The sequence below is a fragment of the Pelophylax lessonae genome (genome assembly GCF_965119305.1).
Source record: "Pelophylax lessonae genome assembly, chromosome: 13".
Classification (NCBI taxonomy): domain Eukaryota; kingdom Metazoa; phylum Chordata; class Amphibia; order Anura; family Ranidae; genus Pelophylax; species Pelophylax lessonae.
In genome coordinates, this window is record NC_138780.1 from 139,712,948 (window position 1) to 139,785,036 (window position 72,089).

The 72,089-nt window shown below is 45.2% G+C and overlaps 1 protein-coding gene across 1 annotated transcript; it reads right to left on the bottom strand.

Moving 5' to 3' along the window:
* Positions 1-2,252: 2,252 nt before the first annotated feature.
* NAA30 (N-alpha-acetyltransferase 30, NatC catalytic subunit) lies at positions 2,253-41,571 on the bottom strand. The gene is made up of 4 exons (XM_082274835.1): positions 40,948-41,571; positions 16,194-16,317; positions 7,157-7,212; positions 2,253-2,702 (listed from the first exon to the last, which is right to left on the bottom strand). Exons 1-4 carry the CDS (start codon positions 41,410-41,412, stop codon positions 2,565-2,567), a joined length of 783 nt encoding a protein of 260 aa, XP_082130961.1. The 5' UTR covers positions 41,413-41,571; the 3' UTR covers positions 2,253-2,564.
* Positions 41,572-72,089: the final 30,518 nt, after the last annotated feature.

Genomic DNA, 72,089 nt, shown 5'->3' on the forward strand with positions numbered 1-72,089 from the left:
GATATATGCAGAAACACAATAATTCTCCAGATGAAGCTATAATAGTAAAACCGCAGCTGCCTCAACCCACCAGTCTTTATAGGGATTTGCAACCATCTCTACGATGCTATATATATATATATATATATATATATAAAATTTTTAGGGTACTGTTTTGTCAATGGGGTTTTGAGGCTGATTTGTGTCTGGCATAAGCTAGATTTCATATTGGTTTTTAATCCTTTGAGCCTTATTAAAATGCCTTTTTATATTTTGTAAACTAAGAAAAGATATTTATATTTTTCTTGTCCAATTCCAGAGATAGAGCGCCAAAGTCCCATCTTTCTTTCCAGGTATTATCGTACATTTTTTTTTTTTTTAACGGGATGTGGGGGCTCCATTCATCTTCCAATGCCTATAGGACTCCTATTCCGCTTTAAAGAATGTATAACACCCATAACTGCCTAAAACTGTGGCCAATTTAGTTTTAAGCAAGGGCACAGAAAAGGATTTTTTTTTGTTTAAAAATATAAAACAGCATCTCCAAGACATTCTTTGCTACAAAAAAACTTGTTTTTTTTTTTAAAAGCCCAGGACATTACAGCACTAACAAAAAAATGCAGACTTCTAAAGTGAACATCCGAAGTGATTGTACTCTGTCAGCAAGGTGTGAAATGATTGTATTCCATGATTTATTCAAGACACTAACATACAGTACAAACTTCGTTGTAGACAAGTCAACCAAAGCTGGACACACAACAAGCCCAAAAAAAAAAAAAAAAAAAAAAGTAATTCTCTTTGAAAACAGTAAAAGCCAAATACACCCTGGAACCCTCAGACTGTAGCACACTTTAGAAAAAAGCTCCAGAGAATTGAGAATGAAAATTCCAATTTGCCCATGTGCATTATTTTGTGGACTGATACAAAAAGGAGTCATTTCTCTTACCCATATAAGCCCCTATTAAAAGCACAGATGATATTTACTTGCCAGTTATTGTAGGGAGGGAAAAAAAAAAAAAGGAATGGGAATAATTTTACGAAGATTTAAGTCACACACAAAGAAATATTACAAACCTGTATTGGGAAAATGATTTTCACATTTCATATATAAAAAAAAAAAAAAAAAAAAAAAAAAATAGAAAATTGTAATACAGCAGTAAGGCCAATGTAAAGACTGGAAGAAATGAATTCCATAAAATTATTTTTGTCACAGAGGATCTATATGGAAAAAGTACAAATACCACAAAACTGACTTAAAGGGAATCTGTCAAAGCATAGGACCTGTGTGATATAAAGCCACCATTCTCCAACCTATGTAATGTATACTAGTTATGGCTAAACCACTTGCCTTGTATACAGTATTTGGGCCCAGCAGAGGATTATTTAAAGCTTAATCACAAAAAAATGGGGTTTGCTTTTTAAACAGATTCCAATCAAGAGAGGAGAAGTAACTTTTGTTCCCCTAAAAATTGTTCATGCACAATATGACTAGAAACCCTGCATCAATAAAGATATCCACCCTTGAAAAATTAAATGTGTTTAGCTGCAATATAATTAATTTTATTTCCTAGATCAAGTATCTTAGAGGCTTTAAATTATTTTGGAACAGGATGCAAAAAAACAAAAAAAGGACAAGAAAATAATTTTAAAAAATAAAGAGAAACAATATAGAGCTTTAGTTTGTTTTAAATAAAATCATACCAATTTACAATAGTTTCTTTAAAATCCCTCGCTCCTAAAGAAAAGTGCATTTGGAACCAGCATAAATTTAATAAGGTTTCCTTTTTAGCAGCTAATGATCAGATGAATTACCAAGATAGCTTACACTTTCTCAACGCAAAAAAGAAAAAAAAATAAAGTCAAAAAAGGACCAGGAAAAAAAAAATTTCAAAATATAAAAAAATTTTGAAATAATTTATTTCCCGAATTTTAAATAAAAGCAAATATGGATTTCTTTTGTAGACGCAAAGAAAAATTACAACATGGTAAGCATGCATTTTACCGGAGGGGGAAGGAAACACTTTTTTGTTTTTATTTTCTTTACAGGCACTGTCAGACTTCATTAACACCCCTTATTTTAAAACACATTTAGCATTTTTCTTCTCCAATTATTCGAGGTACCAAGATTTAAAGAATGGAAAATTCAAAAAATAAAACCAAAAATGTTTTTTCCAACGCTTTTCCAAGAAAACTATGGCAAGGTTTGTATGCAACATTAGCAATTCTATATTATCACTTACAATGGCTGCTGTAATTTCTTCCCCCCCCCCCCCTCCCCCCCTCCCCCACAAGACCTTAAGATTACAGTTCTCACATAGGATCTCTGATAAAATGTTCATTTTGTTTTAATATAACACAGTCAGTAGATTTGCAAATGAATGAATATGTCTTGGCTAGCAACTGGCACCAAATTAAAGTTCTTCTTGATGTTTAATCGAAAGGTTCGGCTTGAATTCAGGATACGCGCCATGCCTTAGTGCAACAAATATGTGCGACACGCAAAACGGGATATTGACAGGACAGCTGCATGGAAGTAAGGTCCTGAATGAATGGCGGCTGGGGATTTGTTCCTCGATGCTTCTGTCTTAACGTAGCCACAGTTTAAGACGCAGTGCATCAACTCCATTTAAATAGTATCTGAATAGGCGTTTATCCCGCACAAAACCAAGATTTTCATAAAGTTTCAAAGCAGACTTGTTTGTGATTTCTGTTTCCAGGACAACCTGTTTTAAAAAAATAACAAGAAAGCAGGCAATCAGAACTCGCTTGAAGTACAAAGGGCAAAAATGAATTCTTTAGCTAACAAGTAAGACATTCCCCACAAAAATAATTCTGAATTTACTCTGTCATGAAAAGCTGCAGCTCTTAAACTACCCCCCCCCCCCCCAACTCTACGCACCTTTTTCCCCATAGGACCATGCTCTTTGCTGGCAGTGGGTGGACCTTCCTTCTGGACAGCACCATGCTGTCCAAAAGTACTGAGCTCATGCTTTGGCTCTCAGGAAATAGGGTGGATGAGGCTGGGCTGTCTTTATGCATTAGCTGGTTCCACAGTCGGAATATGTGTAAGGGCCTGTGCCCACGGGCATTTGAGTCAAAAATGTTTTGCATTCCTTTGGGAAGTCTATGTGGTTGCTAAACCTACTCAAGGCAGGTTAAAAAAGGAGGTCAGCTGTAGGTTAAATACACTGGTCAATGAATTCCACATAATCTCAGAAGAATCTCAAACTGGTACCATGGACACAGCCAACAGCCTGTCAAAGACAATGTTCAGGTAAAGCGGGACTTTTTAGGTGCACAAATACTAATTAAAAAAAGCTAACAAATCTATTCTTCATTAACCACTTAAGCCCCGGAGGATTTGGCTGCTAAAGGACCAGGGTTTTTTTTGCGATTTTTTACTGCGTGAATTTAACGGACAATTGCGCGGTCGTGCGACGCTGTACCTAAACGAATTTGACGTCCTTTTTTTCCCACAAACAGCTTTCTTTTGGTGGTATTTGATCACCTGTGCGATTTTTTGATCACGCGCTATAAACAAAAAAAGAGCGTAAATTTTGCAAAAATAACAATATTTTTCACATTTTTTTATATGAAATTCCCCAAAAAAAAAAAGTAAAAAATCAAAATTTAACATTTTTCGGCCAATTTGTTTTATGCTACCTATGTTTGGTAAAAAAAAAAAAAAAAAAAAAAAAAATCGCAAAAAGCGAATTTTGATTGGTTTGCGCAAAAGTTATCGCGTTTACTAACAAAGGGAAAGATTTGTCATTTTTGGTGTTTTTTTTTTTTTTAACGCGTAATGGCGGCGATCTGCAATTTTTTTTCCGGTATTGCGACGGACAGATCGGACCCTTGACTGACATTTTTGACACTTTTGGGGGTACCAGTGACATTACTGCAGTAATCAGTGCTATACATATGCACTGTTACTGTAAAAATGACACTGGCAGGGAAGGGGTTAACTTTATTGGACAGGGAGGGGTTAAGTGTGTCCTAGGGGCGTGATTCTAACTGTGTAGGGACATTCCTATTGGTGTAAAAGCAAAGATCAACCGTTCTACATAGTAGAACGGACAGATCTTCACTTTTACACAGGGAGAACTGACAGGCAGCTTGTTTACACAAGCTGCTCTGTCTTTCTCCCTTCACAGGAGCGATCGCAGTGTGACTGGCGGACATCGAGTCCGCCGGTCACACGCACTGACTTGTCTGTGAACGAGCCGCGGCGGGGGCGCGTGCCTCGGCGGGCGCGCGCCCGCCCGCGATAGGCTCGCAAGTCATTGACAGGCGAGTGACGTACCGATACGTCACTCTGCCTGGCCGGGGCTGACCGCCGCAGTATATAGTCGTGCGGCGGTCGGCAACCGGTTAAATTTGATTAGAAAACTAGTAAATCATATTATGGTCTTGTTTGACATTCGTAGGTTGAGTCAACATACACAGCTCAAAAAATGTAAAAAAGGAACATTTTGAAAACGCATCAGATCTCAATGGGTAAAAATATCATGCTGGATATCTATACTGATATGGACTGGGTAATGTGTTAGAAACAAAAGGATGCCACAATGTTTGATGTAATTGAAAGTGGTTAACCTACGGAAGGCTGAACTTAAGACACCCCTAAAACCAAAAGGGGAAAAAAAAAAAAAAAAAAATGCAGCAGGCTAGTCCATTTTTCTGAAATTTTATTGTAGCAACTTAAAATGGTACTCAGTTTGTATGGCCCCCACATGCTTGTATGCATGTCTGACAACTTCGGCGCAAGCTCCCAATTAGACGACGGATGGTGTCCTTGGGTATTTCCCCCCAGATCTGAACCAGGGCATCACAGAGTTCCTAAAAAGACTGCGGTGCAACCTGGTGGCATCAGATGGACCAAAACAATGTCCGAGGTTTTCTATTGCATTTAGGTCAGGCGAGCATGGGGGCCATTTAATGGCGTCTATTTCTTCACCTTCCAGAAACTGGCTGCATACTCTCGCCACATGAGGCTGGCATGGTCTAGCACCAGGAGGAACCCAGGACCCACTTCACCAGTGTAGGTTCTGACAATGGGTCCAAGGAATTCATCCCAATACCATTTGTCTAGCCTGTAGAGGTCTGTGCGTCTCTCCATGGATTTGCCTCCCCAGACCATTCCTGACCCACCACCAAACTGATTATTCTGAACGATGTTACAAGCAGCCCAACATTCTCCACATCTTCTCCAGACCCTTTTTCGTCTGTCACATGTACACAGGGTGAACCCGCTCATCTGTGAAAAGCACAGGGCACCAGTGGCAGACCTGCCAATTCTGGCGTTTAATGGCAAATGTCAATCAAGCTTCACCGTGCTGGGCAGTAAGCACAGGGCCCCCTAGAGCATTGGTCCTCAACTCCGGTCCTCAGGGCCCACTAACAGGCCAGATTTTAAGTATTACCTTGGGGAGATGCAGTCTAGAGTACTGCAATCACTGAGCAGCAAATTATATCACCTGGGATGTATTTCAGTTATCTTGCAAACCTGTCCTGTTAGTGGGCCCTGAGGACCAGGGTTGAGGACCACTGCCCTAGAGGACGTTGGGTCCTCAGCCCACCCTCATGAAGTAGGTTTCTGGTTATTTGGTCAGAGACAATAACACCAGTGGTCTGCTGGAGGTCATTTTATAGGGCTTTGGTAGTGCTCATCCAGTTCCTTCTTGCAAAAAGGAGCAGATACCGGTCCTGCTGACGGGTTAAGGACCTTTCTATGGCCTTGTCCAGCTCTCCTAGAGTAACTGTCTTCTGGAATCTCCTCCATGTTCTTGAGACTGTGCTGGGAGACCGCAACATTCTGGCAATGGCACATATTTGTGTGCCAACTTGGAGGAATTGGGACTGCCTGTGCAACCTCTATAGGGTTCAGGTATCTCCTAATGCTACCAGTAGGGAGACTGACCCTAGCCAAATAAAAAAACTAGTGAAAAGCAGTCAGAAAAGAGTAGGGAAAAATGCTATTGGCCTCCACCTGGAAAACCATTCCTGTTTTGGAGGCCGTCTCATTGTTGCCCATCTAGTGCACCTGGCAATTTCCTTAAAAGCAGCTGAAGCTGATTAACTCTGCTACTTAACTGACCAGACCAACATCCCAGGAGTTTGACTTGATGCTATACTCTGATAAAAGTGTTCCTTAAACGTTTTGAGCAGTGTATATAAAAGATACCGATGTAGGAGGAAAAACTGGTAGGGCAAAATTAGGAGTACTGATGCAGTGGTTAGGGTAGGAAACTCACTTAACCACCTGCAGATCGCGCTACAGCAAAATTACAGCTACAGCGCAGTTGGCCAGTTCTGGGAGGGTGTCATGGCGTCTTCCTGTGATCGCGCCTGCCTTGCGTTCTGCGATCGCTGTGTCCTCAGGACACATCTGATCACAGATCGGGGTAAAGAGCCAATCACAGCGGCTCCTTACCACATGATCAGCGGTGTCCAATCACAGCTGATCACTATGTAAAAAACACACTTGCAGGTTAAGCGACATTCCTATCCTCACTCTTTATGAATAGAGAGCCAGTAACCGGCTAGTGTTAAAGGGGACATCGGCACTCCCCAACAGGGCCATTTGGAAAGATTACCTGTTTGCAAAGGTTATAAATAGAAACAAAGAAAAAAAAAAAAAGTTTTTGGTTTTGTTATTCAAAATTCCTTTTTCGTTTGTTTAGCAAAAATGAAACCCAGTGGTGATAAAATACCACCAAAAGAAAGCTATATTTGTGTGAAAAAGATATATGATAAAATGTCATGGGTACAGTGCTGCATGACTGCGCAATTGTAATTCAAAGTGCAACAGCACTGAAAGATGAAAATTGGCCTGGGCAGGAAGGGGGTAAAAGTGCCCAGTAGGCAAGTGGTTAAAGCAAAGTGAAGCCATGAAAGAGTGAGTGCCTTCAGCCAAGTCGGACAGCCCCTTGTGTAATATGGTGCTCCTCAGTTTGAGAACAGCTGGTCCAAATTCCTTACCTACTTAAACATACTTGGCTATGTTTCAGAAGCAAATTATAAAAAGTTCTAACTATTAGGAATCTGCCTTAGGTTATTAAAGTATCCCCTGAAGCTGAGGCTATGAAGAGCCCCTCAACTGGTCTATCCACTCAATTCACAAACATTTAGCAACAATAGCATGGTCAATATAAAACTAGTCAGTGATAGATCTTACCTCATCGCAATCCCCTTCAACCATGGCATAAATAGCTTTCTTAACCAAATTTGTACCTGAAATAAAAAAGAAAAAAAAAATGTAATCTTGACTGTAAAATCAAACATAGATGTCAACTTTTAAATAATCAGAAGTGATGTCACATAGATGGCTTCCCGCATACCCTAGTGGTTGCTACCATCCTGCTGCCAACTATCAGTGGATCAATGACAGAACGCTGACAGAAGCTTCTTTGCTAGAGTTTAACCCACTGAGCACATGTCCACTGAACAGCTGATGAACACCAATCAGCAATATACAAGTGAAAAGCCAGTTCAGTAAGTGTACAAAGATCTGCTCATTCAGAATATACATAGAAAAAAAAAAAAAAAGATTTTAGACTTACCGTTCATTGACAGACACAGCTCTTGATCTTCTTGACCATTAGGTTATACTGCCCCCAACAGGAGAAGGACACTAGGCAGAAAGAACTTGACTATTCCTTTAGGCAGTCCCAGGAGGTATACTACCCCCCCTCCCCTCTCTGCTATAGGTACTCCTTTTTGTTACAAGCAGTGTTAGAAGTAATACAACTCCATAGAGGGGTGGGTGCAGTATCCTTTTGAGGCCCGTCCATAAGCACAAAATAGCGAGTCTGACTTTCTAAAAGACTCCGTAGCTGCCAGGCACACCTGAATAGCCTGAACCACATCCAGGGAATGCAATGGCATTTCTTTAGGATGTTTTGGCATGGGACACAGGGAAGGAAACACCATGTCCTCATTCAGATGGAGCTCGAGACAACGCTTGGAAGGGACAGAGGGGCGAAGAACCACCTAAGGGGGGGGGGGGGGGGGTACGACAAGACAACGCCACCAATTCCAACACCCTGCGTGCAGAGGTGATAGCCACCAAAAAGGCCACCTTCTGGGATAGTGTAAGCAGGGGAATCTCCTGAATATTTTCAAAGGAAGGCTTCTGTAGAGCTGAAAGCACCAAGTTGAGATCCCAAGGCGGTAGTGGGGACCGCACCGGTGGAGTCAAAATGTCAAACTCCCTGAATAAAAGTACACACCAGGGAGTGTATGGCCAAGGGTCACTGAAAGAAGACCGCCAAGGCTGTCACCTGACCCTTAATGGTACTCCAGGCTCAACCCCCATTGAAGGTCGGTCAAGATCCGAGCCACCAAAAAGGAGCAAGGGTGAACAGCAAGTGACTCACACCACAAAATGTACGCTTTCCACATACGATGGTAGATCTTCCTAGAAGTAGACTCCCTAGCCTTCAGTAGTGTGGGAATCCCCGACCAAGACAAATCTCTAAACTTCAGCACCTGGCTTTCACTAGCCAAGCTGTATGGAAGATTAGCCCTTGGGACAGCAGATCCTCCGAGACGTAGTCTCCAAGGGGTGTCGGTGTCCAGCCACTCCAAAACCGGCGAGGCCTATCTGGGGCCACTAGAATGACCCGAATTCCTTCTGCCTCGATCCTGCGCAAGAGTCTCAGGAGAAGCTTGAGAGGAGGGAAGGCGTAACTTAAATACTGGCCCCAGGGGGCCACCAGAGGGTCTGTGGCGTCTTGTTGCGGATACTGTAAACATGCCACAAACCTGTGCGCCTCCCTGTTGAGCCGAGATGCCAACAGATCCACCTCGGGCATGCCCCACCGGAAACACAGCTGATGAAACCCCTCCGGATGAAGAAACCACTCCCCTTGGTCCAGCGCCTGTCGACAGAAAATCCGCCTGCCAATTTTCCACCCCTGGAATGCGTATGGCAGAGAGGGCCTGGAACAAAATGTCCTGCCCACTGAAGAATACCGGCTACCTCCAGAGCTGCCAATACACTTCTTGTTCCACCCTGCTAATTGACATAAGCCACGGTCATGGCATTGTCCGATTGGATTCACACCAGACACCCCTGAAGTCAATCCGTTCAGTGATTCAGGCACAGCCTGATCGCTCGGAGTTCCAGGTCCTTGATCTTGGGACAAGTGTCGGAATTCTCTGGACAATCGGATCCGGCTGAGCCGAAAAACAAAAGGGTCTCTGATCTGGTGGCTTCGCTCTCCAGCTCTTCGCCAAGCCAAATCTTTTCTCCCCCCCCCCCCCCAACTGGAGACTGGCATCTGTGGTGACCACTGTCCAATACAGGGGGGGGGGGGGGGGGGGGGAGAGAAAAGATTTGGCTTGGCGAAGAGCTGGAGAGCGAAGCCACCAGATCAGAGACCCTTTTGTTTTTCGGCTCAGCCGGATCCGATTGTCCAGAGAATTCCAACACTTGTCCCATTTGGCCAAGATATCCCTTTGCAGGGACCTCGTATGGAATAGGACCACAAAAAAAAAAAAAAAAAAAAAAAAAAAAAAAGAAGTAGAAACCTTCAGGCCCAGCACCCTCATGCAAGTCCGGAGGGATGACCACCTGCTGGACAGCAAGAGATGAAATCACAGCATGCAACTTCTGGAATTTTGCCAGAGGAAGGAACACTCTAGCTGGAGCCGAGTCAGACACAGATAATTCAGTTTAGTGGAAGGAACCAGAGCAGACTTCTGAAAATTCAAAAGCCAGCCGAACTCCCTCAGAGTCCGTATAGTTATATTCACATTGTCCCATCAGAGCAGTAGGAGACTTTGCTCGCAATAGAAGGTCATCCAGGTAGCCCAGCCCTGCGATTCGGCAATGTTGTAACACCAGCACCAGAGCCAAACACCTTTGTGAAGACCTGAGGAGCAGAGGTGAGACCAAAGGGTAAAAACGCCACAAACTGATAATGCTCCTCCCACAGCAAAGCGAAGGAAGCGTTGGTGACAAGACACATATTGGAATGTAAGTAAGCGTCCTTGAGGTCGATGGAGACAAGGAAATCCCCAATGCAAGGATGCCACCACCGTGCGAACAGACTTTCTGAACTTCTGTACCTGCACAAAGCAGTTCAGGGCCTTGAGATCCAGAATTGGACGCACCTTGCCTTCTTACTTCAGAACCGTGAACAGGTTTGAATTAAACCCCTGAAAACGCTCCGGAGTGGAAACCGGAACAATTACCCCTTGAAGTAACAGGTCTTGCACTATACCCCGAAGAAGGCTTGCAATCAGTTCAGGGACAGATGCACATTGGAAAGAAAGAACCTCTCCAGAGGGTAACAAAAAAACCTGATCTTGTACCCAGACCGTATCACTTCGTGGACCCAGTTGTCTTGCACCCAGGAGGTCCACAGGTCTGGAAACCAGCAAAGATATCCCCCCACCCCAAGCGAGGGCTCACCTTCATGTAGAAGGAGCCTTGTCTGCGGGTCTGGAGAAACCAGCATTGGACTTGCCAGACTAAGTTCGCTTGGATCCTCCCGACGAAGCCTTGAAAGGCTTTGAGCCCGTCAGCCCACTCTGAGGGATGAAAAAAAAAGGAGGTCTGGTCCGCAGACCAACATTTGAGCCACAAAACACGGTTAAGGACCACTGTCGAAACAGACTGTCTAGAAAATCAGGGGAGCCGAATCCAAGAGAGACATCACAGATAAACTGCTCACCCTCCAGGTCACGGCGTAAAAGCTTAGCCCACTCGGTCAGAGTTTGTGACACCAGGGCAATGGTGAAGACTGGTATGAGTGTCAAGTCGGCCACAGTGAACATACTGCACGCCACAGCCCCTGCCTTTGTCATCAAAATCCTTAAAAGCCAGCGATTCTTCTCCCAGAATCATGGTTGACCTACTCAACCTGGAAACGGGAGGGATCTACGTCCATCGAAACAGTCCACTTCTTAAGGAGGGAAACTTCAAAAGGGTACCTCATTGCCAAATCGCTCAGGGACCACAAAGGGACATTTGGACGTCCCCACTCTTTTGCGACAAATCTGTCAAAATAGGAAAAAAAGGAAACCCCGTCCCTGCTCTAGACGGCTTGTGAGTGCCAAAGGGAACCCGGGTCCTGGCCGCAGCTTCATTCTCCATTTTTAAAGTCTTGCGCGCAAACACAATCAGTGCGTCCACCAGCGCTACAGGAGTGGAGGAATTGTCCTCACTATCTGAAAACTCAGGGCACGAGGCCGCAGACCCCCTCAGGGCGGGCCCTGTCCGCGATGGTCCAGATCAGATGCAGAATGAAGCAGGGGAAGGCGGGGGGTGCTTTTTACTACCTCGCAACCCAAAAGCCACCTCCACCCGGGACACAAAACTCCAGGACCGCCGTCAGTGCATCAATGGATGGTTAGGACCCGGAGGGCCCCGCAGGCTCCGATAGGGGCTCAGGTGGGGAAATGTGCTCCAAGGACTGCATGAGGAATAAGAGTACCCCACAAAAGTGCACAAAAAAACACTGCCAAGAGACACTCCCACCATGCTGGTAACACCACCCAGTTGCCAGCCACAGAGCAACCCCCCCCCCCCCGATCCCGCAGCAGAGAGGGAGAGGACCTCACCAGACTCCCCACCCCACCAGGCAGTCACCAGCAGCACCAGGATCAAAGCACTCCATGTGCGTCGCCCAGGAAGAAAAGAGGCTCAGGAGTCAGCACCAGGGAATAAGGAGGGGCTCCCACAGCTAAAATGGACGCCCAGAAGGCTCCAAAGTAATGGCTGCCATTTAACGCCGGACTAACGTAAATGGCCGCTGCAGCTACACAAACAGCCAATTTTCTGTATAGGCTGGTGGCCATAACAAAATGGCAGCCCCGCTCCCAGGGCCCAGGCAAGACAGAGCAAGAAGGGGGGGGCTGTGGCAGGAGCCCCCTACCAGGTATAACCCCCCCCCCCCAATCGCCAGTACAGCACCCTGCCCCAGCAGGTAGCCAGACCACCATACAACCTCTGTATAGGGGAGGGGGCGAATAGATGACCCACAGGACCATCAGACCCAAGGTGGGGGGGCCTAACGTGAAGGAGGGGAACCCGACTGTCCCAGGGAGGGACCCACATAGCTCCAGGGAGAGAGGGGGGGGGATAGCTCCTCACCATACCAGGAAAAAGGCAGGCACTGCTCCAAACAGAACCTTCTCGTCATATAAAATGGTGGGGCTGTTGGCTAGGAGGAGGCGGCGTTTAACTCGCAGGCCAGCCCCCGTCCAGTGGGGCTATTATGCAGCCTTCCTAGCGTTAAGCTGAGGTCGCTAGCCTGTGAGGCTCTGGGGAGCGAGCGTGCCCGCGGAGGCGCGGTCACGGACCCCCCCCCCCCCCCCGCGCGTGTGACCGGCGGACCCGATGTCCGCCGGTCACTCGGCGATCGTCGGGGGAGAGGGAGAAAGTCAGGCGGCTTGTGTAAACAAGCCACCTGTCATTCTCCCCGGTGTAGAAACACTGATCACACGGTTCTACAATGTAGGACCATTGATCAGTGTTCCTACAGCTCAAGCCACAGCCAATCACAGTAAGAATCACGCCCCTAGGGACACACACAGCCCTCCCTCTCAAATAAAGTTAACCCCTTCACTACCAGTGTATTTTTACAGTAACAGTGCATATGTATAGCACTGATTACTGTAGAAATGTCACTGGTAACCACAAAAGTGTCAAAAATGTCAGTCAAGGGTCCGATCTGTCTGCCGCAATACCGAGGGGAAAAAAAAAAAAAAAAAAAAAAAAAAAAAAAAAAAAAAAAAAAAAAAAAAAAAAATCGCACAGGTGATCAAATACCACCAAAAGAAAGCTCTGTTTGTGGGAAAAAAAAAAGGACATCAAATTCGTTTAGGTACAGCGTCGCACGACCGCGCAATTGTCCGTTAAAGTCATGCAGTGCCGAATTGCAAAATACCCCCTGGTCATTTAGCAGCCAAATCCTCCGGGGCTTAAGTGGTTAATGAACGAAAGAGAAATTTCCCCCCCCCCCCCCCCCCATAAAACCTGTATAAAACTCCACAAGCCTAAAACTGTGCTAAGGAAACACAGATGGCCTATGGGATATAGGAATTTAGTAAGGCTGGCCATACACTATACAATTTTCTTGTGCAACTTTCCTTTAGATTTACCAAAACCATGTAATATAGGGTCAAACCTACAAACGTTTCAATTTGTATGCAATCAGGCAGGCCCTTGCACTACATAGTTTAAGGTAAATCTAAAGGAAATTGAATATGAAAATTGTATAGTGTATGGCCAGCCTAAGAGTTTAACAGACAGCCTCATCGCCAATCAGAGAGGAAGCCTTGAATTAATTCAGAACATACAAGGCTTCCTGTGAATTGCTGGGAATCACTTAACCCAACTCAATGTTGCTCTGGGAGCGAGACAGGAGGTCTCCATATTGCTGTTGGAACACAGCTCAGTATACTGCATGTAGCTGATGCTACACACAGTTTATGCAGCACTGACAGTGTGTGCAACGGTTAGCAAAAATCATAATCTGCTTGGTCTAGCGCGATTCAAACAATTTCTTTTAGGCTTTAAACTGTGACTTACACTAAGGGCCCTTTCACACGGGCGATCCGATCAGATCCGCCTGTCAGTTTTTTAGGCGGATCTGATCGGATCCTCCATGCAGCTCTATGGGGCAGCGGATGTCAGCGGAGATACCTCCGCTGACAGCCGCTGCCATCCGTATCCGATCCTGTCCGTGAAATCTGGACGGATGGAAACCCTATTTTTCCATCCGTTCAGGAATTGGATGAGAGCGGACAGGCGGTCCGCTCTTATCCGATCCCCCATAGAGAGCAACGGGGGCTGTGACATCTCCCTCTCCGCACTGCAAGCGGAGACGGAGCTGTCATCCGCCGGCTCAACGGGGATCGATCCCTGCTGAGCAGCACGGACCATGTGAAGGAGCCCTAAACTGTGGTTTACATCATATTTCCCCAGACTTAGCTTGCATAGCCAATTCTTTTTTTCATTTTTTATTTTGGGGGGGGGGGGGGGGGTTAACCTGTCAAGATTTTTTTTTTTCTGTGTTCAGTTGGGGACATTTTCATTTACTTCTATGACATGCCAGAGGATATGAGGAAATCATAACAAAATTAGCAGAATTCCTCTTTTGAAAGCGGTTATCAGAATTGGTGCCCCTAACGGAAAATTTCCCCTCACTTAAAAAGTAAACTCAGAACCTCAAATTCTCCTAATAAATCCGAATCTGATAAAGCTTTGCAAACCATTCTGCATTACCGTTTCCCCCCCCCCCCTCCCCTTCAGATGTTTGACTGTATTCCAGTGGATTAAAAATTCCTACTTCCTGTCAGCAGCCAGCGCCATCTCAGCTACTGTCTTCCGAGTCTGTAATGCAGTTTTATTTCCGCCCTTTCTGTTCATCCCGGTTACCTTGCACATGCTTATTTATGTTGTAGCCAAGCCTCGTTTTCATTCGCGATTGCTATAGCAACCATGTCCTGCATATCGAGGCACAGACAGGTGGGCAAACATTTCAGCACATAACTCTGTAGGGTTTTTTTACTCTGTAAAACACATTTTGCCATTTAATGCAGCAGATTTCCTTGCTCTGGGGTGCTTTGTAATGTGCCAATGTTTACACCCCCTGTGATGTTGCAAGTCACATGGGGTGTTTCAGGAACTGAATGGCACTGTAATCTGGGAACAGTGCCGCAGAGAGGAGATGCAGAATAATTACTGGACTGATGGCACAATAAGCATGCCATGAATCAGGGGGGATATGCACATGTGCCAGTGACATGAAACTGAACAGGACAGGTTACAAGCAAATGGAGCAGGTTGGAAACAAACCACACACAGAGCAATTCGTACAGTGCCTAAATAATGGATTTAAAAATGGGGAAAATTTATCAAGGAGAGTTTACAACCACTTTAATATTTACAAGCATGTTGTGATAATTAGCACCAGAACCAAGGAAATTCATGTTTTACCAGCAGGGAAAAAGACAGCAGTTCTAACCGTTCCTTAATAACAAACACGGAAAAAAAAAAAAAAGTTTGGGCTATACATACAGTATAAACAATCTCAGCCATTAATATGGAGACCTGGCTCAATAGAGATGCAAGAAAGGTTAGTGAGGTAGGTTAATTTACTAAAGGAATACAGCAATTTCACTTTGTGAAGTGTATTTTTACTTTGCAAACTGAATGTGTAGTTGTATTACACTACAAGAAAAATCCTGTTTCCTTCACGTGTGTGGGGGCTGCGTTCCTGCGCAAATCTGGTGTGAATCAGCCCTTCGTTGACAATTTCTCGGTCTCAAGTAAAGGTCCATTTAAAATATACCCTTGCAAGTCAGTTGGTGGTGTCTGATGGTGGCAAAGTTGGATAAAGACTGCCATCTATTGGTTGGAAGCCGATACATTCCGTCAGACACAGTAGTAGTTCTAGGGTCATTTTGCTATACTTACCACTGCTGAAAACAGAGGAAATGTGTTGTCATAATAATGCAGCAAATGCTGTGGCTTCATAGCCCAACAAACCATTCAAACTTACAGATTTAGATGCACAGTAAAGGTTTATTCACACCACAATACGTGTTAAAACACAATATGTACGGAGGGGTGCAATTGAAGGATAGCAAAGCACACAGAGCTTGTGTGCTGACACGTGTGTGTATATTATATATTTTTTTTTTTTTTTTTTTATTAAAAATGCATGGGCTTAATCCAAACATCTCAGAGCACAATATGCAAATACATTGATAATCGTGACAACTGAGTTGTGTATACTACAGCTCACCCCTGCTCCATCACTACCCCATCAATTTCTGGGCATCCAATGTCTCTCCCCACCTTGGACAGAAGGGACATTAATTTTAAAGTGGTAGTACACTCCGCTTTTCATCTTGCATCTATAATAAGTCTTACATGTAGGTAGCATGGATATCTACTAAACGTGCAGCATTTAGGAGATATTTGTGTGTGTAGCAGCCACCGATGTCACTGGCACATGTGCCCTGCACTCTCAACGGACAGCACACCATCCACTGAGAGCGCTGTGCAGCAGGAGTGATGTCAGCTGTTTAAACAGCAGGGCTTGTGAACCCAGAAGGAAGCCTGGGTGAAGATGCAATCCCTGCAAACGATGACAGGGCGCTGTGGGAGGGAATTCAGTTTTTAGGCAAGTCTCATATGCTAGTATGTGGTGAATACCAGCACATTATGGTATAATCCAATACAAATCACCTACCAATACCCTTTCTTCTGTACTTTGAATCCACTGCTAACATGGCTATATAACCTCGGCGAAACATCTTTTTGTGCATATCCAGCTTGCAGACGATGGCACCTACACACTCGTCTCCAACCATGGCCTGAAAAAAACAAACATTAACATTGGAAACATTTAGGTTTCAGAATTGAATAGGAACAGTAGAGAAAACAGTTAAAAAAAATACTCCAAGCTTAGTTTTTATTTTATAAATTCCTTAGTATCAACAAATGTGGCATTACATTTTTCCACAAAAAAAAAAAAAAAAAAAAAAAACAAACAGCATTTAGAAACAGTGCCAGTTCACACTTCTGCGATGCGGGAACGCTGCGAATATGCAGCGTGTTCCCGCATCGCATCTGCACCTCACACTGCCATATACACAGGGGGTGTCAATTAAAAGTCGACACCCCCAGTTGCGATCACATATCGCAGTGCGATCTGCAAGTACGCACAAAATCCGATCGCACAAGTGGGAACCACTGTGCGATCTGATTCTACTGCAGCTCAAAAAAAGCCTCCTGTGCGTGTTTGGTGCGGATACAGTGCGAATTCAGCCATACAAAGCGTATGGCTGAAACTCGCATCTGCACATCAGATCACATGTAATTAGGAGCAGTGCGCTCCGAATTACATGCGATCTCCGCAAACGCGGAAGTGTGAACCGGCACTTAGGGCTCTTTCACACGGTCCGCCTCCGTAGGCGGATCTGTGCTGCTCAGCTGGGATCGATCCGCCGATCCCTGCTGAGCCGGCGGATAACAGCTCCGACTCTGCTTGCAGTGCGGAGAGGGAGGTGTCACAGCCCCCGCTCTCTCCGATCCGATCCCCAGGACGGATGGAAAATAGGGTTTCCATCCGTCCGGATTTCACAGACAGGATCGGATGCGGATAGCAGCGGGTGTCAGCGGACATGTCACCGCTGACATCCGCTGCTCCATAGGGCTGAATGGGTATCCGATCAGATCCGCCTAAAAAACTGACAGGCGGATCTGATCAGAACGCCCGTGTGAAAGAGCCCTTAAAGTGATTACTGATGAAGCTCTAGTCCCTATGCGCTGCTTTCCAAAACTTCCATTTGCATCTATGTTCACAATTCCCTTTCCCTCAGGACTACATGTCCGAGGAGTCAACGCACCACCTCCCAAGAGCGGAATCACAAGCTGCTTTCAATCAGACACAGACGAGTGCAAACATGCTTAAATTGTCTGTACCTGTCGATGCAAGCAGCGTATTGGTGCAAGTCTGTAGAACCAGTAGCACGCACAACTGTGCAATTGGTGGCTTCGGTAAGGTCCCATAGGACCCTGTAAACCAAGAAGCCATGCTTACAAGAGTAAAATGAACCAGCAGACAGGTCACAGTGAGAAAAGGAGGAGCACAACTAGATACAAGTCCTAACCTTAGGATTCTAATATAGAAGTGCATGCACTATTCTTATTTTTACAGAAAACATTACAAGGTCCATACATGACAGTTTGCAAATTTTGCCAGATTTTCTAAAATAAAAGCCCACCACCTCCAAGTTTTCAGGAAAATTGTGTCAATCCATTCTAAAGCTAAGAATAAACTAGTAGATACTCATTTGAACATTTTCCTTTTAAAAGAATGTTAGTTTGATTTTCTAATGGTTAGTGGGGTCCAATTGACATTGTTTTTTTACTGCAGTAAAGGAGCAAGATGGAATATCTGCCTCGAACAAATGCATCTTTAACAGTGTATTAGGTTTTCATTCATTAAAGTACATTCACATGTAAAAAAAAAAAAAAACCTGTGTGCAGCCCCATCATGATCCAGCAATGTGCACAAAAGCAGCGGTTCTCCCAGGTCTCTTCCTCCTCATGGTTTGAGAAAGCAGCAGGAGCCATTGGCTCCCGCTCCTGTCAATCACAGCCACTGAGGAGACCATTACACACAGCAGGCAAGTATGACATACATGTACACACACACACATATATATATATATATATATATATATATATATATAACACACACACACACACACACACACAAAAGCGATGAGGATACAGGGATTTCTCCCTCTTCGCTATTGTATTATGACAGTGGGAAATCTCATTGCTGGTTGTACTGACAGCTTACCTCTTACACTGGTTAAGGAGGAGGATGTGATGTGACTACACAAACATCTGGTCTGGTAGACCGATATCTAAATGGGTAGTTTGCCACATAAAACATACCCAAAGAGAAGAACCATAAAAACAGTATCTTTCACACTTGTACTTGCTAATTATGCATGTATGCCCATTTGAAAAAGCATCTAATATAATCTTGGGGGGAAAAAAAAAAAAAAAAAACCACACACACACACACACAACATCCAATGCAGCCATTCAGTTCTTTACCTAAAGTTGATTGTCCGGGTGGTGAAGACTAGTTTTGTTGGATTGAACAACCTTCATCTGCACTCTCTACCCTAACCAACATTACCCAACAATCATTTATTGCCAAAAGTGACAAACTGTATCCTTAAAGTTTTTGTAACCTTAGTAAATCAATTCACTGTCAGCCCCTCTTGATAATTGACAGTGTAAGGGTTTATTGCAATAGATGCCCCCAAACACCCGTTTTTTTTTTTTTTTTTAGAGATCTTCAGGCTGGTCATGTGACTCCCAGCCGCTTTGCTACTCTGATCCCCGAGCTACAGCGGGAGGGGCCAAGCTCTCCCTCCGACATCAGCCGGGAGGTTATGTGACCACTGTGCTGGCTGCTCAGACGCTCCCGCTGTAGCCTGGGGTTCGGAGTAGCAGAGCGGCCGGGAGTCACGTGACACGCCTGAAGAGATCTGAAAAATGTATTTAGAGGCATTGATTTCAATAAACACTTTCACGGTGCATTATCGCTGGATAAAGGAGCGAGGCAGGCAGGGAAATTTGTTAAAGTTGAATGTACTACGAATAGCAGCATGAGCGGTGGAAGGGGGCGGAGACAGCTCACACAGACTCACGGAGCTGACAGGAAGGGAGGAGAGGGGGGGGGGGGGGGACTGAGGAGAGCTGTGGATGACGGAGGCACGTAAACTGACCACAGGTGTCAGAGCTCAGCAGCCATGATAAACCGGTGTCCGTTTACAGGGGTGAGGGCAGAAACAGGCAGGATCAGCCGGGGTTTGTTCCAGTTTAGGGAGGGACCAGTTAGACAGCACAAGCACTGTGCTATATAACATGCTTTATGGGAACAGGATCCTTTTTTCTTTTTGGGGGGGCTTCAAAAACTAAGTACTAAGAAATAAGTTTCTACAGAGATGACAATTTGTACATCTAGGATGGCGGAGGACACTATCACATGAAGGATACGCACTTGGAATGATGAAGATCACTATACCCTTCTACAGACCTTCACCCATTTTAACCCCTTCTTCCCATCTCCCCCACACACCGGGAAAGTGGGTCGACAAAATATAGTTAGCAATGCTCTGGATTTGGGACCATAACTTTGGTAAGTATGTAGATGTTAAACAGGCCAATATCCTCTGATGATGTCTGTGCGGACGACACGCGTCAGGAGCTCGCAGTAGAACTTCATTCCAATACATTGCCTGTTACCATGCGATTCTTGTAAGTGCGATTCCTTTTATTTCATTAAAAGTTTTTAGCAATATTACGCTATGTGCACTCCTTTTTCTGGTTTTCATGTCATCTGGTCTTGAGAGACTTCCATCCCTCTGCCTACCACCTTATGAGCTGAAAACTACTTCTATGGTAATGATCGTGGGAGGAATCAGGATCACCTTGTAAAGCCTGAACAGGTCTGTTTGCTATATGGCAATTCAGACCCATTTGATCTGGTGAAAGCCCACTTTTAAGCCCCGTACACACGTACGGATCGTCGTCATACAAACGTTCGTCTTTTCTCCCCGGGATGTCGGTGTCTGTTGAAAAGTGCAAAGGCAGCACAAGGACAGCACAAGAATTTTGTCCGCAGACTTCAGCTGACTGCAGAAGTGATGTCATGTAATGGTTAACTTTCCCTGTGTTTTTTATTTTCTGAGCATGCCCAGTCTTGCAAATCTGCGGTCTGTCGGCTGATTTCTGTACTGACAGGTGAACAATCGTCCGTTCTGGTGTCCGCAGACAAAAATTTTCATGTTTGCAAGAAAGACTCTTGTCCGCGGATTGTGCGCAGACAGCTGTCGGAGGCACCATACTAACACGCGTACAATCGGCAGATCTTTCGTCCGCCCGACGTTTGTATGACGACGATCCGTACGTGTGTACGGGGCTTTACTGTTCACTTGGTGTTGGGATTCTTTTTATCACGTTTGGATTTATATATGTATACCAACAAGATGGATCACTTCTTTGGGACTTTTAAGCCCTATTTCAGTATTGGACTTTATTTCACAATATCCTATATATACACATGTTCAATTGTACTCTTGTACGCTGCACTTTTTTCTTCAAAAAACAAAAGTTCTAACCCCCCTCAACCATTCTAACTAAACGAAATAAAAGATGATTAAGATCTTTGGATGGAGCTTTTAGGAGAGGAATGGCTCCACGGACTATGGGCAAAACGGCTGTTTATGGAGCTCCTGGAAGGGCTTTTGGACAAGTTCTGAAGTTTCTCTGTTCAGCCCACTAGGTCTAAAGGCCCGTACACACGTACCGATCGTCGGCATACAAACGTCGGCGGACGAAAGATCTGCCGATTGTACGCGTGTTAGTATGGTGCCTCCGACAGATGTCGGCGCACAATCCGCGGACAAAAGTCTTTCGTGCAAACATGAAAATTTTTGTCTGCGGACACCAGAACGGACGATTGTTCGCCTGTCAGTACAGAATTCGGCCGACAGACCGCAGATTTGCAAGACTGGGCATGCTCAGAAAATTAAAAACACAGGGAAAGTTAACCATTACATGACATCACTTCTGCAGTCAGCTGAAGTCTGCAGACAAAATTCTTGTGCTGTCCTTGTGCTGTCTTTGCACTTTTCAACAGACACCGACATCCCGGGGAGAAAAGACGAACATTTGTATGCCGACGATCGGTACGTGTGTACGGGGCTTAAGACTTGCCTGATGGACTGCAAGACTTCATTACAAGCAGACAGGCGGCACCAAACCCAAATGCCGTTAATGTGCAATAAATGAACTGTAAAATCCAATTTTCTGTTTAATTGAACAATATTTTATAGTTGAAGCCTATCACACAATTAGGCCATGAGCAGACATGCCATTAATCACCACTAAATGCCATTTGGGTCCAAGATCACACCAACCTGTCAGATCAAGACGATTTCAGGAAAGCTGCAAATTTAACTTTAAAAAACAAGAAAGCAAAAACAATGTTAAACATTTTTATACTTCAGGGCCCATGCACAACATTTTCTGTTTTGAGGCGTGGTGCGGTAGAAACCCTATTCAGTCTGTACAGACTGTCAATGTACTACAGCTCCCAAAAAAACAGGTCCTGCTCTATCACAAAAAACACAGCACAACCACAGCACATCAGCAGTGACAAGTGCCGTACAGCCAGAAGATGTACAAAAGTTTTCCAAAGGTTCTAATCACTTCCTGCAACTGTAGGGCATGCCAGGTGCCAACCAAGGGAGCCTGTCCCCGCCCTGTGCTAGTCTAGCGTCTAAAAACAGCGTGCTACCCACTCACCAGATGATGCTTGTGATATTGAAGGCTATGTGTTTGAACCTGTGTTTGGAAATCCCTTTAACCATTGTCAATACCTTTTTGTTTCTTATGTATTCCTCACTTTGTATAATTTTCAAAAAAGTTACAGTTTTGATTAAAAAAACAGCAGGTTGCACACCAACATCACTTTTAGAACTTTTATTGAGCCAATAGGTACATGCTGTAGATTCCATAAGGATGAAATGTAAGAAATCAGTAGGAGCGACCTCCAGGTAGGGATCTACAACATGTACTGTCTCAGTTTTAGCTGAAGGATGGTGACCCATTGATATTCATAGTGCTCCTGAAAAGTAGCTCTTTAAAATACATACTTGCTGAAAGCAGACTATAGTTTTCTATAAAAAAATGAATATAGTTGAGCATTTTTCACTGCATTTTGACATTTAACACATTTATTACTGTTCCAACCTACTGTTGTGGTTAGATAGGCACTGGCAATAGATTTTTTAACTCCAGGGATGTTGATTTAGGATTATCCCTGGGCAGCTTTGGGATTTATAAACCCTACCAATGACTTCATCACCAAGTTATAAATCATTTCTGCCAATACACTGTAAAACTGGCGTCACATTGTCAGTTTAAAGCCGTAAACCTCTGAAGAACTGCAATATATTTTACCAGCAAAATAGAAGAAAAAAAAAAAAAATATTCGATTTCTCTCTCTTTCTAGTGGCCGCCATGCAGATTATCAGGACAAGCTCCCCTATTTTTAATCCCAAGATCTAGCAATGTTCCTGGGGGGCTTTATGGCCACGGTCACCATTTCTTTCATCGATTTGGAGAAAAAAGTGCATTTGAACACTTGTCAGAAACCCAAGAGTGCTGTCAAGTGGGGCCCTACGAAGATGCAATTAGAGAAAGACAGCTACAGAAGGGAAAAGCTACTTTTGCGTTCATTAGAAAACCCTGCATTCTATAAAAATCATCACTGCAACTATTTTGCCAATTTGGATTAAAAATAAATAAATAAATGCATACCAATTAAAAATGACCAAGCAGTGTAAGTGTCGGTTCACACTAATCCGACTCGAAGTTGCCCTGACTTCGGGCGACTAATAAAGTCGCCCGTGCACCGCGAATTCAATGCGGCTTGCAACGACTTCTCATAATGGAAGTCAATGCAAGTCGCTCCGACTTTGCAAAAATAGTGCAGGAACATTTTTCTAAGACGGAGCGACTTGAGTCGCTCTGATTAGAACGGTTCCATTGCACAGCATTGGAAGCTACTTGTCGGGCGACCAAGTTGGATCAGTGTGAACCGGCACTAAAACATGTAAACCTGAAAATGATATCACCTCTACGTTGTGCTAAACTAACCAAGCAGGAATAGGGAAACAAACTACATAGTCCCAGCTCAGGGCATCAACTATCTGGAGAGTGACTTTGGTTCAAGTGTGTGTGTGGTTCTTTTAGAAAAAAAATACTACTCCTGGAAATCCCTATTTAATCAAACGTATGTGGACACAGCTGCAGAATATAGGAAGAAGTTTCAACTGAGCCCATTGTTAAATGGGTTCCCATGTACCCACAATTTTCTTTTATTTTGCAATGAAGCCTGCAGAGCATTGCAGCCTCAGATATGTACAGGTACGGGCTTTGCTGGAGTACAATGCTTTCTGAGTTGGAAATGGTACATGAAACCTTTGTTTGTAAACCATGCTGGACCTGGAGGATGTGGCAGTGGCATGGTAGCAACTCAATGCATTTAGGTATCTAGATGTGGTAAAGATGACTTGCTGAAGTTTAAACAGAGCATTAGAATGGGGAAGAAAGGGGATTTAAGGGACTTTAAACGTGGCATGGTTGTTTTTGACAGACGGGATTGGTCTGAGCATTTCAAAACTGCTGATCTACTGGCATATAATGCACCATGACAAAGCTCAAATCATCTCAACCTGGTTTCTTGCACATGACAAATGAGGTCACTGTACTCCAATGGCCTCCCATCATGGATGTACAGCCAGCAACTGCGTGATGCTACCATGTAAATATGGACCAAAATCTCTGATGAATGTTTCACCTTGTTGAATCTATGCCACCAAGAATTAAGGCAGTTCTGATGGCAAATAGAGGGTCCAACCCGGTACTAGCAAGGTGTACCTAATAAAGTGGCCGTAAATCTAGGGGGGGGGGGGCCAACTTGAAATGTGGACTCAGCATCTAAAGCCTATCTAAATCCCCCCCCCCCCCCCCCCAAAAAAAAAACAAAACAAAAAAACCTTAAAGTGGAACAATAGTCAGAAAATAAAGTCCTGCTTAATCAGGATGGTCCCTTTTGCAGGCATAGTTAGGAAAAACATTAAAAAGTAGTGTCTATACTGCAGTGTTAATTTTGTTGACTAAATTAACACTATTTAAAGTAGACTAAAATACGACTAACAATTCAGATGACTAAAATACAACGAAAATGAATTTTAGTCAAAAGACTGACTAAAACTAAATGGACATAAAAATGAACATTTCTAGCCATTTCTAAATTGGCAACACAATTCCATCCAAAGCCTCATAGCACATTAACCACTTCCATACCGGGCCATTTCTGGCACTCCGCTCCTACATGTAATCATTTTTTTTGCTAGAAAATTACTCAGAACCCCCAAACATTATATTTTTTTTAGCAGAGACCCTAGGGAATAAAATGGCAGTCATTGAAAAATTTCTGCGCGAATACCGTGCGACATAAAAAGTGGGAAAAAAAAAACAGTTTATAAATAAAAAAAAAAAAAAAAAAAAAACAAACCGCTAAATTTTTTATGCCTAGTAAATAGATACCCAACATGTCACGTTTTAAAATTGCACACTTGTGGAATGACGCCAAACTTCCGTACTTAATGTCCATAGGCCACGCTTTACTTTTTTTTTTTTTTTTTTTTTTTAACAGGTTACCACAGTTTAGAGTTAAGGGCCATACACACTATCAGATTATCTGAAGACTTTTTCCTTCAGATTTACCTTTTCTATGTAGTGCAAGGGCCTGCCAGATTGCATACAAATTTAAAGGGTTTAGGTTTGACCTCATATTATATGGTTTTGGTAAGTCTACAGACAAAAGTCTTCAGATAATCTGCACGTGTGTATGGCCCATTAGAGGTGTTGGGCTAAATTCTTGCTCTCGCTCCAACATTCACGGCGAAACCACACATGTAGGGATTGAGCGCCGTTTACATATGTGTTGCCGCAATGTACCCATGCGTTCGCTTCTGCGTGCGAGCACCCAGGGGACAGGGGCACTTTAATTTTTTTTTTTTTTTATTGTTTATTTTATTTATATCCAACACGTTCCATTTTTTTTTTTGATCACTTAAATGTAAACATCCCTTGTAATAGGAATAGTGCTTGACAGGTCCTATTTATGGGGAGATCTGGGGTCAATAAGACCTCAGATCTCTCCTACAGGCTAGAAAGCCTAAAACCAAAAATAAAAAAAAACACAAATAAAAAAACACACCCCACATGATCTCGACTATGCAGCCGAGATCACGGCAGTTTTGACAACTGCCAGGGACTCAGAGTCAGAGACTGCCGAGGACCAGACTCTATGGTGTAGTTCTGCTGCCTGCAGCCATCATTAAGGTACCCCCCCCACTTAAAGCCCTGGACGTCATGACGTTCACCAGTAAGGAAGTGGTTAAAAAGTTTAAATATGTATTGCACTGCCACATCTACTAACCTGCTGAGAGGAGAAGTTTGCAGTATTTTAAAGTTGCACTTCTGTCAAAGAGCAAGATTTGTGTTGGTTTAACTTTATTTATAAAGACGTTGCATCACAATGGCTAAATCTGTGTATGTAGCGCATGTTCAAACCTAAATACCATAAATAACAGGTTATTACATTTTAACTCCAGGAGTATATAACTAGTTTGAAAATTCTAGAGAAATGTGAAATGTACTGGAGATTTTAGTCGACTAAAATATGACTCACCTAATACAATTCAGATGACTAAAACAGCAATTTAGTCCAAAGACTAGGACTAAAACGAATCGAAATTTGCTGCAAAAATGAACACTGCTATACTGTTTAAAATTCAGTAATACACTTTCACCCTGCTCTGCACACGCTCCGTTCTCCCATTTTAGGCATTGCTGAGTTTTTAGAGTTCGGAATGCTGAAAGCCTTAACCACTTCAATACAGGGCACTTTCACCCCCTTACTGCCCAGGCCAATTTTCACCTTTTAGCACTGTTGCATTTTGAATGACAATTGCGCGGTCATGCAACACTGTACCTACACCAAATTTATGTCATTTTCCCCCCCACAAATAGAGCTTTCTTTTGGTGATATTTTATCACTGCAAGGTTTTTTCTTTTTTGCTAAACAAATAAAAAAAGACCGAAAAGTTTGAAACAATAAAAAAAAAAAAAAAATTTTTTTTGTTTAGGTTATACAATTTTGTAAATACATTTTTTTCCTGCACTGATGAGACTGCACTGATGGGCAATAATTGGCACTGGTGGGCGGCACTGATAGATGGCAATGATGGGCACTGGTGGGCGGCACTGATAGGGAGGGCACTGGCGGGCAACACTGATGGGGAGGGCAATGGGGGGCTCCCTGAGCCCTGATTGCCATCCCTGGTGGCCATAGTGGGCATCCCTGGGGTCATGGGTGGGCATCCCTGGTGGTTCTAGTGGCACCCCCGAGGGTCTGCACTGGTAATCAATGATCAGATTACCAGTGCCGACCCCCCCCCCCCCGTCAAGGGAGCCTCCGATCGGCGCTCCTTTACTCGTGCTGGTTAGGCACGTACTGAGGAAAGCCGATCAACGGCTCTTCCTGTTTACTATGTGACCAGCCGTGATTGGACACGGCTGGCCACATGGTAAAGAGCCTACGTCAGTAGGCTCTTTACCGAGATCGAAGATGCAAGGAGTCAGACTGACACCTCGCATCACCGATCGCCATCATACGTTTGGTCAGGATAATACAACCACATTCCCGCCGTCATTCTGCTTTAGGGTGGGCGGGATGTGGTTAAAGTAGAATTAAACCCTCCTATCTTTTACAGCCAAGGAAGCCTCCTCTTTTTAAACTGCAACTGCCATGGTTGCTGTACATGTGATCAGTTATGACACCAGTCATTTGATGGTTTGACAGTTTGGTTGAGGACACAAGCAAATTAGACAGTTAGCAATCCCAGCATTCCAGGAATGTAACTTTTTGAAACTGTTAAATGGGTTTAGTTCCACTTTATGATTTACTGCTGTTTGGGGGCTCTGGGCTTCAGTAAAATGATAGCCTCCAGCAAGAAGCAAAGTTATGGGTAAAGTTCTGCTTTAATATTGCAGCTTGCCAGTACTTGATGTAGTGGCTGTATTCAACCCCCCCCCCCCCCCCTCCAGAGTTCTTACCATAAATTCCCCTAGTAAGGGGATGGATCCCAAGTATATGTTGGGATCTTTTCAGAGCCTGGATGTCAACGGGCATCAGCCCGCTGTCAGTTTTAAACAGGTCACAGTAGTGCAGAACGAACTGCACTACTGCGATCCATAGGCTAAGTATAGCCCAAAAAGCTTTCGCTATACTTTAAAATAGCAGTGAGATCACCAGATTTTCAAATTGAAAAGCAGCGTCATTCAAATTATGAAGAGGAGAACCATCTAGATCGCTGAATCAAGTCTTAAAATATTTTAACATGCATAACGGTTGCATGGATATGTGTAAAAATTGACTGCTCCATCACAGGCACCCGATGGCCATTTGAACAAATAAGCTTCAATTTGTGAACTGCCAACTATTCAAGGCTGCCGCATATGAAAATCTATTTGTTAACTAATTTATTTTAAAAGAAACCATTAACAGATGGTGAATTAGGACAGAAGGAATTAGTCATCATTTGCTACTGTGCAGGGGGAAAGAAAAAAAAAAAAAAAAAAAAGCCACCCCAAAAGATCTTTAACCATTTGCCATCCGCGGCAAGTACATTTACTGCGGCAGTCAGCCCCTCCTGAGCAAAGTGACGTAGTACTAAGTCGCTCACCCAGGAGCCTGTCGGGGACGAGCGTGCGCCGCTGGAGGCGCGCTCCTGCCCCCGCTCGTTCCCTGGCATCCCCACACGTGTGACCAGCGGCTCCCGATGTCCGCCGGTCACTCACGATCTCCCGCTGGAGAGGGAGAAAGGCACGCGGCTGATGTAAGCAGAGCCGCCTGTCATTCTCCCTGGTGTAACTGCAGAGATCATACGATCCTGCTATGTAGGATCGTATGCCTCTGTGGTTACATCAAAAGCTACGCCCCTTGACAGTTAGAAGCACGCCCCTAGGGACACACTTAACCCCTTGATCACTAATAAAGTTAACCCCTTCCCTGCCAGTGTCACTTTTACAGTAACAGTGCATATTTTTAGCACTGATTACTGTAGTAATGTCACTGGTACCCCCAAAAGTGTCAGGTAGGGGGTCCGATCGGTCCGCCGCAATGTCGCAGTTCCACAAAAGAGAAAAAAAAAAGTGAAATACTTTTTTTCAAAATGGTCGCTCTTTTTTGTTTATAGCGCAAACAAACAAAAAAAAAAAAACGCACCGGTGATCAAATCCACCAAAAGAAAGCTGTTTGTGGGGAAAAAAAGGACGTCAATTTTGTTAGGTACAACGTCGCACGACCGCGGAATTGTCCGTTATAGTCACGCAGTGCCATATCGCAAAATAGGCCCTGGTCTTTGAGCAGCCAAATCCTCCGGGGCTTAAATGGTTAAAATCGCCATACCTTTGATACCAGGGTTTTAAAAGGGGTCACATTATGGCTCTTGCTGGCATTTCAGGGGCTTAGCAGGCAGTTTTGACCTTGTCATACACCATGCTGCATTTTTTTTTGCATGTACCAGAACATACTGCAAATACAAAAGCCTAAAAAAAAAAAAAAAAAAAAACACACCAACACACTAAACGCATATAAAACTGCACAACGAACATGCAAATTATAGTGTAATACGAGCCCTAAATGTGTGTACTGAGCCTACAGAGACACTGAACTAGAGATCGACCAATATCCCACTGCTTGTATTTACAGCTGAGCGGCTGCTTAGCTGCATTGGTGTCATAACAAGAAAGCCAACCGTCGGCTCTAAGAAACGGTACCGGGGTGAAGTATGTAGCTGCAGGCATCACTCCAGTATAACCACTTGAAGAAATATCGGGAAGTATGTGGCGGATACTTAAAAGGGATTATAGGCCTCCAATAAATTGGCCCCAATGATAACCGGTAGATCCCTAATGTGAACATTAGGCCTAGTGAATCAGGTGTGGAGCTGAGTCGCAGAGGATCCAGTACAGCTGACAGTGGAGTTGCTGGCAGAGTCTTCCGGGAAAAACAGTGTCCATGAGTACCAGGGGACTTGACAAAGGCTCTGCCCAGGAAGAAGAGGCCACTCCAGTGAAGTCAGAGGATCAAGGGGCTAGCTCACACAGTGTCAGAGTAAAGGGGTTGCCGTGTAGAACCCTGAATAGGGACAAAAGGGGTGCCAAGTAAGACCCTGAAGAGTGATTCACAACAGTGCAGTTAATTTAATTCTTCACTGTAGTAGCAAGATGAAGCAACGGCCTTGCCGCATTCGGCTAATCAGAAGGTCCCAGCAATTGCGCATAGTTATCCAGTTGGAGTATCCCACTCATCCCTTCTATCCCAGCTCTCAAATAAAAAAACAAAAACCAAAATCCCTGGACTGTTTTCTGACTGGGCCAAGCACTTAGAATATGCTATTTTGTCAAGCTGTTGCTATGGGTAACCCAGGGGAATCCGTAACCAGCAGCTCCCAAAGGAGTAGTGCTACACCTGCAACCTTTGAAATGTGCCCAATTCCCCATCACCAACAGTGTTGATGCAAGAAGCTCTCCTGCTGACCAGTTGTTGGTTCCCGGGGGGGGGGGGGGGGTAGGGAAACTGTCTCTGCCAAGAAAAGACATTGATAAATTGCTAGCGGCTATAGCAACTGCTAGCAAAAGTTGCAAGAGAATCCAGCAGGCTGGTTGTACCTATTGATCGATCAACTTGGTACATTCAACCTGCCCATTAATGGTTCAAATCTCAGCCGGTTCAGCAGGATTTGAACAGTGCATGGCCAGCCTTAGCATGACTTTATGGCGACGGTCACCTTTTATGTGACCTTTATTTTAAACACAGGCTTCAGTGGAATGAATCATGCCAGAACATGGCCACAGATCAGCTCACAATTTTGTACCCAACATGTGAGCCTACATTGACGTTCGGTGTCCTAAAAGAAGCTCTCATCAGAGCTTCAACCTATCCAATGAGCACAATGTTCTGGCCACGGAGGCCTCATCATTGGCTAGTGGTAATGGCGGGCAGCACCCTATGCAAAGGATTTCATGAAATAAGGACATTCTGAGACCTGTAGTACTTTGAACAGCTGGCAGGCTATAGACAGTCTGTACTCACCGCAGATTACCAGATACAAAAGGTCATGTACACACAAGGGCTGGGCTGTAGCTATGCCCCAGATTAATGTATTACAATAGCTGAAGGCACGCGTCAGCAATGATTGAAATATTATGTCACCATTCAGCTTCGGTCATGTCTTTCCCTGTGTACTGCTGGGTATGACCCACATAAGGTTTCCCAAACAGGCAACATATTTCAGCACTAATATGCACTGCATGTGGTATAAAACCACACATGATTATAAGCAAGATCTGTGTACATTAAAATTTAACACTCATATGTATATAATACATATACACCCCGATCAGCCTCATCACCACTGACCAGTAAAGTGAACAACATTAATAATCTTGTTACAATGGCATCCGAATGTGGGTGGGATATATTCGGGAGCAAGTGAACATGTTGTTCCTGAAGTGGAAGTGTTGAAAGCAGTACGTATTTCCCCAAGCCTTCAATCTGCCACCTGAGCCACCAAATTTCCTGTACAAGTTTCATCCTTTTCAAAATCCAAACCTGCGAAGGGTTAAGCAAGTACCCCATTCCCAATCGCAATGGGAAGACACTCAGGCCTGGATATTGGCCACACGGTTGTACACCGACACCCAGAATCAGAGGCTTCCCTTCCAAGTTTTTTTTAATATAAAACACAAGGAGCACACAAGGGGCAGTATACGTTAAGACCTTTAGTTCCATAGCGGAATAAATCAGACCTACCAGGAAACAGAATGAACATACTTTAAGTACAGATCAATATATTTTGGGGGTTCTCTCCTAGACACAGAAAACTTGTGACTTTCGCAACATTCAAAATACGCTGGACACAAAATACTTTTGAATTCTATAAGGATAAAACCAACTTATTCTTCTGGGTTTCTGGTCTCTTCCTGGGATGTACTGAGAGCACCCCTGGCAGTGACCCCCAACTAACTAAACAATCAGCACCCCTGCCATACTGCGTTACCCATTAACAGACTACAATCCCAATTCCAAAGTCAGGACGCTGTGTAAAATCTACATAAAAACAGAATTCAATGATTTGCAAATCTCATAAAACCATATTTTATTCATAATAGAAAACATTAAATGTTTAAACTGAAATGGTATGGGTGCCCCTCTGTACTCCATCACTTTAATCATGATATTCCCGATATGTGCTGGATACCATTCCTCAAAAGGGAAACATGCGCCACATTTGGCGGAACTGCATCCGTGTGGACGTTTTGGAAACAAATTCTTGATTTATACTGTAAACGCACGGACAATTCTATCCAAGCATCACGCGGGGTGGTCTGTCTGATTCCTGGACCTCTTAAGTGTGCAAAAAAGCATGTGCTTAGACACTTTCTCACTGTAGCCAGAGCGGTCATTTCCCAGCATTGGAAATAAACTTTCGTACCCTCTCTTTCGTGAAATGGGCAAATGAACTAGACTCCATTAGAGGCCTGGAATGGCCAAGTCGCCTGACAAGTCATGGCAGTGTAAACCAGGTCTTATTCCCCGTACACACGTGCAGATTATCTGCAGACTTTTGTCTTCAGATTTACCTTTTCTATGTAGTGCAAGGGCCTGCCAGATTGCATACAAATTGAAAGTGTTTAGGTTTGACCTCATATTATATGGTTTTGGTAAGTCTACAGACAAAAGTCTTCAGATAATCTGCACGTGTGTAAGGGGCATTATACTTAGCTAGGTAAACGCAGCATTGATCCGATGCAGAATCGGTCCCCCCGTCAGATATGCAGTGAGAACTGAGCAATCAAAACTCCACTGATCACTCAAGCTCACCCCCTCCACTCTGAGCAGAGAACTGTGACAGTCAGTGGCTCTTTGCTCTCCCATCCAGCACTCACTGGAGTGCTGGGCTGTGGAGGGGACGAGAGGGGCTGATTCAGGTTCTCAGCGGATTGTAGACAGGCTGAACCAGGTGCCAGTCCAGGCTTCTAGGTGGGAGTGACATCATCGCGGGTCAGCCATTCAAGCAGTCGGAGTACCAGGTGAAGATAAAAGCCCTGTCAGCGGTGACAGCGCGCCGCTGGAGGGCTTAGTTTCAAGGTAGGTTTTTCATAATGTGCTAGTATGCGATGCAGGAGAAAATTTTTTTTTTTTTACCTTTAGAAGTTTATTACCACTTTAAAAGATGGTATTATGGCTATGGAAGCTATCCTTCGTTAGAATTTTTTTTAAAGTGATTGTAGTCTTTTTAAATAGCAAATACACTATACGTATCTGGTATTGCACAAAGCACCCCCTCTTCATGGGCGATGCAGGAAATGCATTAACCACTTGCTTACTGAGCACTTTACCCCCCTTCTTGACGAGGCCAAATTTCTGCTTTCAGTGCGGTCACACCCTGAATGACAATTGAGCAATCATGCAACACTTTACTCCTATGAAATGTTTAGCATTTTTGTGAGACAGGTAAAGCTTTCTTTTAATGGCATTTAATCACCACTGGGTTATATTTGCTACAAAAATGAAAATAAATGTCGCAAAGAAGTAATTTTTCTCCTTCACCAATGTGCGCTGATAAGGCTGCACTCCTGTGTGCCCTAATTATTGTGTACATGTCCCCTGTCAGGATTGCTGGCTACCAGCTCTCCTTGCATTGTGGAGACAGCACGTGAGGAAAGGAGAGCCGATCACAGCGGATAACAAAGTTGCCGGTTATTACAACGTGATCAGCTGTGTCAAAAGGGCTACTGTGATTGGACCTTTACCAGAATCTGATCGGCTGTGTTTGAAGGACACAGTGATCACAGTGCTTGCCATATGCATGCCCCGGAGAGGGGGAGGAGGGGTACGGTTCTAGGAGGACGTCCATGGAACAGAGTCGCACTTTAGCCATGTTTTGGCTTTAGCGTGGTAAAGGTAAAAGTGTTTATGCTTCAGAACCGCTTTAATTCTGGCTTCACGGCTGTCTGCATTGGGTAGGAGTGTTGTCTTGCACTGATTTTCACACTTAAAGCCCCTTTAATGTATGTTGGGAAAAAAAACAAAAAGGGGATGGACGTGACTTGACACCACACACGATAACACGTACCACTACTAAACCGTGTCAAACCTCTGCACATGTTTGGTACGAATGGGCCCTTTAAAAATCACAATTTTACCCAAAAATGTACAGTCCATGTGCCCGTTACCTATGGTGTCCTTTTATGGTAAATATAATCACTGGTAAGTAAAATCCAGTGGATCCAGCATTTTCTTCTCTTGCAGTCCTCTCCCACTACAGTCAGGTACCATCCCATGTCACCATCTTCCTCTTGTATGTCATCAGGAGGAGTTGGCTGTCTCTTCCTGGTCCTTGCAGTGTCCCCTTACCCCCACAGACACAGAACCAGATCTTCTACATACTCACACCTGGTGCCGTGCGTGTTTAAATGTTTCCAACCAAATTAAATATCTTAGAGATTTATGATTGGTGGAAGTAATGCCTCCTGCGATATACGATAGTATGGCAAGAGGCTTCAGGAAGATGCTTACACATTCTTGCCCTGGGAAAAAGAGGCAGAGGGTAGGTTAAAAACATGGACAAAAAATACAAGCAAATTCTGCGTTTTTGTCTAGGGATCGTTTATACTTGCAATTCCCTCTGAAGCGTAAACTAAGGAGGCATTTGACAGGCATTAGGTCACTACCTCACCACCCGTTTTAAACCCCTTAATGATCCTTACCTCTGCCCATTCAGGTAAAATGTTCCACTTTCAGCACAAGCATGGCAGGCCCAACAAGCGTGACGGGAATCATTTTGATACATCTGTAGGGCCCTATCCACTGAAAGGCAACAAGAGAAGGACGCACCGACCTTGTGTATGACCACTAAAAAAAGTTTATTAAAATCCTAATAGGTAGCATACATTATACTCACAAACGTAAGATGTACACAGGCATGTAGGAAATAGGAACACAGAACACTTCTCTACTGCTGGATGGCGTGATGGCGTACACGAGCTGGCTTACGTGTTTCGAGGGAGAACCCTCTTCCTCCGAGTGAAATGCCACTTTCTCAGGGGCTCTAACCCCACTGGGAGACCTGAGCGACCACCAGGCGCATTGGCCAGCTGGCCGGACAGCCAAGCAAAGCTGGATCAGCTTTGATCAACTGTTGGCAACAGTAAACCGGAAGTGATGACACGACTTCCGGTTTACTCGTAAACCAACTGCGCCCGTTTTTTAAAACTTTAATGTGCCCCCCTCCCTCCCGTGCTCGCAATCAAAGGCAAAAGCATGCGTCGGTCCTGCACGCACGCACCGATCGTTCCACATGTGAGGTATCACTGCAAACATCAGATCATGGGCAGTAATTGTCGAATCAGACCTCCTCCGCAAATCTAAAGTGGTAACCTGTAAAGGCTTTCAAAAGAATCATCTACGGATAGTAAAATATACGCCATTTTAAGAGCGTGCTCAATTCTAAAGCTGCTGGGATCGGACAAGTTTAGATGGGGGGGGGGGCGTCAGATTTTAGTCTTGCCTAGGGCAGCACAAAATCAAAATAAACTGCTGTACCAGGCACAATACAGGTCAACTTTAAATCCCCAAACTATAACACACATGTAAATGTAGTTATCCAGGGATGACGCATCTGTGCAGGGATGGCAAAGCCTAACTACAGGACATGCTGGGACGTGCAGCTGCCATAAAATTGCCATCCTATGACTTATCAGGGACAAGTACAGCAGCCAGCTTTAGATTACATTTCTATATAGGATGGGTGTAGTGGACCTTTAATAGGCAATAACTTGCTGAGGCTTGTAGTATCTACACAAAAGAATACAATGGCAGGAGCTACCAGGAAGCACCACCACTGCCAGATGTAGATGGATTAAAGAACCAAATTATTATTTTTTTTAAATCATTTAAAAAGTGACTTGAATGACAATTTTGGGTTGACATCCAAACACCAATAGGAGGGTAAATCTTAATGGGGACACCCTGTGATTCCATCACTTTGGAGGCATTCCTTCTTGTTTTGGCTATGGAACAGGAAAGGAAATTTTCCCAATGGGACACAGATGGCAAAAAAAAAACTGACAGGGGTTATAACCCTTCCTGATACTATTGAAAATGAAATAAAATGCCATTAGTTACACTTTAATTATACATATACACAAAGCACATCCTGGATAGGTGACCTAAGCTGTAAATTTGAGACCCCCCCCCCTACAAAGCATGCAATGGCCTTGGCTAGCGGACAGCATATGCCAGGGATTGTACTTCACTGGCAGCAGGGTACAATAGAAGCACTTAGCAAGAAGCAGGGCTGCTATCAGTTGTAGATGTATATCAGCTACAGGTATACTAGGACTTATGTACACCAGATCTGCTGCGAGGTCTTCATCTGCACTGATGATGAGACTCAATGCAAGATCATTTAGAAACACAACTGCAGTGGAGGAAGCATCAATAGATAAAAGGGGTAGTAAACTTGGCTAGGCAACAAGATTTGTAGCTCCCCCGGCAGCACACAGCAATGCCGAGCCTCGTAGCTCCCCCGGCAGAGCACAGCAATGCCGAGCCTCGTAGCTCCCCCGGCAGAGCACAGCAATGCCGAGCCTCGTAGCTCCCCCGGCAGAGCACAGCAATGCCGAGCCTCGTAGCTCCCCCGGCAGAGCACAGCAATGCCGAGCCTCGTAGCTCCCCCGGCAGAGCACAGCAATGCTGAGCCTCGTAGCTCCTCTGGCAGAACACAATGACATGACTTACCAGGAAGCAGATCCGTGGCTCGTAGAGAAGACCATAACAATAGGGGTATCAAAGCATGCCTAGGTAAAAGCGGGGCTTTGATGTTGCACTACTTTAACGCGACTATAATCTCAACTATCAGTGCAACCTGTGTGGCTTGCTGATGTCTCTGTGACCTGATTTAACAAATGTCAATGTAATTTTCACTGAAATTGCACAGAAATAGTGCAGGAATCCTTTTCAGAGTCTCAGCGATTCAAAGGTTTCCACTGCCATAAATAGGATGCAATGTGTCAAGCGACTTTGAACTGTCAGGTCGCACTGGTGTGAACATGGGGTCATGACAGATTATGTACAATGACAGAACTCACTAGGAAGACACACTGCTGCCAGTTGTGGTGTAGTAGGCCCTATTTAGGCGAGACGAATGCAGAGACTTGCAGTCCCCTGTATTAGGACAGTACTTACCAGGAAGCAGGGGCAGAGTACTGCTAAACAGGTCCCCGCCCCCGCAGTAGTACTTACAAAGAAGCAGAGTTGTGAAGTAGTAGGCCCTGGTTAGGACAGAAGAATGCTGGGACTGGTAGCTGCGGTGGATGAAATGGGCCCTGGATAGGAGGAGGGATCTTGTCCATAACAGGGGACCTATGGGCACACTCCCCAGCTGGTGTGTAGCAGGCCCCCGATTAGCACAGGGGGCATGCTGAGCCTCGTAGTGCCCCCAGTTGCAGTGCAGCAAGCTTTGGTCGAGACACGGGACTGCTGGGCCTTGTAATGCCCCGGTGCAGTGTAGTAGGCCCCGGTCAGGAGAGGAGGAATGATGGGCCTTGTAGTCCCTCCAGTTGCGGTGTAGAGGGCCCTAATGAGGACAGGACAGAGGGAGGGATGCTGGAACCTGTAGTGCCCCTCAGTTGTAGTGTAGCAGGCCCTGGTGAGGACAGAGGAAGTATGCTGGGACCTGAAGTCCCCCCTGTTGCAGTGTAGCAGGCCCTGGTGAGAGGATGAGGAATGCTGAGACCTGTAGTGCAGTAGGCACTGGTCAGGACAGAGGGATGCTGGGACCTGTAGCCCCCCCGTCCCCAAGTTGTTGTGTAGCAGGCCCTGGTGAGGAGGAATGCTCGGACCTGTATTCCCCCTGTTGGTGTAGCAGGCCCCACTGAGGAGGAGTGCTGGAACCTGTAGTGCCCCCCAGCTGTAGTGTAGCAGGCCCTGGTGAGGACAGAGGAAGAATGCTGGGACCTGCAGTCCCCCCTGTTGCAGTGTAGCAGGCCCTGGTGAGGGGATGAGGAATGCTGGGACCTGTAGTGCAGTAGGCACTGGTCAGGACAGAGATTCTGGGACCTGTAGTGCCCCCCCCCCCCAGTTGTTGTGTAGCAGGCCCTGGTCAGGAGGAATGCTCGGACCTGTACTCCCCCCTGTTGCAGTGTAGCAGGCCCCAGTGAGGAGGAGTGCTGGGACCTGTAGTGCCCCCCCCCCCCCAGTTGTTGTGTAGCAGGCCCTGGTCAGGAGGAATGCTCGGACCTGTACTCCCCCCTGTTGCAGTGTAGCAGGCCCCAGTGAGGAGGAGTGCTGGGACCTGTAGTTCCCTCCCCCAGTTGCAGTGTAGCAGGCTCTGGTGAGGAGGAATGCTTGGACCTGTAGTCCCCCCAGCTGTAGTGTAGCAGGGCCCTGGTGAAGACCTGGAAGAAATGCTGGGACCTGTAGTCCCCCAAGTTAAAGTGTAGCAGGCCTTGGTGAGGAGGAATGCTTGGACCTGTAGTCCCCCCAGTTGTAGTGTAGCAGGCCCCGGTAAGGAGGAATGCTTGGACCTGTAGTCCCCCCAGCTGTAGTGTAGTAGGCCCCGCTGAGAAATGCTTGGACCTGTAGTCCCCCCCCAGCTGTAGTTTAGCAGGCCCCGGTGAGGAGGAATGCTTGGACCTGTAGTCCCCCCAGCTTTAGTGTAGCAGGCCCTGGTGAGGACAGGGAAGGAATGTTGCGACCTGTAGTCCCCCCAGTTGCAGTGTAGCAGGCCTTGGTGAGGAGGAATGCTGGGACCTGTAGTTCCCTCCCCCAGTTGCAGTGTAGCAGGCTCTGGTGAGGAGGAATGCTTGGACCTGTAGTCCCCCCAGCTGTAGTGTAGCAGGGCCCTGGTGAAGACCTGGAAGGAATGCTGGGACCTGTAGTCCCCCAAGTTAAAGTGTAGCAGGCCTTGGTGAGGAGGAATGCTTGGACCTGTAGTCCCCCCAGTTGTAGTGTAGCAGGCCCCGGTAAGGAGGAATGCTTGGACCTGTAGTCCCCCCAGCTGTAGTGTAGTAGGCCCCGCTGAGAAATGCTTGGACCTGTAGTCCCCCCCCAGCTGTAGTGTAGCAGGCCCCGGTGAGGAGGAATGCTTGGACCTGTAGTCCCCCCAGCTTTAGTGTAGCAGGCCCTGGTGAGGACAGGGAAGGAATGTTGCGACCTGTAGTCCCCCCAGTTGCAGTGTAGCAGGCCTTGGTGAGGAGGAATGCTGGGACCTGTAGTCCCCCCAGTTGCAGTGTAGCAGGCCCCGATGGGGAGGAATGCTTGGACCTGTAGTCCCCCCAGCTGTAGTGTAGTAGGCCCCGCTGAGGACTGCTTGGACCTGTAGTCCCCCCAGTTGTAGTGTAGCAGGCCCCGGTGGGGAGGAATGCTTGGATCTGTAGTCCCCCCAGTTGTAATGTTGCAAGCCCTGAAGAGGAATGCTGGGTTCTGTATTCCCCCCAGTTATAGTGTAGCAGGCCCTGGTGAGGAGGGATGCTGGGCTCTGTAGTGCCGCCAGTTGTAGTATAGCTGGCCCTGTAGTTAGGGTTGCCATCTCATCCCTTTAAACCAGGACACACATTACACAGGTTCTGTGGCTGATTAGGTGGTAATTAAACTCGCTTGGTGCCTTATATCAGCCTCAGAACCTGTGTAATTTCTATTAGTCCCCCTGGTTGTAGCATAGCAGGCCCTGGTAAGGAGGAATGCTGGGCTCTGTAGTCCCCCTAGTTGCAGTATAGAAGGCCCTGGTAAGGAGGAATGCTGGGCTCTGTAGTCCCCCTAGTTGTAGTACAGTAGGCCCTGGTAAGGAGTAATGCTGGGCCCTGTAGTCCCCCTACTTGTAGTACAGTAGGCCCTGGTAGGGAGGAATGCTGGGCTCTGTAGTCCCCCTAGTTGCAGTATAGAAAGTCCAGGTAAAGAGGAATGCTGGGCTCTGTAGTCCCCCTACTTGTAGTACAGTAGGCCCTGGTAGGGAGGAATGTTGGGCTCTGTAGTGCCCCTAGTTGTAGCATAGCAGGCCCTGGTAGGAAGGAATGCTGGGCTCTGTAGTTCCCCTAGTTGTAGTACAGTAGGCCCTGGTAAGGAGGAATGCTGGGCTCTGTAGTCCCCCTAGTTGAAGTACAGTAGGCCCTGGTAGGTAGGAATGCTGGGCCCTGTAGTCCCCCTAGTTGTAGTACAGTAGGCCCTGGTAAGGAGTAATGCTGAGCCCTGTAGTCCCCCTAGTTGTAGTACAGTAGGCACTGGTAGGGAGGAATGCTGGGCTCTGTAGTTCCCCTAGTTGTAGCATAGCAGGCCCTGGTAAGGAGGAATACTGGGCTCTGTAGTCCCCCTAGTTGTAGTACAGTAGGCCCTGGTAGGAAGGAATGCTGGGCTCTGTAGTCCCCCTAGTTGAAGTACAGTAGGCCCTGGTAGGTAGGAATGCTGGGCCCTGTAGTCCCCCTAGTTGTAGTACAGTAGGCCCTGGTAAGGAGTAATGCTGGGCCCTGTAGTCCCCCTAGTTGTAGTACAGTAGGCACTGGTAGGGAGGAATGCTGGGCTCTGTAGTTCCCCTAGTTGTAGCATAGCAGGCCCTGGTAAGGAGGAATGCTGGGCTCTGTAGTCCCCCTAGTTGTAGTACAGTAGGCCCTGGTAGGAAGGAATGCTGGGCCCTGTAGTCCCCCTAGTTGTAGTACAGTAGGCCCTGGTAGGAAGGAATGCTGGGCCCTGTAGTCCCCCTAGTTGAAGTACAGTAGGCCCTGGTAGGGAGGAATGCTGGGCTCTGTAGTCCCCCTAGTTGTAGTACAGTAGGACAGAATGCTGGGCTCTGTAGTGCCCCTAGTTGTAGTATAGCAGGCCCTGGTAGGGAGGAATGCTGGGCCCTGTAGTGCCCCTAGTTGTAGTATAGCAGGCCCTGGTAGGGAGGAATGCTGGGCTCTGTAGTGCCCCTAGTTGTAGCATAGCAGGCCCTGGTAGGGAGGAATGCTGGGCTCTGTAGTTCCCCTAGTTGTAGCATAGCAGGCCCTGGTAGGGAGGAATGCTGGGCTCTGTAGTGCCCCTAGTTGTAGCATAGCAGGCCCTGGTAGGTAGGAATGCTGGGCTCTGTAGTCCCCCTAGTTTTAGTACAGTAGGCCCTGGTAGGGAGGAATGCTGGGCCCTGTAGTCCCCTAGTTTTAGTACAGTAGGCCCTGGTAGGGAGGAATGCTGGGCCCTGTAGTCCCCTAGTTTTAGTACAGTAGGCCCTGGTAGGGAGGAATGCTGGGCCCTGTAGTCCCCCTAGTTGTAGTACAGCAGGCCCTGGTAGGGAGGAATGCTGGGCCCTGTAGTCCCCCTAGTTGTAGGACAGAATGCTGGGCGCTGTAGTGCCCCTAGTTGTAGTACAGCAGGCCCTGGTAGGGAGTAATGCTGGGCCCTGTAGTCCCCCTAGTTGTAGTACAGTAGGACAGAATGCTGGGCTCTGTAGTCCCCCTAGTTGTAGGACAGAATGCTGGGCTCTGTAGTGCCCCTAGTTGGTAGTACAGTAGACCCTGGTAGGAAGGAATGCTGGGCTCTGTAGTGCCCCTAGTTGTAGTACAGTAGACCCTGGTAGGGAGGAATGCTGGGCTCTGTAGTCCCCCTTGCTGTAGGACAGAATGCTGGGCGCTGTAGTGCCCCTAGTTGTAGTATAACAGGCCCTGGTAGGGAGTAATGCTGGGCCCTGTAGTCCCCCTAGTTGTAGGACAGAATGCTGGGCTCTGTAGTAACTTACCAGGAAGCAGAGCTGCGGCCAGTTGTGGATGAAGTAGCGGTAGGTGTAGATGGAGTAGGGCTCGGACAGGTCCCGGGTGATGAGCCTCATGATGTCGGGCATTTGGAGCTCGGACTCGTAGCGCTCATAGCGGATATCTTGCACGGTACAGGCGGAAAGCAGGGCGGGCAGGGCCTCCTCGGCCAGTCCATTGGGGGCGGCAGTCCGTGGGTCGGGGGGCAGTTTGCTCTGCAGGCTCTTGAGGTGCCGGAGGTCGGGCCCGATGAGGCCGTTAAGCTGGCGGTGAGGGGGGTGATGTCGGCGGTGGTGGCCCTTGGGGCCCTCCGAGACGTCGTTTCCAGCCGGCGTGTCGTCCCGACCTTCCTCCTCTCCGCCGTCCTCTTCCTCCTGCTGCTCCCCCGGCAGGGCCAAGCCGGCCCCGGGGTAATGGAAGAGCACTCCGGGCCCAGTCGGTGCGTCCGCCATCCTGAGGAGAGACCAACGGGGCTCCTTATAGTCGCACAGCACGGGCCGCCCTCATCCCTGGCCCCGCACACTCGCCCCGTCTCACCCGCGGCCGTAAAGCGCTGCCGCCGGCACACAGCTTTTTACGACACTTCCGGCAGCGCTGGGCCGGGGCCTCCGGGCGGTGGGGGGAAGTCGGGAGGCTGGAGCCGCAGTGGTAGACTCCTCCTAGGTGTCATGGCAACGGCAGGCTGCCTCCCCGCTGCGTGCGGCTACTAGGCCCGAGAGCCCAGAGGGGGGTGGCTGGGGCTTGTAGTTCCCTTTACTGTCATTTCTATTTCACCCAGTACAGGGGAGGCCTGGTCATGGAGGAGACACATGTGGGGGCCTCAGGACTAGCACCCTAAGGCCCCAATAACACATGGCATTGGACAATTTGGGGGGGACATTCATTCTCAATGGCACCCCAAATGCAGTGCAATTTTGTTGTGTGCCAGAATTACAGCAAAACGCGCCTTTAAAAAATCACATAAAGCTCGTCGCCCAAAACGCAGCAGAAGCCTCTTTGGGTTGACAAATGCCCATAGGGCAGCCAATTGGGATGGATAGGGGGTCCTATCTGCGACACAAGAAAATGCGTATAAATCACGCTTAAGGGTCCTTTCACACCTGTCCGTTCCACCGACGGACTCCGTTCTGCTCGGTGGGGGATCGATCCGCTGATCCCCGCTGAGCAGGCCGGTGACAGCTCCGTCTCCGCTCTGTGTGCAGAGACGGAGCTGTCAGATCCCCACTGTCCCCTATGGGGGATTTGGATGAGAACCGTCCGCCTGTCCGTTCTCATCCGATCCGCCAGATGGATGGAAAATAGGGTTTCCATCCGTCCGGATTTTATGGATCGGATGGCAGTGGGTGTCATAGAGATGAATGGGGTCTCCGATCAGGTTGGCCTGAAAAACTGACAGGCGGATCTGATCGGACCGTATGTGTGAAAGGGGCCTAAAGCTCCATTCACACCTAGGCGATTTGAATTGCAGGCGTAATTCCTCCTTAACCACTTGGCACCGGCCGCATGCAAAAATGTGGCCTGTCTGCGCCTAGGCCTTAGCACCTAGAGGACATATATTTGCATTAATCGAGGTCAATGGTTCTGTGCTATGAGCACGCACCCTGTGCACTCCCGACACAGTGACTGGCGTCTAATCGAAAGCTCACGATTGCTACATGCGATCGGGAATTTTTTGGTTCATATGATAGCCAATCACAACAGTCACATGATCCTAATCCATGCCCTGGGATCTTAAACCTCTATAAGAGCCAGGAGGGGCAGGCGTTAAGAGGTTAATGGCACCGCGCAACGCTTTAGCCCAAAAGAAGCTCCTGGTCCTTTTAAAGCAAAGAATCACCCGTTGCCATTTTCCTCAAGCAGGAACGCTCAGTCCCAGTACGTAAGCTCTAAATGGGGCCTAAAGCCCCCCCGTAACATCATCACCACTGATGGGTAAAGGGGATAACATGGATTATCTCATCACCATGACACTTGTAGGTCAAGAGAGAGGGGGAATGCTGGGATTTGTAGTCCCCCTCCCCAGTTGCAGTGTGGCTGGCCCTGGTTAGGACAGAATAATGCTGGGACCTGTAGTGCCCACAGTTGCAGTGTAGCAGGCCATGGTCAGGACAGAAGGATGCTGGGACCTGTAGTGCCCCCAGTTGCAGTGTGGCTGGCCCTGGTCAGGACAGAGGGATGCTGAGAATTGTAGTGCCCACAGTTGCAGTGTAGCAGGACAGAGGGATGCTGGGACCTGTAGTGCTCCCTGTTGCAGTGTAGCAGGCCCTGGTCAGGACAGAAGGATGCTGGGACCTGTAGTGCCCACAGTTGCAGTGTAGCAGGCCCTGGTCAGGACAAAGAAGGAATGCTGGGCCTTGTAGTTCCTCCAGTGGTATAGAAGGCCTTGTTTAGGACAGAGGGGGGTAATAGGATTTGTAGTCCCACCAGTTGTAGTGTAGTAGGCCCTGGTAAGTACAGAGGAGGAATGCTGGGACTTGTAGTCCCACAAGTTGCAGTTAAGTAGACCCTGGTGAGGAGGAATGCTGGAATGCTGCTTGGATTCCAAATTGCGGGGTAGATGGGTGGGAAATATAAGGCAGCAAGTGAACATGTTGTCCCTGAAGATTATGTGTTGGAAGCAGAAATAATGGGCAAGTGTAAGGATTTGAGCAGCTTTAACAAGGGTAATGGCTAAAGGACTGGGCCAGAGCAACTTTGAAGCTACAGTTCTTGTGAAAGGTTTCTGGTCTTCAGGGGTAAGGATCTACCAAAAGGGGTCCAAGAATGGAGAACTGACAAACCAGTGACAGGGTCATGGGAGGCCAAGGTTCATTGATCTACATAGGGAGTGACGGCTGACCCGTGTAGTCCAATCCAATAAAAGAGCTGCTGTAGCTTAGATTGCTGAAAGAGGTAATGTTGGTTTGATAGAAAGGTGTCACAACATACAGTGCATCTTAAGTTATTGTGTATGGGGCTGCAGAGCGGTCAGGGTGCCTGTGCTGACCTGTGTCCACAGCCAAAAGTGCCTACATTGGGCATCAGAACTGGACCACGGAGTAATGGAAGAAGGTGGCCTGGGCTGATGAATTCAAGAATGGTTTGATAAACACAGTGAGTTCAAGGTGTTGACTGCGCCTGCAAATTCTCCAAATCTCAATCCAATCGAGCATCTTCAGATGTGCTGGAAAAACAAGTCCAATCCATGGAGGCCCCACCTTGCTGGGTAACGAAAAAAAAACAAAAAAAAAAACGATAGTATGTACTAGGCTTAATTTATGAGCCTTGTAACTGTTTTGGTAACAAACCCAACCAGGGCTCAACAAATCCCAGGTGCCATGGCGACTAGGTGTGTCCTGAGCTTTTGTCAGCCCATTCACTGTTGGCACCAGGTGTGAGCATTTTGTGATTCTACATATCCAGGTAGGGGCGAGCATGCCCACTCAGCTGCATTCTCACTGGCTCCCTTACATTTCATTCATTGAGTCCCAGCCAATAATTCATGGCCAGGACTCGCTGATAGTCCGAGCCAGTGACAGGAGAGAGACTGACAATGGGGATGTGCTTGTTTTTGTGCAGGGAGACAAAAACCGTCATATCCCTTAGTAAAACAGTACACAGTACATTTACATTACACTCCCTAGGCACACAGTTAACCCTTTGATTGCCCCAGATGTTAACCCCCTCCTAGCACTAATCACTGTATTAATGTCACTGGTGATATCAGTGTCAGAATGCCCGCCGGACTATCACAGCTCTGTTATAAGTTGCTGATTGCCGCCATTACTAGTATAAAATAAAAATTCCAGTATATAAACCGTCATTTGTAGATGCTAAAATTTTCACGCAAATCAATCAATACACACTTACTGGATTTTATTTTTCTTACCAAAAGCATGTAGTAGAGTACATTTTGGCCTAAATTTATAGACATTTAATTTTTTTATTGTATATGTTTTTATAGCAAAAAGTAAAAAATATTATTTTTTTCTCTAAATTTAATTTAACACCGCATTCACACTGAAGCGGCACGACTTCGGGGCGACCTGTGAAGTCGGGTGCAGCGCGACTTGCACGGACTTCATAAAATGAATGTCTATGCAAGTCGCCTCCAGGTCGCCCCGAAGTAGTACAGGACCCTTTTTCTAAGTCGGAGCAACTTGTGTCGCTCCTATTAGAACCGTTCCTGTACTACACAATGGACCGAGACGGTGCGTGACTTGTGACCAAGTCGCCTGACAAGTCGTATTAGTGTGAATGGACTCTTATGGTTATAGCACAAATAAAAAAAAAAAAAAAACAGTGGTAATCAAATACCACAAAAAGAAAGCTCTATATTTGTGTGAAAAAAAAATGCTATAAAATAAATTTGGCTACAGTGTTGAATGACCGCACAATTGTCAGTTAAAGTAGCGCAGCGACGTATAGAAAAAACTCTTTTTTAGTTAAAAAAAACTGGCTCCTTGATTCTAAGTAAATTTATTAAGCCCTGGTCCCAGCAGATGATGAGACAGAGCCAATAGTTCTGCAAGCTCCTCTTTCACAATGTGTTGATATAGCTGTGATAAATTAATGAATTATTGTAGATAATGAAACTGGAGATAATTAAGACCAACTCTAAGTTGGCATACAGACAGGGCAGAGTTATCGGGGGGGGGGGGGCGATGGGCATTCAGAGTTCCTCAGCAGGCCATCCTTCCTTGTGATTGACAAAGGACGGCAGTGGGTGGATTCCAAAGCCACTATTGGGTTCTCTTGCAGCTTTGGAATCCACGCACTGCTGTCCGGTGTCAATCAAAAGGAAGGCAGACCTGTTGTAGAACTAGTATTTCTTACTTCTCCCAGCTCCTTCCTCTTCCGCAGAGTCAGCTTTTTGCTTCGGCCTGCTGTCGGAGTGAGGCCATTAACCACTTGTATACCCCCCGCCGCAGATATACTGCGGCAGGCTGGCTCAGCTGCGCAAAACGCTGTACCTGTATGTCGCTCCTCGGGAGCCAGCGTGGGGGCGCACGCGCGTAACGATTCGCGAGAGGGGAAGCTGATCTGCAGGGCGGCGGCCACGATTGCCGCTGGGCACCCGGGATCGATCTCCGGGAAGACAGAACGGCGGTTTGCCGTTGTAAACACGGCAGACCGCTGTTCTGTCAGCAATCAACACAGGGCTCCTGTGTTTCTCCTATTTAGGAACACAGGTCCCTGTGTTCATTCCATAAGCCCATCCCCCACACAGTTAGAAAACACCCCCTGGGGACACATTTAACCTTTTGATCGCCAGTGTCCTTAGTACAGTAACAGTGTGTATTTTTAGCACTGATTACTGTAGTAATGTCACTGATCCCCCCAAATATACCCCCTGGTGTTAACCCCTTCCCCGCCACTGTCCTTAGTACAGTAACAGTGCATATTTTTAGCACTGATTACTGTAGTAATGTCACTGGTCCCCCCAAAAAATGTCAGCTAGGTATCCGATCTGTCTGCCGTAATGTCACAATCCCGCTTAAAATCGCTGATTGCCTCCATTACTAGTAAAAAAAATAAAAATGACATAAATCCTTCCCTTAGTTTGTAGACGTGATAACTTTTGGGCAACCCAATCAATATACACTTATTGGCATTTTTTTAACCAAAAATATGTGGCAGAATACAAATTGGCCTAAAATGATGAAAAAATGTGATTTATAATTTTTTTATTGGGAATGTTATATAGCAGAAAGTAAAAAAATAATGTTTTTTTTTTTTTTTTTTTTCAAAATTGTTGCTCTTTTTGTGTTTAGAGCGCAAAAAATAAAAGTCGCACAGGTGATCAAATGTCGCCAAAAGAAAGCGCTATTGATGGGAAAAAAAGGACATCAATTTTATTTGGGTACAGTGTCGCACGACCGCGTAATAGTCAGTTTAAATAAAGCAGCGCCGAATCGCAAAAAATGGCCCGGTCATTAAGGGGGTAAAACCTTCAGGTCCTTAAAGAGGTTGTAAACCCTCTCTTATAACTTATACCTATCTGTAAGCCTTTAATAAGGCTTACCTATAGGTACTGTAAATATCTCCTAAACTTGCACTGTTTAGGAGATATTTACATTTCATGCAGCTGATGACGTCATCGGCTCATGTGCTCTGAGGGAACGGCCACCCGTGCCGTTTCTTCAGAGCCCTGTGCCGTGAACGGCGGCCCTGCACGCATGCACGGGAGTGATGTCATTGCACCTCCGGCCAATCAAATGAAGGAAGCAGGACGGCTGAACATGTCGACCATGTCACCGGTGAGCGATGCATACTAGCTCATTATGTGTTTGTGTTACAGGTTATTTTAATTTATTTTTTTTCTGAGGTTTACAACCTCTTTAAGTGGTTATAATGGATGTCACCACTCCAATCAGCTAAAAAGCTGGCCGGAGCTTTGACAGTGTGACCTGAGGATTCAACAGGCTTACAAAAATGCTGAGCCATCCGGGTTATGGACAGAATGCTTTACTATCATTCATGTCAGCGTGATGCAAAGCTGTGCTAGATGAATAGCTTTAGATTCCACTGAACTGCTCATCACAATATATTCTGTCTGACCCAGTGGTTGGGGGTGTTTGGTGGATGCCAAAAACATGTGCCAGGTGTCCCTTTTTTAAAGATAACCTGTACAAAGAGAAATATGGATGCTTTCAATATTGACTTTTAAAAATGGCAGTTGTCTGCCTGTTTTGGCCCTGATCATTTCTGAATGACTGATACAGATTAACCACTTGCCGATCGCCCGCCGCCTTTTTACTGCGGCAGGGCGGCTTGGCTGCGTCCAGTCACATAGTACTACGTGACTGAAGTGCATGTGTTTAGACACAGCGGCAGACGGGCCGCAGGAGGAGCAGTGGCGATTGCTGCTGCCCTCCCGTAATCGTCCGAAAAAAAACGAGAGAAGACCCACCTGCTTATGTAAACAAAGCAGGCGGATCTTCTGTCAGACAGGCAGGGAAAGATCAGCAGCAGTAGCAGAATACAAAGTGGCCTAAACTGATCAAAAAATGAAATTTTTACTTTTTTTTTTCATTGGGAATGTTTTATAGCAGAAACTAAAAAATATGGCGTTTTTTTCAAAGTTGTCGCTCTTTTTTGTTTATAGCGCAAAATCTAAAAATATCAAAAATCAAATAAAAATCAAATATCACCAAAAGAAAGCTCTATTTGTGGGGAAAAAAAAGACGTCAGTTGTATTTGGGTACAGCATCGCATGACGCAATTTTCCGTTAAAGTAACGCAGTGCCGAATCGCAAAAAATGGCGGACCTTCAGAGCAATTTGCCGGATACATGCGCGGGAGTGACGTCATCGTGGCTCCGGCCACTCACAGCGCCGGTGTTCTATCAGAAAACCCTACCCAATCAGATTTCCCTACCTACGTCATTTCCGGTGCAGGTTCGTTATGCACCAGCTGTAGCCGCGTGACACGTTCTACTGCGCATGCGTGGAATAGGTACGAAATTTTGATAACATCGTAAGGGGGTGAGGCAAAAGTCCTACTGTGCATGAGCGGGTGCATGCGCACCAACGGATCGGGTAGCGGCATCTCTTATAACAAACATCCATCCGATCTCCATGGCATACACTGCGCCGAGCCGACAATGGGACAATCCTATTCCCTACCCACACGCGCATGCCCACTGTCTCATTGTCGGGTCGGCGCAGTGTGGGGCATGGAGATCGGATTGTCGGCTCGGCGCAGTGTTGGGTCAGCGCAGTGTGGGCCATGGAGATCGGATTGATGTTTGTTATCAGAGACCCCGCTGCCCGACCCGTTGGTGCGCATGCACACTAGGACTTTTGCATGACCCCTTACGATGTTATGAAAATGCCCTACCTATTCTGCGCATGCGCAGTAGGACTTGTGATGCGGCTACAGCTGATTCATGATGAAGCCACAGCTGATCCGCAACCGGAAATGACAGAGGTATGGAATTCTGATAGGGCATGGTATTCTGACAGAACACCGGAGCTGCCGAACCAGGAAGAGACGCAGAGGGAACATGACGGCTCCCTCAGCGGTGATCGGGTGACCGTGTCAGGGGCTTCGTTTTAAAGTAAGTATTTCATAATGAGCTAGTATGCGATGCATTATGCTCATTATGCCTTTCTCCTGCAGGGTTTTTTTTTTTTAGGGGGTAAAACCTTCCGGGGGTGAAGTGGTTAAACATGCAGCTAGCACATTACTGAGCAGTGCTGGATCTGGATTATTTTGATGAATGTTTTCAGAGGGAGGTCAGAATTGGTAGACTCCATATTACTTGTCACACAGTTATTTTTAAAGGGATAAGCAAGTAATTGGAAAACATTTGAATGGCACTGATCATATGTCACATTTGTGACATCTGGCAACAAAGCAACCATAAAAAAAACATGTTCCTGGGATCGATGAGTATGGCAGCTCTGTGGTTTTGGTTCACTTAGGCTGGGTTTACATATATTATATTATCAGAAGTATTGGGACGCCTGCCTTTACACGCACATGAACTTTAATGGCATCCCAGTCTTAGTCTGTAGGGTTAAATATTGAGTTGGCCCACCCTTTGCAGCTATAACAGCTTCAACTCTTCTGGGAAGGCTGTCCACAATGTTTAGGAGTGTGTCTATGGAAATATTTGACCATTCTCCCAGAAGCGCATTTGTGAGGTCAGGAGAGAAGGCCTGGCTCGCAGTCTCCGCTCTAATTCTATTCACTGGTTCAGGTGCACATTTTTACCTGAATTCGTACCTGAACCGGACCCAAAAACGCACAGAACCCTGTTCAAAACTGCACCGCACATGTGTGAAACAGCTCCATTGAAAGCCGGTCACATTTACATGTTTTGTGAATTGGATGCAGGTAAAAACGCATCCAATTTGCATATATGTGAACCCAGCCTGAAAGTAGTATTAAACCTCCAGCTTTATTTACGGTAGCCTAATACACTGAGCACGATATAATAAACATCCCCCAGTAAAACATTTGTTAGGATTCTTACCCAGCATGCACCATTTACAAATGCTGCTGGCTCCTGCTCTCCCATTGCTACTTCCCTGAACTTCTGGTCTTCATTGGAAAAAGTTAAGCGTGAAAAGTGCAGTCTGGGTTCTGTCTGTTGGCAAGGTTTCTAGTGGTAGTCTGTTAAAGGAGCGCCCAAAGTCAACAATAAGAATCACATTTGGATCAAAGATCGTCGTTTTATTGGTAACAGAGCATGTTATAGCCAACGCGTTTCGTGGAACAGAGATTCCCCCTTCTTCAGGGCTTGAACGTTGCCATTCGGATCTGCAACTGACAGCATCTGTTGGCAAGGAGAAGGGAAGGGGAGGAGGAAGGAGGAGCAGGGGAGTGCCTTTCCATCTTAGGGCTGTGTGTTTCTATTGATGCACAGAGACATGACTCCAGTCTCTGCATGCGAGGGTGGCTTCATAGGACGCTGCAAGTAAAAGTAGCCACCCTGAAATGGGAAATCTGAAGTAGCAACTATGCAAACTCTTTGCAAATACTATCCTGGCCCGAATTTGAACTGAGGACCCCAGCGTTGCAAGGCAAATATGCTAAACATTAGGCCACTGTGCAGAAAGATAGGTAAGTTACAGAAAACTTAGAACAGAGATAAGTACTTTAGTAGCTGGGGAGACACCACTGAGTATCCTTTGACTTGTGGTTCCAGAACTGTTGGGACTCGATGGAACTTTGAGTTCCTAAGAAGCTGCGGCTATATTCTTGTCTGACAGCGATCTGTGCAGGTCTGCAGTATATAGTTCAATTCAAAACCGAACAGATCATTTATATTATTGCTTGTATATGCAGAACAGAGCACAGCAGAAGTAACACCCTATTTTATTTCACTGCTGTTTGAGTATGAGGCATGCCACACATAGTTTTACAATGACATGAGTTACTATTGCAGCATCTAATAGCAGGCTGTAGTTATGTGGGAAGGAGGCAATTACAAATATGGCTTCACGCTGTGACATGTGCTCGCCCATGCTGGAATCCTATTTGAGTTGTCAATTGCATTCCTCTTCCGACAGCTGCAAGGAGGAAACTACAATACCCTGCATGCTTTGTTAATGACTTCACAGGTGTCTCTCTAGTGCCCCCATGCAGTAGGCTGGAGAATGACATTTCTTTGTGCAATCCTGTATTCTGTATCACAATCTCTACATTTTTAGATAAAAAAAAAAAGAGCAGGGTCAGATTTTTTAGTTGTTTTTATAACGGATCTTTATCTGGCTTAAAAAACAGTGATCATGTATATATATATATATATATATATATATATATATATATATATATATATGTGATTGCCATATTTCAAATAATGATGAGACATACAAATGTGTGAAAAGTCTACAGGTTTTGAAAAAACCTACTACAGTGCCTTAAAAAAAGTATTCATACCCCTTTAAATTTTCCACATTTTGTCATGTTAAAACCAAAAATGTAAATGTATTTAACTGGGTATTTATGTGATAGACCAACACAAAGTGGCACATAATTGTGAAGTGGAAGGAAAATGATAAATGGTTTTCAAAATCTTTCACAAATAAATATGTGAAAAGTGTGGTGTGCATTTGTATTCAGCCCCCCTGAGTCAATATTTTGTAACACCGCCTTTCACTGCAATTACAGTGGCAAGTCTTTTTGGGGATGTCTCTACCAGCTTTTAACATTTAGAGTGGATTTTTTGCCCATTCTTCTTTGCAAAATAGCTTAAGCTCTGTCAGATTGGATGGAGAGTGTCTGTGAAAAGCAATTTTCAAGTCTTGCCACAGATTCTCAATTGGATTTAGGTCTGGACTTTGACTGGGCCATTCTAACACATGAATATGCTTTGATCTAAACCATTCCATTGTAGCTCTGGCTGTATGATTAGGGTCGTTGTCCTGCTGGAATGTGAACCTCTGCCCCACTCTCAAGTCTTTTGCAGACTCTTAACAGGTTTTCTTCTAAGATTGCCTGGTATTTGGCTCTATCCAACTTCCTGTCAACTCTGACCAGCTTCCCTTCCTGCATTCACATCGATCGATGTGGATGAAGAAATCTCTGCCAAGAAAAGTGTTTAAATATATGGCGAAACATATGGAAGATCTGCTCTTTGTGTCCACCCCATCCCCTATGCTTCACCATATATGCTCTTTTTTTTTAACTGCGGTGGGGAAATCACCTACTACAGTGCCGCAGTCATTGATTTACGTAAATGCTGAGAGGAAACGCTGTTGCTGTCAGGATAAAAAAAAACAGTGCTGCAGCTGATAGACGTACCTGCAAAGAAAACAATGGTTAACAATGAAAAACACAGCAACAATAAAACATTAAATAAAACATTACATTATAATAGCATACAGTAGAGTAAAACAGTAGAATGGCGGTATCTGCAAAGCAAACTATGGTTAACAATGAAAAACAGTAACAATAAAACATTACAGTATAGCAGTATATTATAAAGAACAGTAAAACAGTAGGAACAGAAAATGAACTCAATAAAAAAACAACTATTTTTGGCTTTTTAAATTTTTTTATTTATTTATTTTTTTGTAACTTTTTTTTTTACACTTTTTTTGGAACTGTAAAAAAACTTTAAACATTCCTGGTTAGGGTGTCTCAAAATGACGATAGCCATCTAACATCTTTCGAGACCCTGTGTGAAAGTGTGCCCTAGACTGTGCCGTGCTGTACTCTTTACTAATACTCTACTAGTGTGTGGTAGCGACGGAAGCAGTCCCCGATGCAGAGACCAGGTTGGCCAGGACAGGAGGGACAAAAAAAGTGGGTGTCACGCCTATACCTGTGTTTTCTACAGACACAACATCTTCTTTGGGGTGCTCTTTGGGTAGAGGTGCCAGGGAGGACATCTGGAAAATGCCTCTCATGCAGCTGGCTCACTGCATCTGGATTGTAAATTTGGGCCAAATCACCTTCTGGATACAGAAGGGCAGTGATGTTCTCTTCCTGGAATTTTAGGGAGGATCCACTTCTTCCTGGCGCTTTGTATAGCACATAAGCGTTCAGCAGAGCCAATTGGAATAAGTATACAGACACTTTCTTGTACCAGCATCTGGCGTTATGGGCAATTAAGCCAGCATCTGGCGTTATGGGCAATCTGGTCGTTGAAATCCACCCCTCCCATGTTAAGGTTGTATTCGTGGACAGAGAGGGGCCTCCTTAACGACACCAGTCGCCGCTGTAATTTGGACTGTCGTATCTGCATGAATGGAGGACAGAACGAAAACATTCCGTGTGCCCTTCCACTTCACTGCAAGCAATTTATTACACTTCAAGCAGGCTCTCTCCCCCGTCCAAGTTGGGAATCTACAAGCCATTGGGTGAAGTCACGGCGATTAGGTCGCACGGTGCCACATGCGCCAATTCCAGAATCAAAAAGATGACTAAAAAGCGGCATGCTTGTGTAATAATTGTCCACGTATAAATGGTACCCCTTTCTGAATAAGGGTGACACCAAGTCCCAAACAATCTTGTGTAGTCTGGGCAGTTGGGGGACTCCACATTGCTATCTTTTCCTTTGTAAATCTGGAAACTACATGTATAGCCTGTTGCCCTGTCACAGAGCTTATACATCTTGACCCCATATCTGGCACGCTTGCTGGGGAGAAACTGTTTGAAAACATAAAATGTATTCAGGGACTCAGCAATGCAGACAGCTTGTTGAGGCCCATACAAGGCTGAAAGCTTTTGGTTGAAGTGATTTGTGAGGGGCGGGATTTTGTGGAGTTGGTCATATCCAGGGTTACCCCGAGGACGACAGAGTTCATTGTCTTGAAATTCATAAACTGTAAGATTTGCTCGTATCTAGTCCTGGCCATGGCCGCAGAGAACACAGGCATATGGTGAATTGGGTCAATGGACCAATATGGCCGCAACTCACTCTTTTTAGTAATGCCCATGATGAGGGATAGGACCAGACAGGTTCTAAATTCGGAAACAGTGATACATTTCCATGCAAATTCTCTGGCAAAGGTCAAATTTGGATATGCAGTGATAAATTGATCGGCATATAAATTGCTTTGGTCCACAATAGATCTGTACAGATCTTCAGTGAAAACAGCTGATAAAAACCAAGAGAAGTAAAATCGTCTGTTTCCACCTAAATTCCGGGTTGGGCAGTGAATGGGGGAAGTACCGGTGCTGCAGAAGTGGTGGGCTCCCAATCAGGATTTGCAAGCACATCAGGAAGAGCACTATGGGGTCTACGGGCCTGTCTTCCCATTCTTAGTGGCTGCGGGACACTACTTGTGCTAGCCACCGCACCAGCTTGAACTGCACTTATGGGACTCGCCACATCACCAAGTGTTACTGCAGTGCTGGTTTCACTATGACCAGGATTTACTAGGCCGCTGGTGCTTGCCAGTTCACTAGAAGGTTGAGCGGCACTAGTATCGACACTCTGCTGCATACGAAAACCATGTGATTGTTGCACCTCAGCAACAGAAGATCGAGGTCGGGTATGCCTGACCTTAGCAGGAACCACCCCGTCGTCAGAGATATCTGTCAGGGTGCCGCTGCTCTCTACAGGTTCGAATACTGAGCCGGATTCTGACAGTGAGGCTTTCCTATTGCTCTCATCTGTCATGCTCAGCATCATGTAGGCCTCTTCACTAGTGTACCTCTGTTTGGAAATTATGGCCAATAAATTTACAGGTACCTAGTGTGACTCACAGGTAAAAAAGCACCTGGTTGTCAAGGACTGTTTGAACCGCTACCAAAAAATTTAACTGCTGGTGCTAGCAGAAATCAGGCCTGACTTTGCTAACGCTGCAGTTTAGTGTGCTGTGTATCGGAAGTGACAGTAATCTGCTGATACTGAACATCTTGGGGGATGGGCAGAGAGGCTAAACGCAGGTGCTGGCCGATGTCGGGCCTGATCCTGCTAATGCTGCGTTTTGGGGACACTATACTATACTATTGGGGACACTAGTATAGTTCTGATCTGATCAAAGATATTGATCTGTTCAGACCCTATACTAGTAATGGAGGTGTTTAGTGTGTGTGTGTGTGTGTGTGTGTGTGTATCACTGGCATCCAAAGGTTTAAAATGTATTACTAAATATGTGGCAGGCAATCTGACGCTGTCCTAGATTGACACTAACCAACGTTAATGCTAACTAACGTCACCTGTGACACTATTACAGTGATCAGAAAAAAGATCTGTACACTATAATAGTGACACTGTGACAGGGCAGTGAAGGGGTTAACTGGGGGAGATCAGGGGGTTAAACCTTTATTAGGGAATGTATTGTGGGTACCCTAAACTTATCTGAGACTGCCACTAACTACCACTAACTTCTGCTGACACTAAGTGGATTCACCAGTGACACTAATACAGTGATCGGTAAATGATCTGTATACTGTATATAGTGACACTGTGACAGGGAGTGAAAGGTTTATCTGGGGATTGATCAGGGGGTTAAATATGTGCCTATGTGTACTGGTGTCAGTGTAGTGCTTGTGTAATCACAGTTGATGCTCTCTCCTCTCATAGTGGAACCAGAAAGGGCTCCAGGAGAGGATATTACATCATTTCCTGTGCCTGTGTTTACATTACGCAGGCACAGGACGTTCTGCCATTGGTTCTGAACTGAATCAGCACATCCCGGGAATGACACGGGCGCGCACGCCCCCTACCCCCGCGTGCGACCAACGTACAAGTACCTTGCTGCAGTAAAAGTGTTGGGATGGTCAGCAACAGGTTAAATAGCTGAGGGATGAGGCACGCCCCAGTCAATGACATCACAAGGGGCGTGGTCATCTGATGACATTATTGGGTGGCCCTACCCTTTAGTTATTAAGGAACTGTCAGACGACGGAGCTTTAGCTGGGACCAGGGTTTTTTTTTTTTTTTTTTTTTGGGTCGGCGGTAACGGTGGGCATCGTAATTCACGTTTAATGTAGTTCGGGGGCATTTATTATTTGTTTTTAATTAGTTTATTAATAAAGGACTTGTCAAAATCTCTCTCAGTATTTTTGTGGGTGCCTGGGGGCTCCCTTATTAAAGGGGGCTTCCAGATTCTGATAAGTAACCCCTCACACTCACACAACCAACCTGCCTGCCCCAAAGCACCCCCCCCCCCATGTTGAGGGAATTTGGCCTGGTATGGTTCAGGAGGGATAGGGCTGCATACTCATGAAAGGGTCTGGTATGGATTTTGGGGGTGCCCTACGCATTTTTTTTTTAAATTTTGGCATGGAGTTCCACCTAAAATCCATACCAGACAAAAAGGGCCAGGTATGGATTGGGGGGGGGGACCCCGCACTATTTTTTTTCTGCATTTTTCATTGCTGGCATTCTTTTGTTTACATTTTAGCTGTCAGTTGGGAAGCTTGCTAACAGCTAACTTGCTAACAGTCATCGGTTGTGAAGGATGTGGCGGTCGGCTTCCTGGCCCACTCTTTAACAACCAGCCATTCTTCACACAGAATTAGAATCGGTCAATAATATTTTGACCGATCCGAAATCGAATCGTTCCAAAAATGTGGAATTCCTTACAAAATTAATAATTGAAATAATCAAATTCTGAAATGAATCAATGAAACACAATTAGTAACAAATCTATCCAAAGCTAAACTCATTTTTCAGTTCTGCACATGATTACTCCCTGCCCCTCCTGCTCCCTTGTCTCCTCCTCCCATGCTCGTCTCCAGGACTTCTCCAGAGCCTTTCCCATCCTCTGGAACTCTCTACCTCAATCTGTTCGGCTAGCTCCTACTCTAGCTGCCTTTAGGCGATCCCTGAAAACTCATCTCTTCAGGCAAGCCTATCTCGCCTCCAACTAACTGAACATTTATCACTTCCATCGGCTCATCCCTCCCAGGTATAATCTTTTGTACCACTTGCCCCATCCTATTGGATTGTAAGCTTATATGAGCAGGGCCCTCCTAACCCTCTTGTATTTTATGTTATTTTATATTGTAAAGTGCTGCGCAAATTGTTGGCGATATGTAAAACCTGTACAATAATATATAATTTTCCATTTGGAGATCTGGATATCTGTTCAAGTTACAAAAGGACATCTGTGAAAATGCAAAAGGGCGATTATTTCTATTATTTTATTATATATAAGTACCGTGTATTGGGAGACCCTTTCTCATGGCGGTCATGCATGGCACAAAGGAAATACAAATGTTGACTGTTCTTGTAATTTAGAGCAGTGTTTACATTTTCATCTACAGTACATACACAATGATTAAAAATGGCAGAGTAACAACGACAAACTTGTATAACCAGATTTGTACTGCAGTAAAGCTAAGTGATCAAGCCACAATCCTTTTACTACTGCATATCTATTATAAGGAACATACAGTGGCTTTGTGCATATTTTCTTTATTTATTAATCTAGGACTAAAACAAAAATTGTTTTTGAATTTTAGATAATAATTGAATATTGCATGTGCATTGATATGTAGTCCTCTTTTGGGAGGGGGGGGGGGGGGGGTTATGACAAATGGCCCTCCCCAAACAGGATTTTGTGCTAAACCTGTAGGCAAATAAGAAAAAAAGGATCTTCCTTAATAAAGTGGAGTTCCACCCTAAATGTATACTTACTGTACCTCCATCTTCTCGTTCCGGGTCACCTGAAAAACAAATGGATAATCGCAATTTTTTATTTTTTTTTTACTTACCTCGTTTAGAAGAAAATATACTTACCTTACTTTCTTCTTTCTCCCCTCGGCGGCCACGGCGATTTGTCACTTCCTGGCTTTGCAATGATTCCTGGGAGCTGAACGTCTTCGCTCCCAGGAATCAATGCACCTGCACCGGCCCCGACGTCAGTTCCGGTGCGCGCGCGTCATTCCCTACTAAACAGCTTCTGGGCATGCCCAGAAGCTGTGGAGGGATGACGCGCGCGAACCGGAAGTGACGGCGGGGCCGGTGCAGTGCATCGTGGGACCGAAGAAGACGGAAGAGGACACAGAAGAGGATCTCGCTGGCTTCAAGCTGCCCACACCTGAGATTGCAGCGCTGGACAATACTTTTTCAAGGTAAGTATTTCTCCTAAAAGGTAAGTGCAACCCGGGACAGATCAGAGGCTAGCCATTGTGGAATGTACTAGCCCTGACTGTCCCGGGGGTATTTTTATTTAAAAAAGTATTCCCAGGGGGGATCTCCGCTTTAAGTTAAAGTTGGCAGTGCCTCCACCCAGGACAGGGCATCTGTGAACAGAGGGGATTCCCTTCCTGGAAAATTAACCAGTTATCTAATCAAAGTAATTGGGAGCAGAGGAACTACTGCAACCAACATATAACATTCGCCATCATTACTATATATAGATGCACGCTAGTATGGAAACAATACAAATTTATATTAAAAAAAAAAAAAAAAAGATTAAAGTGTTACTAAACCCTGGATCCTGCATTTACTACATCTGGTCTCCCACAGAACACGGAAATTCAATTTTTTTAGTAACTATAAAACTGCTAAATTCCTTTTCTCATCAGCAGTATAAAGCAGTTTTGTGGAAACTATCAGTGTCCGGCCAAGCACTGGTTAAAGCTTGTAGAAGGAGTTTTTTATTCTCCCCTGATTGTCCTATGAGACTGCAGGACCCCTGACCCTCTGTCTGGAAAGTTCTGATTAGTCCTGTGCCATTCACATGCACCCTCCCAAGAAAAAAAAACTCTCTAGCAATACACACCAAATTGAGTATGTACAGAGTGCCCCCAAGGCTCGGTACTATCAGCAGATGGACTGAGGACTGCGGAAGAAGGGGAGGATCAGCGAAGACAGGATCAGACAGCCTTTTTACACAATGCAGAGGAAAACCCCTTAGATTCCACAGTGAGTATACCAAGCATGCTTTACTGCATATACAGACTGATTTTACTTTTGGGGGTTTAGTAACACTTTAACCACTTGCCGACCGCAGCAAGTACATATACTGCGGCGGTCAGCCCCGTGCAGGCAAAGTGACGTATGGGTACGTCACTCGCCTGCGAGCCAATAGGGGGCGAGCGCGCGCCGTCGGAGGTGCGCTCCCGCCCCCGCTCGTTCACTGGCATCCCCGCGCTAGTGACCGGCGGGTCCGATGTCCGCCGGTCACTCATGATCTCCCGCTAGAGAGGGAGAAAGGCAGGCGGCTAATGTAAACAAAGCCGCCTGTCATTCTCCCTGGTGTAACTGCAGAAATCATACGATCCTATGTAGGATCGTATGTCTCTGTGGTTACATCAAAAGCCACACCCCTTTACAGTTAGAAGCACGCCCCTAGGGACACACTTAACCCCTTGCTCTCTAATAAAGTTAACCCCTTCCCTGCCAGTGTCATTTTTTACAGTAACAGTGCATATGTATAGCACTGATTACTGTATTAATGTCACTGGTACCCCCAAAAGTGTCAATGGTCAGTGTAGTGGTCTGTGTAGTGGTCTAGTAGATTTGTGTAGGGGGCGCAAATTACTAACCTTGCCCCGGGCGCTGACAACCCACGCTAAGCCACTGTAGCAGTAACATCCATACACATGGGCCATCCAACGTTAGAAGTGATTTATTTCTCCACTATTGCAAACTGGTACTGACTAGTATTCTAGTGTTTCTATTCTCCCTTAGTTTCTCTTCTTCTACTTGCTAATTTGACCCCAGTGCTGATGGAGAGGGGAAGAGGAGCAGTAAACAAGGATTCTATGCAAGCACCTGTCATTCTTCTTATCAACCAGTGACGTCATTGGTTGTCAGGATGCCAGTGGCTTAACCCGCATGGTGCCCAGGATTGTAATGCTGCATTTTTTAGGCATTTTGCCAAGGCACCCCTGAAGAACTCAGGTTAAAAAGGCAGATATGTCTATCTGTCTATATCTACTCATCTATCCATCCACTGGAAACAAGTGTTAGTAGTTGGGAAGTAGTTGATTTGGGGGAGGACTGCGGGGGTGAATGTTTTTGCACTGGGGTCCTTTGGTGATTTTATCCATAACTAGCAAGAAGCCCTCCGTGTTATTAACCACTTTAACGCTGCTCACTGGGCGGATCTCCTAAGTGACAGGCAGGGTCAGATTGCAGGATTCAGCATAGCTGAACCTGCGATCTGTCCCTGTGTCACACAGTCCCCTCCCCCCACATATGTAGTAAGCACCAGGCATACATTAACCCCTTGATCACCAACAAAAGTTAACCCCTTCCCTGCCAGTGTCATTTTTACAGTAACAGTGCATATTTATAGCACTGATTACTGTAGTAATGTCACTGGTACCCCCAAAAGTGTCAAAAATGTCAGTCAAGGGTCCGATCTGTCCGCCGCAATGTCGCAGTCCCGCAAAAAAAATCGCAGATCGCCGCCATTACTCGTTAAAAAAAAAAAAATAAAAATTACAAAAATCTTTCCCTTAGTTAGTAAACGCAATAACTTTTGCGCAAACCAATAAAAATACCAAATTTACCAAACATATGTAGCAGAAAACAAATTGGCCTAAAATGTTAAAAAATTTTGATTTTTTCATTTTTTGGGGGGAATTTCATATAAAAAATGTGAAAAATATTGTTATTTTTTCAAAATTGTCGCTCTTTTTTGGTTTATAGCGCAAAAAGTAAAAATCGCACAGGTGATCAAATACCACCAAAAGAAAGCTCTGTTTGTGGGAAAAAAAGGACGTCAATTTCATTTGGGTACAGCGTCGCACGACCGCGCAATTGTCCGTTAAAGTCACGCAGTGCTGAATCGCAAAATAGGCCCTGGTCTTTGAGCAGCCAAATCCTCCGGGGCTTAAGTGGTTAATAATAGTAAAAACAGGTATTATCAGCAAAGGGCCCAATAGGAGTCCTCGTGAAATTGTACAAATATACTTGGGTATATACAGTATCTATCTCTTTAGCTAGTGAAGAAGTGCCTGATCCCCTACGCTACTATGTGCACACAAATGGATTATGTAAAAGAAATGTATAAATTGAAATATAAGATAAGAAGAAAATCCTAAAGGGGTTGTAAAGTCAGAAGGTTTTTTTATCTTAATGCATTCTCGTCCATCGAGTGTCTCAGAAGAAGGACTCCCCTTCTCATTGGCTAAGACACAGCAGCGGCACCATTGGCTCCCGCTGCTGTAAAGCAAAGACAGTTAGCCAATGAGGAGAAAGAGGGGGCGGGGCCAAACCACAGCTCCTTGTCTGGATCGATATACGGAGTTGTGACTCAGTTTGAGTGCCCCCAAAGCAAGCTGCTTGCTGTGGGGGAACTCAACAGGGGGAAAGGGCCAGGACAGCCGAAGAAGGACCTGAGAAAAGGAGGATCTGGGTTGCTCTGTGCAAAACCAAATGCAGAATAGGGTTTAGGTCTGGAGACATGCTTGGCCAGTCCATCACCTTTACTCTCAGCTTCTTTAGCAAGGCAGTGGTCGTCTTGGAAGTGTGTTTGGGGTCGTTTTCATGTTGAAATACTGCCCTGCGGCCCAGTCTCCGAAGAGAGGGGATTATGCTCTGCCTCAGTATGTCACAGTACATGTTGGCATTCATGGTTCCCTCAATGAACTGTAGCTCCCCAGTGCCGGCAGCACTCATGCAGCCCTAGACCATGACATTCCCACCACCATGCTTTACTGTAGGCAAGACACACTTGTCTTTGTACTCCTCATGTGGTTGCACCACACACGCTTGACACCATCTGAAACAAATAAGTTGGTTTCTTTTCTAATCTTGGTCTCATCAGACCATGGGACATGGTTCCAGTAATCCATGTCCTTAGTCTGCGTGTCTTCAGCAAACTGTTTGTGGGCTTTCTTGTGCATCATCTTTAGAAGAGGCATCCTTCTGTGCGGCGTATGGTCTGAGCACTAACAGGCTGAATCCCCACCCCTTCAAACTCTGCAGCAATGCTGGCAGCACTCTTACGGTATGTCTATTTCTCAAAAACAACCTCTGGATATGACGCTGAGCACGTGCACTCGACCTCTTTGGTCGACCATGGCTAGGCCTGTTCTAAGTGTAACCTGTCCTGTTAAACCGCTGTATGGTCTTGGCCACCGTGCTGCAGCTCAGTTTCAGGGTCTTGGCAATCTTCTTATAGCCTAGGCCATCTTTATGTAGAGCAACAATTCATTTTTTTCAGATCCTCAGAGAGTTCTTTCCAATGAGGTGCCATGTTGAACTTCCAGTGACCAGTATGAGAAAGTGAGAGAGACAACACAAAACTTAACACACCTGCTCCCCATTCACACCTGAGACCTTGTAACACTAACGAGTCACATGACACCGGGGAGGGAAAATGGCTAAATGAGCCCAATTTGGACATTTTCACTTGGCTGTGTGTTGAGTTATTTTGAGGGGACAGCAAATTTACACTGTTATACAAAAAATGTGAGGGGTGTACTCACTTTTGTGAGATACTGTATATACAGTATATAATAAACAACAAAGGGCACTTTAAAGGCATCTCCCCCATGCATGCGCAGAAGTGACATAACGTGCCTCTGGTCAATCACACAGCTGGAGTTTGCGGACCAAGATGGAAGATGGGAGAAGATGGATGCTGCCAGCAGTGGGAAAATGGCATTGATGGGTTAGTTTGCAGGAATGTTTCACATAATGTGCTAGTATGTGTTGCATACTAGCACGTTATGGCTTTAATTTGCAGGTCATTAAAAAAGAAAAAACTTCCAGTTTACTTCCTCTTTAAATAAAACAGCACTGTGATGCCTAAACGAGTGATAATCAGTGATAAGCGTTTCCAATGATATAAAGTAAGCTTAAAACACAAAAAGTCCAATAGTGAAGAGGCTTGTCCATGGGTCCCATAAAAGGTTCACAGCATTTGCCAGAGAATGCCACCTTCCAAACTATGCGCTCACCTCCATTACTGACCTTCCACAGGTCATTATGTGCCTTCCTCTTTAGGAGCTAAAGAAACCTCTGGTGGGTGAGTGGATCCTTAGTGATAAGAAAATTCTCTATCTTCTGCGACATTCCTTATTGGTAGTACTTGTAGAGAAATCAGAAATCTGACATATTGCTGAACCATTTAAAACCACTAACAAAAATCATAGGAAATGACAACACACATTTTTCAGTGCACAATCTCTGGTGCACGCAGATAGAATCGGTAGCACAATAAGGGTGTGCAGCCCCCTTAAGGATCACTTGGATGTAGTCCTGGGAGTGGCAACCACCAAACAGAGAAAAAATCTTCCACTGAGAGCGCGCTGATGTCACTAGGCCCCGTCCTGACTAGTTTCGTCACACTCCACGTGACTTTATCAAGGAGAATTATACATAATTGTCATATTATACATTATTATTTGTGTGTTTTACTAGGCAGCACTAGAGGGGAGTGCTGTACCACATATCTATCTATCTATCTATCTATCTATCTATCTATCTATCTATCTATCTATCTATCTATCTATCTATCTATCTATCTATCTATCTATCTATCTATCTATCTATCTATCTATCTATCTATCTATCTATCTATCTATCTATCTATCTATCTCAGTGTTTCTCAACCTTTTTTCAGTTGCGGCACCCTTTAAAATTTTGCACAATTCTACATTTTAATGTAAAAAAAAAAAACCCAGAAACTAATAGTTTTAAATATAGCAGTACAGTGGCGTAGCGTGCCACTGGCACCGGGCGCAAGATTTAGGGGGGCGCATCCAACTCCCGCCATCCGCAAGATCATAGTGTCCCCCATCCCTTTATTGTGACAATGCCCCGTCCGGCAGCCCGTCCACTCTTTCCTGCACTTGGCTCCTTTACTGCCTCTTTGTGCAGGACGAGCGGTGGACGCTGAAGGTGTCATGTGCGGCCAGGGGGCGGGGCTGGTCGTGGGTGAAGATGGCAGCCGGTGGCTCGGTGCATGTGCAGCACCGCTCTTGGAGTCTCTCCCTGCTGTCCGGACCGGCTGCCTCCACGCTGGCTGCTGCTGACACGAGAGGCGGTGTCTCTCCTCTGCTCCGGATCGCCTCCTCAAGTCCCCAGTGTCTGGACACAGAAAGAGGTGAGTGATGTGCTGCCTGCCCCGGGAGACCAGGGAAGTGGACATGGGAGGGGGGAGATAGGTCAGTGTAGGGGGGGGTCAGTGTAGGGGTCAGTGTAGGGGTCAGTGTATGGGGGGGGTCAGTGTAGGAGTCAGTGTATGGGGGGTGGGGGGTCAGTGTAGGTGTCAGTGTATGGGGAGGGTCTGTGTAGGTGTCAGTGTATGGGGGGTGGGGGGTCAGTGTAGGTGTCAGTGTATGGGGGGGGTCTGTGTAGGTGTCAGTGTATGGGGGGGTGGGGGGGTCAGTGTAGGTGTCAGTGTATGGGGGGGTCTGTGTAGGTGTCAGTGTATGGGGGGGTCAGTGTAGGTGTCAGTGTATGGGGAGGAGGTCAGTGTATGGGGGGGCCAGTGTATGAGGGGGTCAGTGTAGGTGTCAGTGTATGGGGGGGTCAGTGTAGGTGTCAGTGTCAGTGTTTGGGGTGGTCAGTGTAGGGGTTAGTGTAGGTGTCAGTGTAGGGGGTGTCAGTGTATGGGGGGGTCAATGTAGGTGTCAGTGTATGGGGGGGTCAGTGTAGGGGTCAGTGTATGAGGGGGTCAGTGTAAGTGTCAGTGTTAGGGGTGTCAGTGTATAGGGGGTCAGTGTATGGGGGTCAGTGTAGGTGTCAGTGTATAAGGTGGTCAGTGTATGGGGGTCAGTGTAGGTCTCAGTGTATGGGGGGTCAGTGTAGGTGTCAATGTATGGGGGGGGTCAGTGTATGGGGGGGGTCAGTGTAGGTGTCAGTGTATGGGGGGACGGGGTCAGTGTAGGTGTCAGTGTATGGGGGGGGTCAATGTAGTAGTCAGTGTAGGTGTCAGTGTATGGGGGGGTCAGTGTAGTAGTCAGTGTAGGTGTCAGTGTATGGGGGGGTCAGTGTAGGTGTCACTGTATGGGGGGGTCAGTGTAGTTGTCAGTGTATGGGGGGTCAGTGTAGATGTCAGTGTATGGGGGGTCAGGGTAGGTGTCAGTGTATGGAGGGGGGTCAGTGTAGGTGTCACTGTATGGGGGGGGTCAGTGTAGGTGTCAGTGTATGAAGGGGGGTCAGTGAAGGGGGGGTCAGTGTAGTTGTCAGTGTAGTTGTCAGTTTAAGGGGGGTCAGTGTAGGTCTCAGTGTAGGGGAGTCAGTGTGTGGTGTCAGTGTAGGTGGGTCAGTGTAGGAGAGTCAGTGTGTTGTGTCAGTGTAGGGGAGTCAGTGTGTGGGGTCAGTGTGTGGGGGGGGGGGGGGTCAGTGTAGTTGTCAGTGTAGGTCTCAGTGTATGTGGGAATGTAGGGGGGTCAGTGTAGGGGGGGGGGGGGGTCAGTGAAGGTGGGTCAGTATCGGGGGGTCACTGTAGGGGGGGTCAGTGTAGTTGTCAGTGTAGTTGTCAGTGTAAGGGGAGTCAGTGAAGTTGTCAGTGTAAGGGGGGTCAGTGTAGTTGTCAGTGAAGTTTTCAGTGTAAGGGGGGTCAGTGTAGATGGATCAGTGTATGGGGGGGTCAGTGTAGTTGTCAGTGAAGGTGTCAGTGTGGGGGGGATCAGTGTATGGGGGGTGTCAGTGTAGGTGTCAGTGTAGGTATAAGGTAGGTCTCTGTAGTGGTCAGGTAGGTCAGTGTAGGTGTCAGTATAATAATCAGGTAGGTCTCTGTAGTGGTCAGGTAGGTCAGTGTAGGTATAAGGTAGGTCTGTGTAGTGGTCAGATAGGTCTGTGTAGGTGTCAGTATAATAATCAGGTAGGTCTGTGTAGTGGTCAGTGTAGGTGTCAGTGTAGTGGTCTGTGTAGTGGTCTAGTAGATTTGTGTAGGGGGCGCAAATTACTAACCTTGCCCCGGGCGCTGACAACCCACGCTAAGCCACTGTAGCAGTAACATCCATACACATGGGCCATCCAACGTTAGAAGTGATTTATTTCTCCACTATTGCAAACTGGTACTGACTAGTATTCTAGTGTTTCTATTCTCCCTTAGTTTCTCTTCTTCTACTTGCTAATTTGACCCCAGTGCTGATGGAGAGGGGAAGAGGAGGAGTAAACAAGGATTCTATGCAAGCACCTGTCATTCTTCTTATCAACCAGTGATGTCATTGGTTGTCAGGATGCCAGTGGCTTAACCCGCATGGTGCCCAGGATTGTAATGCTGCAATTTTTAGGCATTTTGCCAAGGCACCCCTGAAGAACTCAGGTTAAAAAAGGCAGATATGTCTATCTGTCTATATCTACTCATCTATCCATCCACTGGAAACAAGTGTTAGTAGTTGGGAAGTAGTTGATTTGGGGGAGGACTGCGGGGGTGAATGTTTTTGCACTGGGGTCCTTTGGTGATTTTATCCATAACTAGCAAGAAGCCCTCCGTGTTATTAACCACTTTAACGCTGGTCACTGGGCGGATCTCCTAAGTGACAGGCAGGGTCAGATTGCAGGATTCAGCATAGCTGAACCTGCGATCTGTCCCTGTGTCACACAGTCCCCTCCCCCCACACATGTAGTAAGCACCAGGCATACATTAACCCCTTGATCACCAATAAAAGTTAACCCCTTCCCTGCCAGTGTCATTTTTACAGTAACAGTGCATATTTATAGCACTGATTACTGTAGTAATGTCACTGGTACCCCCAAAAGTGTCAAAAATGTCAGTCAAGGGTCCGATCTGTCCGCCGCAATGTCGCAGTCCCGCAAAAAAAATCACAGATCGCCGCCAGATCGCCGCCATTACTACTTAAAAAAAAATAAAAAATTACATACATTTTCCGTAGTTAGTAGCTGCGATAACTTTTGCGCAAACCAATCAAAATACGCCTATTGCGATTTTTTTTACCAAAAATATGTAGCAGAAAACAAATTGGCCTAAAATGTAAAAAAAATTAGATTTTTACCTTTTTTTTGGGGGGGGGGGATTTCATATAAAAAAAATGTGAAAAATATTGTTATTTTTTCAAAATTGTCGCTATTTTTTTGTTTATAGCACAAAAAGTAAAAATCAAATACCACCAAAAGAAAGCTTTGTTTGTGGGGAAAAAAAAGGACGTCAATTTAATTTGGGCACAGCGTTGCACGACCGCGCAATTGCCCATTAAAGTAACGCAGTGCCGAATCGCAAAATATGGCCTGGTCAGGAATGGGGTAAAATCTTCCGGTCTTAAAGCGGTTAAAAATACGCTCATTGAGAATTTTTTTGTCAAAGACATGTAGCTAAATACATTTTGGCCTAAATATATGACAAAAATTTAATATATTGGATATTTTTTAACTGTCAAAGTAGAAAAATATTGTTGTTTTTTCAAAATTGTTGCTTTTTTTTATTAATATCGCAAAAAAAATAAAAATCACAGAGGTGATCAAATACCACCAAAAGAAAGCTCTGTTTGAGGGAAAAAAAGGACGTAAATTTCGTTTGGGTACGGTGTTGCATGACCGCGCAATTGTCAGTTAAAGTCGCACAGCGCCGAATCGCAAAAAGTGGCCTGGACGTAAGACAGCAAAATCCTCCGGTGGTAAAGGGGTTAAATGTACACATGTAACTCAGAGGCTCACTCTTTCTATGAAGTGTAAAACCCTTATAATGAACTTTTGTACAGTACAGTATATGACTTCTGTTCAAGCATCATATTAGATGCATTCCTGAACGTCAACACAAGAGGGCAATGTTGTATAGGGTTTCAGCTCCCAGGATTTCAGAAATGTTAAAAAGTGAGTTTTCTTAAAATTGGAATTTTGCTTTTCATTAACCTCCAGGAGACCGTCAGAACTATCGCTCAAACAAGAAGCAATTGGAAAATATTCAGCATAAAGAGTTCACTGGCAGCTGTCTCTGATGTGTATATAAAGTCACCAAAGGCCATTTTCGAAGTAATCAGTTTTACACATATGTAGTCTCTGCTTAGCTGCAGAATAATATATATATATATATATATATATATATATAATTTTAACACTATATATATATATATATATATATATATATATATATATATATATAAATAAATAAATAAATAAATAAATATATATATATATATATATATATATATATATTTTTTTTTTTTTTTTTTTTATTTATTTATTTGCTAATTTCAGATGCCATATCATAAGGAGGACCTGTCATGCAGCATTATTAATAAACTACCCATAACATATGGTTATATTTATGTAGCATTTATAAATCACGTTAGTGGTCATCTTTCACTGTCACCTGATCCAGCCAGATTCGCAGTACTTCGTTCGACATCTGATATTTCTGTTCATTATTAGAAAATACAGAGGTCTGTAAAAAGGATATTTTTTATAATAAGGTCAGCGTTACATTCACTGGCATTTTTAGTGATTCTCCATGTTCTGTCACTCTCAAATCATTGATTAGGTTCACATTTGCCACTCATTTGAGACACTTGCAATAGGAACTTATTCATTTTGTTATGACAGCAACCTTTATTACTTCAAAAAAATGACAGCTTTGATAATGTTTATTTAAAGAATACGTAGATCCAAGAGCAAAAAATGTAATATATTGCAGCCTGCACTCCTTAGCTGCTTTAGTTTGTTTTTATTTTATTTTTTTAAAGCAAGAATAATTAAGCAAATACAAATAATACAGTATCTGTTGTTCTTGCCAGAAACTCAGTGTTCTTGTCACTCCCTGTAAGCTGCACAGAAGAATATTTTTCTTCTCTGCTATCGTCTGTAAATACCAAATGCCCTGTGTGTAATGTAGATGAAGAGATAAAGACCTGTATTTAGTCCATATAAGAGCGACAATTCTGAAAAAAAAAACAAAACAAAAATAAAAAACAATATTTTTCACATTCTGCTTTATAACATTTCCAATAAAAAAAAAAAAAATGTAAAAATCATTTTTTTTCATCCTTTTAGGCCAATTTGTTTTCTGCTACATATTTTTGGTAAAAAAAAAAAATAACAATAAGCGTATTTTGATTGGTTTGCACAAAAGTTATCGCGTCTACAAACTAGGGGAAAGATTTATGTCATTTTTATTTATTTTTTTTACAAGTAATGGCAGTGATTTTTAGCGGGAGTTCCACATTACGGCGGACAGATCGGACCCCTAACTGACATTTTTGACACTTTTGGGGGGACCAGTGACATTACTACAGTAATCAGTGCTAAAAATATGCACTGTTACTGTAATAATGACATTGGCAAGGAAGGGGTTAATCTAGTGGGTGATCAAGGGGTTAAAGGTAAGCCTAGGGGAGTGATTACTAACTGTGGGGGGTTGGGCTTTTGAAATGACCATAGAGACCTTTGATCCTATATAGAAGGATCACAGGTGCTCTGTAATCATTTCAGAGAGAAGAACGATCAGCTGTGTTTACATTTATTTATTATATTCATTTTGTTATGACAGCAACCTTAAGGCTGCATTCACATGTCAGCGTATGATCGCGGGCAGAACCGCCGCGGTTCCGCCCGCGATTCGGAGATTTATTGCAAATCGCGGGACGCCTAGCGTTGCCCGTTGATTTGCAATAGCCCCCCAAACGCCGAGCGATGTTGCCGCGATTTACGCCCGCCGAATCGCGGCAACATCGCGCAAACAAAATCGCGGGACGCAATACGCTCCAAAAAAGTACAAGAGCTTCTTTGGAGCGTATTGCGTCCCGCGATTTTGTTTGCGCGATGTTGCCGCGATTCGGCGGGCGTAAATCGCGGCAACATCGCTCGGCGTTTGGGGGGCTATTGCAAATCAACGGGCAACGCTAGGCGTCCCGCGATTTGCAATAAATCTCTGAATCGCGGGCGGAACCGCGGCGGTTCTGCCCGCGATCATACGCTGACATGTGAATGCAGCCTTATTATTTCAAAAATTGGCCAAACATAATGCAAAAAGCATGTCTATTGGGTGAATTTAGGCATCTTAATGTACTTAAATTTGTCTACTTTTTATAATTATGCCTCACAATTGTGAATGTTTTTATATGAAATACTGGAGTAATACTGTATATTTATACTGTGTTGTTCCCCTTGAAATGCTGTTCCAGGACACAACTGAAATCATTCAGTGAAAAAATAATGCTCTCCAGCAAACCTGACAGCTTTGATAATGTTTATTTAAAGGATACCTAGATCCAAGAACAATAAAATGTAATATATTGCAGCCTGCAGTCCTTAGATATGCGTTCGCTTCTTTAGTATTTTTTTTTTTTTTTTTTAGGCAAGAATATTTGAGCAAATTCAAATAATACAGTATCTGTTGTTCTTGCCAGAAACTCAGTGTTCTTGTCACTCCCTGTAAGCTGCACAGAAGAATATTTTTCTTCTCTGCTATGGTCTGTAAATACCAAACGCCCTGCGTGTAATGTAGATGAAGAGATAAAGACCTGTTTTTAGTCCATATTAGGAAAGCAGCCTAGGGTGACAACCATGGCTCCCTCCATAAATCAGTGGAGGAGTGAAGTTGCCACCCAGAGACAGGGAGTGTGTTATTTGCTGGATTACCAGATTTTAGTGCAGCATTGGCAGAGAACAGAGGAAGTTAGGCACTCAATGGATTTCTTGTAGGATCATCCGGTCTTTCTTTGTACTTCCAGAATTTCTAAAGAAAAAAAAAAACCCATAGTACTGTTGCTGTTTTGCAGAAATGTACAGAATATGTTTTTTTTTTTTATTGTACATTGAAAGACACAGGACTGTAGAAAATCTTGGACATGTAGGTTATACTTAGAAACAATATTTGCAGAGCTTATAATATTTATACAGTAAGTACTCAAAAATAATGAAAAAACTGAACAAAGTCCAATAATTAAGTATATGTTGTGATAATAGTGAGACTTTGAATCTTGAGATCTGTAAGTCAGCATGTGACAAGGAGCATGGTCATATTAGTGATCCAAGTCTACCATGTGATCCACCACCAAAGAAAGATGGACTCTTACTAAAGCTAGTGGACTCTGTACAAGCGCTGTACCATCTATTTTCCTGTAAGTGTGTTTCTTCCTTTATCATTAAAGTGGATTTCCACCCTAAAAAAAAACTTTGCAGCATCAGGTAGAGTAAAAAAACCTGAAAAAGAATTGGATAGTTAATATTTTTTTTTGTTTCACTTACCTTGTTTTTAATGAAAATTAACTTACCTTCCTTCCTCTTCCTCCTTATGCGGCCGCGGCCCCCGACGTCACTTCCTCCTTTGCATTGCGTCCTGGGAGATGAGCGTCATCAATCCCAGGATGCAATGGGAATGGCCGGCCGCTACTCTGATTGCCGATCGCAATCTACAGCGCATGCGCGAGATTGCGATCGGCATTCTGGGTAGCTGAAACCAGGAAGAAGGACACAGCGGGGGACACAGCGGCTTCAGACCCCCACAGCGGAGATGGCCGTGCTCTTCAATCAATTTTAATGGTAAGATTTTATCTATATTCATTTACTGTACAATACTGTAATGTGGGGTTAGTGTTAGTGTAATTGGGGTTAGTTTAGGATTAGGGGGGTATTTTTAGCTAAAAAATGTGTATGTGGCCAGAACTCCGCTTTAAAATGGTTTTTAAAGGTACACACTATGTGAGCTTTATATTTTTTTGAGTGTCCGGTGGAAGGATCCTTGCTGCCATTATTATTATTGTTTCTGGGTGCAGTGAAGGGAAGGTGACTACACCAGGAGCGAGCTGTCCTTGTAGTAAGAGGTCTTCTGCTATGCATTGTGCATGAAACTGGAACAGCAACAAGTGACAGATGGTTGGGACACCACTCGTTTCCAGACGGGTGGACCCTGTTCTGGTGAATGGTAACGTATCTGACATCAGAGGAGGTCTTGTGGTGTTCCACGATTTATGGTCATCATTTCCTGGATCTATGTCCTAAGTGAGATCTTCGTGCTCTATTAGCCCGTCTGGTGACACAGGGGCTAACCCTAAGGTGAGAAGTTAAAGTTACTGTGCAAAACCAAGGATAAAGAAAAAGTAGGAGTTTGTAAGGCCAATTGGGAGAAGGAAAACCAAGATACAACCGTATAAAATAAATCGGTTTGATACATGTATAAAAAATGTGTATAGATGAGGGACAAAGGAAAAGGGTCCCCCATATATTCACTACAAGAATAAAGAGCGCAGCACAGAAATATATTCCCTATAGCGGGAGAAATACATGCTTGGAGCTGATGTTGACGCAAGGAGTCTCTGATGACATTCGGTTTGAGGGTCCCAAATATTTTTTTATTCTTGTGGTGAATATATGGGGGACCCTTTTCCTTTGTCCCTCATCTATACACATTTTTTATACATTATG

Coding starts and splice junctions, on each gene's coding strand:
- NAA30 (XM_082274835.1), bottom strand. CDS start 41,412: ATGGCGGACGCACCGACTGGGCCCGGAGTGCTCTTCCATTACCCCGGG. Junction 16,318..40,947: donor GGCCGCAGCTCTGCTTCCTG/GTAAGTTACTAC, acceptor TGTTTTTTTCAG/GCCATGGTTGGAGACGAGTG. Junction 2,703..7,156: donor TTGAAGGGGATTGCGATGAG/GTAAGATCTATC, acceptor TTTTTAAAACAG/GTTGTCCTGGAAACAGAAAT.